This window comes from Cavia porcellus, unplaced genomic scaffold, assembly GCF_034190915.1.
Source record: "Cavia porcellus strain 051 isolate PalLab524CR breed Dunkin Hartley unplaced genomic scaffold, mCavPor4.1 scaffold_23, whole genome shotgun sequence".
In the NCBI taxonomy this organism is placed as follows: Eukaryota; Metazoa; Chordata; class Mammalia; order Rodentia; family Caviidae; genus Cavia; species Cavia porcellus.
In genome coordinates, this window is record NW_026947506.1 from 54,326,993 (window position 1) to 54,385,838 (window position 58,846).

The following is a 58,846-nucleotide window of genomic DNA, read 5'->3' on the forward strand; positions in this document are numbered from 1 at the left end:
TGGAATCCCAATTTCAGGTTGGTTGTATTCTTTTTGTTTTGCTTTGTTTTTTGAGCAAGGGTCTCAACATGTAGCCCAAGCTGGCCTTGAACAGACAATAAGCCTCCCACCTCTGCCTCCTGAGTGCTGGGATCCCAAGTGTGCAGCAGTGCACCCGAGGGGACTGGCATTTTTAATCTCTACTTTTGGAGGCTGATTATTTTCCATGTAGGCTTTATTTTCAGAGAAACATGGCACACATTTTTGGCCAAACATCTGGGTTGAACTACTGTCAGTATACTGCTGTCCTGCCTTTGTGTTTACAAAAAGCTGGCAATTTTTAATTTGGAATGACTAGGTATTTCCTTTTTTTGTTTTCTGCAAGCTTGCCCAAGTGTATTATTTTGTTCATCAACACACGTGAAGAGAAACTGACATGGTGGTCCACAGCTATAATCCCAGCACACTGGACGCCCGAGGTAGGAGAATCCCAAATGCCAACTCTGTGTGGACAACTTAACTACTTAGCAAGACCCTGTATCAAAAGCGCCTGCCTTGTAAGCAGGCAGTCATGAGTTCGATCCCTGGCACCAATAAAAAAGAAAAAGACAAAAAAAAAATTAAAAATATAAAGAATTAGAAAGGAAGTAACAAGGTGAAGGCCCAAGGTTCAATCCAATTGCAAAAACAAAAACAGGCATGTGTGTGTGTGTGTGTGTGTGTGTGTGTGTGTGTGTGTGTGTGCAGGAGTACCTGGTAATTCCAACATTTCCTTCTTTATTGGCTTTTTGCTTTTACTCACTACACGTCAAACTTGAAGCACCTCAGAACAGTTTTAAAAAGAATAAATTATAGGTAGATAGGTCCTTTTGTAATAAATTGATGGGCATTCCATACTCTGTTCTATACCTTGCTTTTTGTAATCTAAATTTAAAAATATGTAATATAAAAAAATAAGTAATATAGCTGGGCATCATGGTCCCTATAGTCCCAGCACTTAGGAGGCTGAGGCAGGAGGATTGATGCAAGTTTGAGGCCATCCTGAGCCACATAACAAGACCCTCAAAAAAAAAAAAGAAATGTAGGTAATATACTTACATGGTTCAAAATTCAAATAATATAAAAATGAGACTGAGAGGTCATATGCCATCTTTACCATTTTCCTTCTTACCCTGAGTAGCACATTTACCCTGGGTGGTCCCATTTTCTCTGTTGTCTTAATGTCTCATTAATTTAGCATTTGTCTTAGATTTTTACCTCTTGTAAAGTAATGATTTTTACATTTATTAAAAAAAAAAAAAAAAAGGCCAGCAGCTGGGAGGCTGAGGCAGAAAGATCATGATGAGTTAAGGCCAACCTGGACTACATAGCAAAGCCCTATTTACATAGCAAAACCCAAAAACCAAATTAATGAATTGATAGATAAAAAGAAGGGCTGGGGGCTAGGGATTTAGCTCAGCGGCAATAGTGCCTGCCTTGCAAGCAGGTGGTCGTGAGTTCAATCCCTGGTACTGATTAAAAAAAAAAAAAAAAAAAAAAAAAAGGGCTGGTTTACACCTGTTCCCTACCCCCGGCTTGTGATGGGCTGGCACTGTAGCCAATGAAGCACGTTCCCACCTGGGCACCAGGTAAGATTTGAGTGAGGACCAGCAACAGCACGCTACCTTCTTGTCCAAACCCCATGCCAGCCTCCCCTTGATACTCCTGCAGCCTCCTCCTGAGAGACAGAGGAAAAGTCAGACTCCAGCAAGGGTCGAGAAGGGTTGCAGCTGCGCCAGGGATCAGTGGTAAATTGCAGGAAGGGATGTGCATCTTAGTTACCAAGACAAAGTACCAGGTACCAAGACACAACCTTAGCGCAAAAGACTAATTTTGTCAGCAAGGTGCATAAACATGGGCCTTCCAGACCCACACATATTCTTCAGAATATTTCTATTGATGAATTTTTAATTTTATTATGAGTTTTATTATATTAAACAATGACAACAGGAAGAACATCATGAAGATGAAGTATTGAGTTTTTAACATTTACTGTGTGTTTATAAAAATACATTGACATTTTTAACATCAACTGATTCTTGGTATACAAAATTTAAAGAAGAACATCAGAAATAAATTCCCATATGAGCTACAGTGAAAATACCAACAGCACTCTCTCAAAAAAAAAAAACAAAAAAAAAAAACTTCAATTATCATACCTGAGGCATCTACACACAGAACAATAGCAAGTCCCATATACCCACATTGCTTACCCTGACAGCATGTTTTGTGTTCCTGGCCTTTTTTTGTAGGACATACTGGACATCTTAGTGTCTTGCTGTTTTGTCAGGAGCTTCTTATTATATTACACAGTGTGTAGCTAACAGGAACATAAAATATCAACAGAATTAATTATTAAATTGTTAATATGTATTGTGCATTTAGGGTATATATCAACATTTTCACATCAGCTGTGTATTTGCTTACAAAACCCAAAAGATCACATGAGAAATGAAAACCTACGTGAACGACAGTGCACATGCAAACAAAAGTCTACCACAGAAATAAGCTTTGCTTCACCAGTCACAAACCAAGGCAGACTTCACACATGACAACTGCATATTCCATACACAAATATCACTTACACTGATAGCGTGCAGGTTTTCTTTTCCTGTACTTTCTTGTAGGGCACAGTTGGCATCTTTTTTGTTTTTCTGTTGCTGTAGTAGGTCTCCGTGATGCTGTGTCTACCTCTTCACCTGTCAGCTCACCAGTGTGCCGCACAATTTTTTTATGTAGCTCTCTGGGAAGAAACATTTTGTTTTTTTTCTCTGCTGTAAATGATCTCTTATGAGCTCTGGTCCCAAACCTCAAAGAAAATTTCTCTGATATTTTACACTTGTTGTTTTCTTTATAAACTATCAAACTATTCATGCTATACATATTTCGGATCAAGTAAAACACAATCACTGGCCAATGCTTCGTGTTTCAAGTGATATCATAATTGCTGCTTGACTCATCAAAATCTACCGCACTTTTGGATTTGTTGTAGAAAGTTTCCATTTCAGGATTCTGTTTTGTCAAGGTTTCCCTATCAATATTTCCATGATGGTACAATGTTGACAGCAGCTGCACCAGTTTGTTTTTCTCTGCTATTTACAAAGCTAATGTTATATCTTTCTGAAATTCAAAGATTGTACTATACAATTATGTTTCAAAATTACAACAGTTCATTTGGAATTTCTGCTTTGTTCCTATATATGTTTCCTGTGCTAGTTTCTTGTGCTCTTTTAGCAAATGTAACATGAATTGGAAAATGGTAAACTAACTATCCAATGTCACATTCCAACTAACTTGGGAGATGAAAGCAGTATCATGTGGTTTATTACTATACAAAAAAGCACCTGATGGCTGAGTTCCAGGATAAATGTCTAAACTGAAAGCTTAATAAGTCTTCACGTCCACAAGGGCATAAATTTTTATGCCATATTCTGACCCATTACTTTTCTGTAAGTCTTTTACATTCCTGCAATCACCATGAGAAATCCCAGCAGAACTATGAATGCTTTCAGTTCATAATGAAGTGTTACCATAAACACATTTTTAAAGATGGCTATTAATGCATACAGCACATTTTACTTACATTTCAGTCTTTGTGTACTTTATAGCATTTTGTGGCATTTCATCTGCTGCAATTTCTAACACTGAATGGCAATGCTGGCCTTCTGTCCAATATATTTCACCCCTGCCAAGACCTTCACTATATATATATTTTTTTCTTTTTTACTATATTTTTGGATGCAGTTTTGTTTTGTTTCTAGTTGTAGTTCTAGTTCTAGTTAGTATTAGGATAGTTAGAACTATCCTAGTGCTAACATTGGATAGTTCCATTTGGTTGCATAGCCATTTTGCAATATTTCAGTTAGTCATATATGTACTCACATTGCTATTTTCTTTGCAATCAAGGAAGGCTGTATTCCCTGTGTCTGTATCAGCTGATTCTTGCTCCATCTCAGTGTCACAGGGACATTGGCTCATATGGCTAATGTCAAAGTCATCATCATTACCATCATCATACACCCACACCACTCTTCTGTTATAAAAGCATATGTTTTATCATAATGGATCATCATCATCATCCATACATGAACATATGGTATTTTATTTTTGACCTCTTCCAAAATTTTCAGATTTGATTTTTTATGTGTAACTGTACTGAACTGGGCTACTTCTACCAGAAAAATCTAAAGAAAACTTAAAAAATAAAATCTTGGGCCTGGCAAGTGTATGGTTGTGAGTTCTACCCCTAGTACAAAAAAAAAAGAAAATCTTGGAATGGTGTGGGTCTGCTGGGCCCTCTGTGATGCTTGGGTATACACATACAAAACCAGTTAGATGGGGGCTGGGGATTTAGCTCAGCAGGCATAAGTGCCTGCCTTTCAAGCAGGCAGTTGTGAGTTTGATCCCCGGTACCAATAAAAAGGAAAAAAGACAAAAAAAAAAAAAAAAAGAAAAAAGAAAAAGAAAAACCAGTTAGATGGAGCACAAGGTGGGTACAAATCCTATTTTGCCACTTCTGCACATGTGCACGCTCCTTGCTGTTTATCGTAATAAGTGGGTAAACACATAGATTGCTTCCTGTGTGCCTCAGGGACACAGCTGAGACACAGCTGGCTAACATCATGCTAAAGTACAAATTTACAACAGAAAAGTAAGGAATGGATCTGCTGGACTCAATCTTATGCCCCTCACTTAAAGGAAGAGAGTTTAATTCTGGTTAAAGTCCTAGCAGCTTCCGTCCTTGCATGGTCTGGGGCAGCATGGCCTTGAGGACCAGCGCTGCTCACTGCGTGGAGAACAGGAAGCAGAGAGAGAAGGTGGAGCTATGGGGTGACGGAAACCCTTCCACACCTCACCTCTTGGGACTACCTATTCTGGCCTACTCATCTCTAAATCCTATTCCAGCTCCTTCCAGGATCCCTCCATCAGGCTTTGGGGGAACATCTAGATCTAAACCATAACTATGTACAGACAGAACTCTAAATATGCTTGTTACAGTGATTTTATCACTTACTGTATAGTAGAAATCTATAATTATTTGTTACATAATGCTTTTTTATTTTGCAATAAACCACTTTGACAACAGTGAGTTTTAGAAAGTGTATCTAACAAATCCTGAGTGAATATTGAATTTCCATTTCTATATATAATTGCACAAAATATCTGTAGACATTTACAAATCACCAGACAACCACAGGAAACCCAGCAGACTTCAAGCTGCTGTATAAATTCAGTAGCTATTTAAAAAATTAGTAATCATTTTAAATAAGATTACAACTGAGAATAATGGAGTATGCCTATACTCCTACCACTTGAGAGGTTAAGGCAAGAGAGTCACTGTGAGTTTGAGGCCAGCCTGGGCTACATGATGAATTCAAGGGCAGCCTGCACTATATAATAAGAACCTGTCTCAAAAAAAAAAATCTTTTACCAGACACAATGATTTACTCATACAGAAGGTATATTTGCAAGTCACACTGTGAAGCAACATTTGTCACTTAATCAACTACTATGTATATTTAATTTCACTCATTTCAATTTTTTCTTATACCCATATGAAAAGTAAAGCAATGGTTAACATCTCAACTACTTTAACAAAACACATTGGTTATGCTACCATGTGCAGTAGTGCAAATATGTGATCCCAGCACTCAGGAGGCTGAGGCAGGAGGATCACTGTGTAGCCAGAGCTATAGAATTAGATGAAGACTAGGGCTGGGGATTTAGCACAGCAGCACAAATGCCTACCTGGCAAGCACAAGGTGGTGAGTTTGATCCTGGTACCATAATAATAATAATAATTAGTTGAAGACCAACCTGGACTACATAGTGAGACCTTGACCCCCCCCAAAAAAAAACTTGGCAAGAATAGGTATGTGAGGGGCTGGGGATTTAGCTCAGCGGCATAAGCGGCTGCCTTGCAAGTGTGTGGTCGTTTGAGTTCAATCCCTGGTACCGATAAAAAAACCAAAAAGACAAAAAAAAATTTTAAAAAAAGAATAGGTATGCACAGGTGGGCATGGTCTTACAGCCTATAATCCCAGCACTCAGGAGGCTGAGTCAGGAGGACTGAATGCAAGTTTGAAACACAGTTGAGCTCAAGGCTGGCTCAACTGCATAGTAGACCTTGCCTCAAAAAGACCAAACGAAGGAGATAGGAGGAGGAGGAGGAAGAGGAGGGAGAGGAGAAGGGGGAGGAGAGAGGAGGAGGGAGGAGGAAGAGGAGGAAGAAAAGAATAGGTATGTGGCTTCATTGAAAAAAATCTGCTTTTCTAGCATTTATCAACCCTTCGGTTTAAGTGGTGTCTTACCTCAAAAAAAAAAAAAGTGTGTTTAGCTCAGCATTGTAAGTTCCTGCCTGGCAAGAGTGAGGTTGTAAGTTCAATTCCCAGTACAAAAAAAAGTGGTGACAAAAATAGATATCCTCATCTTATTCCTGCATTTTAGAGGAAATCATTAAGTCTTTCTACAGTATTTTACATTGACCGTGAATTTATCTCATAGATGACCTTTATCAGGTTAAATAATGTTCCTTCTAATTTAATCTTACTTGTTGAGTGTTTTAAAACAAAAAAGTATTGGATTTTGTGACTTTTCAGCCTGTGTTGGGATGATAAAGTGCTTTTTTTTGGTACTGGGGGATCAAACTCAACCTCACACTTACCAGGTAGGTGCTTGAGCTGCTGAGGTAAATCCCCAGCCCAAGTGCTTTGTCTTTTATTTCATTACCATGGAGCATTGTGGTGATTGATTTTCGTAACTCAAACCAACCTTGCTGGAATTTGGTTTTTCTTTTTGATAGTTAGTGGGAATGGAACCCTGGGCCTTCACTCTGAGCTACATGTGAAGCCATGTTTTTATTTCTGATTTTGAGACAGTGTCTCACTAAAGTGCTATGTTTTCCAGGCTGGGCTTGGATTTGCAATACCTTGGCCTCCCAGAGTGCTGGGATTACAGGCATATGCTATCCTGCCCCCCTTTTATAGGAAGATTTTATGTATTTATGTATTTATTTTTGGTACCGAGGTTTGAAATCATGACCTTGTGCTTGGTGGGCAGGTACTTGTGCCACTGAGCTATATCTGTGGCAAGGAAGAATTTTAAAAATTAATTTAATTGCTTATTATAGATCTGTTCAGATTTTTAATTTTTTTTTTTCTTGAGTGTTTTGGTAGTTGCTATCTTCCTAGGATTCATTCACTTCACCAGGTTATTTAATTTGTTGTCACACTGTAACAGTGTTCAAATATTCCCTAGTCCTTTTGTTTCTGTGAGGTCAACAGCAATCTCCCTCTTTTATTTCTTATTTTTGTAAACTGAGTATCTTTTTGTCTTGCTCAGTCTGGTGAAAAATCTGCCAGCTTTGTTGATATTTGTAAGAAACAACTGTTGGTTTCTTTAGTTCTTATTTTTCTGTGTGCCCAGTACTTCTTTACTCTCTCCTTCTATCTTGGGCTTAGTTTGCTCTTTTCTGCTTTATTAAGTATGCTGTACATGCTCACTGTACAAATTCAATATGACCCACGATTTCTGCAGGAAATTAATATTCCTTTTTCTTTCTAAACAAGCCTGGGGCCCAGCCAGGGCCCTGCATATGCTTGGCAAGCATCCCACCTCTGAGCTATACCCCTTCCCCCAGGAAAATAATTTTCAAGTAAAAATATTTACTTCGGATTTATTTCAAAATAATTCACTTGAGGTGAGACAAATAGAAAGCTGAATACAATATAAAACTAGAAGACCCAGCTGGGGATTTAGCTCAGTGGCATAAGCACCAGTCTGGTAAGCGCAAGGTCCTAAGTTTGACTCCTGGTGCCAAAAACAAACAAACAAACTACAAGACCCAGCATGGTTGTGCATCCCCATAATCCCAGCACTTGGAAGGCTAAGGCAGGGGGATAACCATGAATTTGAGGCCAGTCTGGGATACACAGACAGTTCAGGGCCAGTGAGACCTTGTTTTGAGCCCCTTTAAAACAAAATTAAATAAAGCAAATGTGGCCATGAAGATGATTATTGTAGCTGTATATTGGTGCTGTATATTGGGATGTCAGGTTTTATTGTACTATTTGATTTTATTTTAAAAATTTGCAACAAAAATTTTAAAATATATATGCAGTATTAATCAAGTTTCATTCACGTTGAAGTAAACACACCAGTTATGTGTAGGAGGATCGTTGCAAGTTCAAGTCTAGCCTGGGCTACAAAGTGAGCTCAGGACCAGCCAGAACTGCATAGCAAGACCCTGTCTCAAAGCCGAGTGCTGGGATTACAGGCATGAGCCACCATGCCCAGCTCTGAGTTCAATTCTTAGTACCAAAAAATTTTCAGTCTCAGTAAATCACTAACCAGACTAGGTTTGTGCTTGTGATTCTCCTGCCTCAACCTCCCAGGGTGTGGGGATTACAGAGAGGTGTGCTCGGTAAAACCGCAGGTTTTCTTTTTCTTCCCCTTCCCCTTCCCTGGCCCTCCCTGCCCCCTCCAAGGCAAGGTCCTGGTTTGTAACTCTGGCTGGCTTCGAACTCACAGCAATTGTCCTGCTTTAGCCTCCTGAGTGCTGGGATTACAGGTGCGCCAGCAAGGTTGGCTGAAGCTTTTGTCAACAGCTTGATCTGTACAATCAGACCTTCCCGTGACGCCCTCCTTATCCATGAGGGACCAAGCGCCATTTCTCACCTGCGCAGCTGCACCTGAGGCTGAGCTGCTCACGCCCTGGCCTCCATGTGCGCACTACAGTGTCGCCACTGAAGCCTGTGCACCCTGCAGTGTCACCGCTGAAGCCTGTGTCGCCGGCTTTCCATCCATGGCCCTCAGACGCGCCTGGATTCTCACCACTTCCTCCTTGCACCTCGAAGCAGCAGCTTTGGGCAAACTTCTTTCCTAGGCGCTTTTCTCTTTCCCTTCCCCTTTTCTTCCCCCCCCCCCTTCTCTTATCTTTCTGACAGAATCTCACTATGTAGTCCAGGCTGGCCTTAAACTCGGTGGTCCTCCTGCCTCAGCCTCCCAAATGTTGGGATTACACGTGTGCCCCACCCCAATGGCTATCTCTTGGGCCAACACAGCAGGGACCTCCTTTGTCTGCTCTCTGGCTTGCAGTGGGCTCTGAACCACCTGCTCAGCAGACCCTGCACCAGCTGTTCCCAGAGCCTCTAGTTTCTGACTCCGCAGGTGGGATGAGAATCTTGTTTTTTGAGACAAGGTTTCCCTATGTAGCCTAGGCTGGCCTGGAATTCACATCGATCCTCCTGCCTCAACTTCTCAAATGCTGGGATTACAGGTGTGCACCTCCATGCCCTTCCCTATATGTTCCTTATCCATTCATTGTTGATAAACACTGCTTCCAAGATTCAGCCTTATCTGTTTTTCAGGGTTTTTTGTTTTGTCTTTTTCCTTTTTATCGGTACTGGGGATTGAACTCACGACTGCCTGCTTGCAAGCAGGCGCTTATGCCGCTGAACTAAATCTCCAGCCCGATTCAGCTTTATCTGTGAGGAGAACTCATTAACCTAACTGCAGTTTAGTCAAAATCTGAATTAATGACCCAAAGGCAAAGGCCAAGATGACTTTTCTGTTGACAGAAGAGGTTGATATTCCTCAAGTGTTATGTAAGTACTTTTCCCTTCATTACTGAAAGAATGCTGACTCAACACTAGCAAAACCAGAACTGATATTTTCAGTTTCACAAATGACAAAACAGAATGGGTCACGATGATACATGCCTCTTATCCCTGTACTCTGGGAGGCTGAGGCAGGAGGATCCCTAGGTCAGCCTGGACTGTATGGATAGCAAGTTTAATGAGAGCAACTCAGACTACATATAAGATCCCTTCTCCTCAATAAATAAACAAAGGCGAGGCATCCAGGTGTGCGTCTATAATCCCAGCACTCAGGGAGGTTGAGGAAGAATTTTAAGTTTTAAGCTGGGGCATTCAGCAATTTAGGGAGATCCTGTCTGAAACTAAAAAATGTCCTATCTGGGTCTGGTGCACAGGTCTGCAGTTCCAAGCGCCAGGGAAGCTGAGACAGAAGGAACACTGTGAGTCAAGACCAGCCTGGGCTACCCAGTGAGTCCAGGACAGCCTGCACTACGTTAGTAAGAACCTGTCTCAAAACAACAACAATAAAAAAATATCTAAGAGAATTCTAACTTTGGGCTGGATAATGCCTGGCTGGTGGTAAAACTGCTGGGAAAATCCCCCAAGGTGCAGTGAAAGCACCGACTGTCTGAACGAGGACAAGTACCTAAGAACAGGGGAGCTGTCCTACTTATCTCGTTGAATTGCCCAAGATGGAATCAACTCGAGATTCTCGTGCCTTGGCCTCCCTAGTGCTGAGACGGCAGGCGAATGCCATCATGCCCAGCAGTGGGCTCGGCTGGAGAGGGTCACTTCTGCTGTAGTTCAGTTTTCCCCAAACTCCAACCTCCAGACCCCAGGCAAACAAAGCTACGGTGGCCCTGAGGGCTCTGGCCAGGGTTTCGCCCGCAGGACCTCGGGAATATCCATTCTTTAGGACAGCGCTGGCCACGTGCTCCGAGCTACCCCGAAACCCGGTGGCTCAGAACGAGACTCCCGGCCACGATGAGGACAACCTGGGTCTTTGTGGGCAGCGGCTCGTGGAAGCGCGCGGGACTGCAGCTTCCACCCCAAACAAGTCACCAACGCCGACATTGGGCGGGAAAGCCGCAGCCGCCTGAAATCGCCCCATCCCATTGGTTAGCCCTGCTGTCCTTCCCGGTGTCCCACCTCCGTTGCTCGCGGGCGGCATTTTCATTGGCTCTTGTCCGCTCCCATTGGTCAGTTTTGTTCGTCAGACTCGGCGCGTGAAGAGAAGTGGAGAGCGCGTCAGTGCTAAGGCTAGAAACCACGCCTTCGCGTGCCGTGTGCAAAAACAAACAGCCGTTAGAGAGGAGGTGCCGGTGAGCGGAGTTCTAGCTAGAAGAAGGCGCGTGATTGGACAGCCTCAGTGGTTCAAATGAGCAAGGTGAGCAGCCATTGGTCGCGGCAGCGCGAGGCGGGCCCGGGGTATTGTCCGGCTCCCGCCGCAGCTATCGTTGCTGCGAGAGCGGCTGCGGCGGCGCGGGGCGACAGCGGGCGATCAACCGGCCGAGCTGAAGCAGAGTCGGCCGAGACTATGGTGAGAGAAGCTGGGCAAGCCGGGACGCCGGGCAGGCGCGAAAGTGGCGCCGCTGCCTGTGGCGTCTGAGTTGGCGGGCGACGGAGCTGCGTCCGGCCGAGCACTCGCCGCGATCCCTGAGGTCGAGCCGGGCGGAGTGGATGCGAACTCGGCCCGGACCCGCCGGGGACGCGGCCCGTCGGCCTGGAGTGCGGAGGACGGCCGGGGCGCAGCGGGCGCTGGGGTGTAGCGGGTGGCGGTTACGTAACGGCCGGCGGGGTCCGGCTGGGGTCGGGACGGCTCCTCTGCCGCCTCCCCTCGCCGCTGCGGGCGCTTGTTTTTCTCCGCTCGCAGCTTCCCCGTTTCATTGGGAAAAGGAGATCGCGTTCTGGAAAGTGAGACTCGGGAAGAAATCAAAGTGTATTCAAACTTCAGTCCGTGCTGGAGCGGAGCTCACGGGGAATCCGTGCCCCAGGTCTGCCGCGCTTTGTGTCGCCGGCGCGCGCGGATCGCTGCTCTGCGGGGTCCCTGGGCGACCCTGGTGGAACGCGCACCTCCGGGCGGCTGTCAGCGCGCGCACCGAAGGGCTGCGCGGCAGGACCACGACTGTGGTCATCGAACTCCTTTAGAGCCGAAATAATGACGCTGCGTAACACCTAACCGTGAGGGCGTAAATATTGGCTATTGTAAAATGCTCAGGCTGAGTATTGATGCAGACTTGGTGGACAATCGCATCCAAACTCTGTATTTTGGTTTATTATTATCAACAGGGCTTTATAGTGAAGCGCAGGTTACAGCTGCTCTGTTATTTGATTAGTTCAAACTGATGATTTTCTGCATCCTTGCTAGTTTTTACAGTGTTTCTCAATCTCTAGAAATAAGCTGCGTTGGATATGTACCAGCAGCTAAAAATATACAAGCATTAATGTAAAATACAGGAAATGGAGTTGTCATTTGGATTTTAAACTCGAGCACCAAGAATGTGTCTATTAAGTAAATATAAAAATACTGTATTCAGTTTCCAAGATTTTGTGAATGAAAAAATATACTTCAGTCAGTGCCCTCCTCCTTTTATATAATAAATGTTTGTAACTGAGAGGCTTAAGTTAATACAACTTTCCAAACTAAATCTTTAATGTTGCATTTATTTATTTATTTTGTCTTTTTGAGACAGAGTCTTGCTGTGCAGTTCAGGCTGGCCTTGAGCTCACATTGTATTGTAGCCCAGGCTGATCTCTGAACTAATCAATCCTCCTGGCTCAGCCTCTGCTGGGATTACAGATTTGCACTACCACACCTGGCTTGTTACTTATATTTTGAGTCAACTGTACTTTAGCGAGTTTGTAAAACTAGGAGAATATATACAGTTGGAAGGAATTTTGAAAAGTGAGTAAAGTATTTTCTTTTTCTTTTTTTTTTTTTTTTTTTTTTGGTGCGGGGGATTGCACTCACAACTGCACACCTGAAAGGCAGGTGCTTATGCTGCTGAGTTAAATTCCCAGCCCTTATTGTACATTTCCTGTTCCATAAAAGTTTTTACTTTTTCCTCTTGTTCTTGAGGCAGGATGTTTCTAGGTAGTGCAGGCTGAACTTGAACTCATTTGTACCCACATTGGCTTTGAATTTGCAATACTTGTGACTCAGTCTCTCAGGTGCTAGGATTATAGGTGTGTACAACCACACCCCGTTTAGGGTTTTTTTGTTGTTGGTTTGGTTTTGTCTTGTCTTTTTGAGGGTCTATGCAGTTCAGGCTGGTCTTGACCTCATTTTGTAGCCCAGGCTGATCTCTAACTGAAACAATCCTCCTGCCTCAGCTTCCAGAGTGCTGGGATTACAGGCAAGAGCCACCACACCTGACTTTTTTTTTTTTTTTTTTTTTTTTAATGGTGAAGAAGTAACATTTAAATGGCAAAGTGAAATGATAGAAAACAGTCACTGGGCAAGCTCGGCATGTGCCTGTAATCCCAGCACTTGAAAGACTACAACAGGAAGATCGCTGTTTTCATTCAACACTGGCTACATAATGAGTTCAAGGCCAGCCTGAACTGAACTGCATTCTGAGACCTATCTCATTTTTTTAAAGAAATTCAGATGGTAAATTTTATATTATGTATTTTATTTTATTTTGCGGTACCGGGGATTGAACTCACAACTTCGAGCTTGCAAGGCAGGCGCCTATGCCACTGAGCTAAATCCCCAGCCCATAATATGTATTTTACCATAAATAAAAAAGGACTTTAAACCTGGTATGGTGGTGCACTCCTGTAATCGCAGCACTCAGGAGGTTGAGGCAGGAGTAACCTTGCAAGTTCAAGACCAGCCTGGGGTAGGGTTGGGGGTTTAGCTCAGCAGCATAAGCACCTGCCTTGCAAGCAGGTGGTCGTGAGTTCGATCCCTGGTACCGATAAAAATGAAAAAGACAAAAAAAAAAAAGACCAGCCTGGGCTCCAAAGTGAGCTCAAGGCCAGCCTGAACTTCATAGTGAGACCCTGTCTCAAATAAAACAAAAAAAAGGACTTTCACACTTTAGAAATTACACAAATACTATTTTGAGCTGATATAAGAATTTCTTAAATGATCTTATTGGTCTCTAATAGAAAGGCGATAGAAATCCAGTGGAGGGCCAGGGATTTAGCTCAGTGGCAAAAGTGCCTGCCTGGCAAACACAGGGTCATGAGTTCAGTCCACGGTACCAAAGGAAAAAAAATCCAATGGAGTATTAAACAGTCATTTCAATAAATGAGGTACGGGCTGGGGATTTAGCTGAGCGGTATAAGTACCTGCCTTGCAAGCCTGTGGTCGTGGTTCGATCCCTGGTACCAGTAAAAATACAATAAATGAGGTACATGGTTGTGCTGATACAGAACAATCTACAAATCCTGTTTCTGGGTGGAAAGAAGAGTGCAGATGTAATGACGTTTCTTTTGTTATGTAAAAACAGTAATACCTGGGTAGTCTAAGCACTCTGGGAAGCTGAGGCAGGAAGACATCAAATTCATATCCAGACTGAGCAACTCAGTGACCCAGTAAAAGCTTGCCTCAGTAAAAAAGGGGTGAAGCTCAATGCGAAGGCCCTGGGTTCAATCTCAAGAACTGCACAAAATCAAATCAAAAGCAGAAAAAAAGTAGTGTACATATATTTTTAGGTGACAAAATCAGAAAAGATACTTTCCTCTAACTAAGCAATGCTAAGGATCTGAATTTCGAGCAAAATTTGTCTGCTTTGCTTTGTTTTATTTTGTTTTGTTTTAAGACAGGGTCTTGCAATGTAGTTGAGGCTGACCTTGATAGCCCAGGCTGGCCAGAACTCACTGCAATTCTCTTGCCTCAGCTTCCTGAGTGCTGGGATCACAGGTGTGTGCCACCATGCTTGGCAAACGTTCTTGATTCATGTTTCTTCTAAAAGAGCTGAATTCTGAATGTTTCTGTAGATTCATCCTGATGACATTTTATAGTTATTTAACTGAAATATTTCAGGCATGTACAAGTTATTGACTTGCAGGATTTATCAGAAATTTGAGGGGGTCAGGTTTAGCTCAGTGATGTAAGCTCCTGCCTTGGCAAGTACGAGGTTGTAAGTTCGATCCCTGGTACCAAAAAAAAAAAAAAAAAAAATGAGGGCTAGGGATGCAGCTCAATGGCAGTACCTACCTGGAAAGCACAAGGTCCTGAGTTCAATTCCTGGTACTCAAAAATTTGAGCAATGCATGCAGATTTGTAAAATTCTCATTTTCAATAGGTGTTTGCATTTGATGTCTGTTTATTTATTTATGGTGCCAAGAATTGAACTCAGGACCTATATATCTCGGCCCATTGATGTCTGTTTTATTTATTTTCTGTTGTTCCGGAAGCTCTGTGTTCACTTGCTCCACACCTTTCTTTCTAGGCTGGAGGCAAAGCTGGGAAGGACAGTGGGAAGGCCAAGGCCAAGGCTGTGTCACGCTCCCAGAGAGCTGGGCTGCAGGTAAGGGGCCCCGCTGGTGCTGGCCCTAAGGCGTCTCCTTCAGTGTTGCAGCCCTGGACCCAGAGATAGTTCGGAAGAACAGAGCTTCTCATTATTGCAGATCCTCAATAAGGAGGTTGATTGGCCAAAGCTTAGGTCGTAAAGTTAATTTGTGATCTGTGTAAGAACAGGTTGTAAACTGGCCTTAATGAACTGGTAATTCCTATTAAAATCTGTTTGTTCAAGATTGTGATTATGTCCCTGGTTCTTTTATAAATTGTATCATATTAAAGTGAATGTTTTGTGGGTTTTCTTTTGAAAGTGTTTGTAGTAATTATCACATAATTATCAAGATGGGCTAGATTGGGGGGGCAGTGAGCTCCTCGGGCCTCTGGATGTTTCTCCATGAGCTGAATGTTTCTCAGTTTCAGCCTGAGTGATGCGATGGGAACCACAAGGTGCTTTCTGATGCGCATATTTCGATGTTGCAACTTTAACCACACACTTAGTATTTTCTGGAGAGGTGAGAATTACTCCATGCACAGAGGAAACACTTAATGGGGAGAACCTGAAGTCTGGCTGTGAGGGCGAGGTTTCATGGTTGCAGCAGTGGTGGGGTTTGAGCCAGTGGATGATGTGATGCAGGTGGCACTAAGAGACACATTGGCAGGAGCCTTGCCGAGGTGTGCACTGTGGTCGTCGCCCCCCACCCATGTGCACACGGTCAAGCGGGGGAAGGGCGCCGTGGACTGGGGTTGGAATGGGTGGGAAGGAGGAGACCATGTGCAAAAAGGTGCTGGAAGGCACAGCCTGAGACACTGAAAGATTATCAAAGCTTAGTGCTCTGGGGTCGTGCGTCGCAAAAGCGCAGATGGCGTCATTTTGAGGTTCACCACAGCGTGCAGGAGAAAACATGAATCCTGCTTCCTAGGAGTGGTGACCGTATCCACACTCAAGATGTGTTCTGTACAGTGGGTGGCGGACACCCTGAAGTCTCCTAGCCTGGGAGAGTGAGGAGGAGGCGCGGGGCGGGCGCTGTCGCCCCTTTATTCCGGAAGCTCTGTGTCTGGAAAGCTCAGTGCTGGGCAGAGTGGGCCAGCTGCTCCCCACTCATCCGTAGCCCAGCGACGCCCAGTGTTGCTCTTCCCCCTACTCACCCACAGGGCTTGGGGTTTTTGTCTTTGTTTTGCAGTAGTACTGGGAATTGAACCCGGGACCTTGGATATGTTAGAGTGTTCTGCCCCTGAACTGTACCCCGGCCCGAGGTTCTTTCCCCAGCGGGGTTGTCTGCTGTGGCAGCTTGGGCCTCTTGCTCTTGGGAAAGGCCACCTTCCCCAGACCTGTAGCCCTTGCTGCCTTGGAGATGGAGGCAGCAGGATCTTACTTTCCAGTCAGCTGAGGCAACACAGGAAACTTCACAGGACCCTAAGTTTAAAAATAAAACAAGACAGAAGGCGTGTGGTTGGTGCACACCTGGAATCCCAGCACTCCTGAGGCTGATGTTGGAGGTTCACATTCAGGACTGGCCTGGGAGCCATAGTGAGTTTGAGGCATGGCTAAGCTACTTGGCAAGAGCCTTGTCTTGGGTCCCCTCCATCCCAGAAAAATGAGAAGAGCCTGTGTGGCGGGGTAGCCTGCAGAGAGACATTGGAGAGCTCTGTGTCCCAGATGCCACACTGCTCGGGACACAGGCATGGAACTGGCCCTCAGAAGCCACAATCATTTAGGGAAATGCTTTGACTCCTTGAGAAAATCTGTAAATGGCAAATAGATTTGGAAACTTAGATGGCACTGCTAGACTTTGAAGAGAGTGTTTTTGTTTGTTTGCCTTTTTTTTTTTTTTTTTTTTTTTGAGACAGGGTCTTGCCCTGAAGTTCAGACTGGCCTTGAGCTTGCAAAGATCCTTCTGCCTCAGCCTCTTGAGTGCTGGGATTACAGGCAGTGCCACCACACCTGACAGAAGAGTATGTTTTATCAGATGCCAGGTTTCGGTAGTGGTACTCCTGCCTCTACTCCCTAGTATGTGGGATTACAGGCATCCACCTCTGCTTCAAATTTAGGATGTGTTTATTGATCTTTTGAAAAGGAGATACTGCCGGGTGTGGTGGTGCATGCCTGTCACCCCAGCACTCCTGAGGCTGAGGCAAGAAGATGGCCACAAGTTAGAGGCAAGCCTGAACTACATAGCGACACTCTCTACATTTTTTTTTTTTTTTTTGTCTTTTTCATTTTTATCGCTACCAGGGATCGAACTCTCGACTGCCTGCTTACAAGGCAGGCACTTATGCCACTGAGCTAAATCCCCAGCCCCTACATAGCGAGACTCTCAAAAAGAAAAGAAGGTATCTAGGCTAACTGGAAGCACTATCTAGATGTGTGGAGCGGGTTTTCAGAAGGGTTTCCTGAGGAGAAGCGAGCATTGATGGGATGAGGCAGGTGGGGGGAAGTTGGGGTGGCCAAGGGTGCAGCAGAGACAGGTCCCCAGCTTACACTCATCACTAAAGAAAAGTGGAGCAGTGCACTGAAAGGCGGAGGCCCCGCAAGTCGGCTGGGGGGCCAGAGGAAAGCCCTTCTGAGCGCAGTACACCAGCCAGGCCCAGCGCAGGAGGACTGCAGGTTCGGGGCTTGGCTGGGCACTGTAGCAGGACTGTCTCCAGACGGGAAGAGCTAAGGGCGGAGCACAAGGCTCTGCTCAAATGCCAGTACAACAGAATACCTGAAAGGGAGGAAAGAACAAGGACAGAGGGTTAGAGTCCTGTGTGGCTGTCATGTGATGCTGTCGCCCAGCTCTATGCCGTCCCAGGCAGTGTGCAGTGGGCCGGATCACCCTGTCATCTGCTGGGTGACTGCTGCACATTTGCAGCTGGTCCCAGGGTGGTTAGTTAACCAGAGAGATTTAGGCACTAACACGTGACTGCAGGTTGACTATCTTATGCTTACCTGTGTCGCCAAGCCTTTGCTTGCACCCAGTGGCATGGTGTCCCCATGAGACGTCTCTCTTCCAGTTTCCTGTGGGCCGCATCCACAGACACCTGAAAACACGCACCACCAGCCACGGACGGGTGGGCGCCACTGCCGCTGTCTACAGCGCCGCCATCCTGGAGTACCTCACCGCCGAGGTACGTGAGGGCACCGCTGCTGCGGGAACAGGGTAGGGTTGGGCCGGGAGGTGACACACACCTAGGTTTGAGCCCAGCTTAAGCAACTGAGTGACTCACTGAAGGGAGGCTCCGAGGGAAGGGCCGGCTCAGTCTCCAACTGCCCAGAAAAACTCCAAGCAAGTCCTAAACTGACTCCCTGAAGCCTGTGACATGCCATTTCCAAAAGACACTGGTTATTTTAATAGCTGTTTTACATGTATCTTGTCAGCCTATAACCCAGTGCCAGTGCTAAACAGAAGCCTGCTGTGTTTATTTTTAGTTAAGACTAAGACAGCAGTGTGTTTGCAAGAGATACAGCAAAGGGGTGGAAGCACTGCTCTAACTGGTGCAATGTCATTGAGCAGGTGGCCTGGTTCAGATTCCAGCGTGAGCACCAGAAGACTGATGCTGTCACAGGTTAAAGTCCTTCTTGCTTGTGGTCACCATTGCACAACCGAGTTTAACTTTTTTGTGTTTTTGTGGTGGTGGTTGTTTTTGCAGGCGTGATAGAGGGGTACTGGGAATCAAACTCATGGTCTTGCGCTTGCCAGGCAGGTGCTGAGCTATTGAGCTGCATCCTGGCCCAATGAAGTTTAACCTTCAGGAAGATAAGTTATTTGGACTAGAGTTCTTCATTCCTGAGTCTTGGACCCTACTTACCCATCTCAGTCCCCTAAGGAAACTGAGTGGGAAGCCAGGAGACTCCTTCAGCTGCATTCCTGAGCAGGAAGCAGTTTGAATTGCCAGCAGGTGGTCGAGATAGCCCACCTGACAGGAAGGAAGTGACCAGGGCCCCAGAGAGGCTTAGGAGTCAGCTTTCTGCCGGCTGCTGCTGTTGGCATTTCCTTCTCCTGCCACGTCCGAGCCTGAGTGAGGCAGCCTACATGGCCCTGCGTTCTTCCCATCTGTGTTCATTTCCATTCACTGATGCCGAAGCAGAGTATTTCAGATTGTCAAGAGCACGTGTCGTCCACACTGCTGCTCACCACAATATGTTTGGACAGCCAGGGGCCAGGGCCAGGGCCTTGAACGCATGCGCTAGGCAGGTGCTCTGGTGCTGAGTCTGGAGCGAGGAGCGTAGGTCAGCATTGGTCATTTTTACTCTGGCTTTGTGTCTGGGCATGGCTCAGGGACGGCTGGCACTGGGCCCTGTCCCAACCAGAGTCCCAGGAGCAGTGGCACTGGCACTTTTGGGTGCCTAGCAGTTAGTTGTGAGGACACTCGGTATTGGTGCTGCTATAAGCTTGTGCATTTTTAATTGTACAAAAGTACAGTCATGGGCTGGGGATTTAGCTCAGCGGCATAAGCGCCTGCCTTGCAAGCACATGGTCGTGAATTTGATCCCAGGTACAAAAAAAAAAAAAAAAACAGTAAGCATACCAGGTAAATAATGTATAATATAGAAGTTTTAAAATGCAGCATGTACTTAACCGGGACTTTGAAATTCCTATAGTGGATTCCCACTGTAGAATAAAAGACTTCTAATCTATAGCCTGTTGATCTGTTTTAGGCTCAAACGCTGGAAGCTGAATCATTTCCCCCCCACCCCAGTTGCCTCTACCTCATTGTGCTTTGGAGGTGGTCCTGGGCAGGCTGGAGGTCCAGGGTTGGGTTTTGCTTTTGCATCTTGTCATTTTGTATTTTTTAGTTTAATTTAATTTTTTTGTGTTGATGCCTGTAATTTGGGGGTAATGTAAACTTATAAATTAAGTAAATTCTAGCCATAAAAGAAAAAGAACTGCATGGGTATATTGAAATCTGTGGCTTTTCTGTCTGTCCACACTGGGATCTAGGCTGAGATACAACATCCCTTTTTCTTTTTTTTTTTTTTTTTTGTCTTGTCTTTTTCCTTTTTATCGGTACCAGAGATCGAAGTCACAATTGCCTGCTTGCAAGGCAGGAGCTTATGCCGCTGAGCTAAATCTCCAGCCTCCTACATCCTTTTTTCTTATGTTAGTGCCTTTCTCTGGGGAAGCAGGGTTTTCCTCAGGTGCCTCTCTGTTGCAAAAAATGAATGTAAAGGAAGTCGGATGAAGCCTGAGCTCCATGGGAGCGGTACAGCAGTGGAGAGCATCTCGGCAGCTTCTCAGTGTGGTGTGCACAGATGCTGGCGCCATTGGGCGCTAACCGGAAGCCCACCTGAGCCCTCAGTGTTTGGTCTCTTGTCTTCTGGGTGCCCGTAGGTGCTGGAGCTGGCAGGGAACGCGTCGAAGGATCTCAAAGTCAAGCGCATCACTCCTCGTCACTTACAGCTCGCCATCCGCGGGGATGAAGAGTTGGATTCCCTCATCAAGGCAACTATAGCTGGCGGAGGTACGTATCACTTAGCCTGCATGCTGCAGGCCCTTCTGCCTGTGCTGTTTGGATCAATCACACTGTACATTTGAGGCATTAATTAAGAAGCAAATCAAGTTTGGATTCCAGCTGGGAGTGGTGGTGCACACCTGTCATCCCAGCACTCGGAAGGCTGAGGCAAGAGGGTGACTGCAAGTTCAAGACCAGCCTGGGTTACAGAATGAGCTCAAGAGCAGCCTGAACTGTATCCCGAGACCCTGTCTCAAAAAGAAAAACTTTTGATTCCATAAGTGTTAAATCAACTATGAGTTTTAGACTTCATTTCATAATGATCTGAATAAGTATTTGTTCTCTTTGTAATCATATAATGCTATTTTTTATTTTAACCTTTTATGTCTAAATTTTGTATGTGAGCTGGGTGTAGTAGTACATGCCTCTAATCCCAGTACTCTGGAATATTGAGGCAAAAGGATCACTAATTTGAGCCCAATCTGGATAATTAAGTGACTTAGTGAGATCCTGTTTTAAAATTTGAAAGGAAGGGCTAGGGGTTTAGCTCAGCAGCATAAGCACCTGCCCGGCAAGTGGGAGGTCATGAGTTTGATCCTTAATACCAAAAAATAAAGAGAAAATACCAGTCATAGTGGTGCACATCTGTAATCCCCAAACTCCAGAGTCTCATACAGGAGCCTTGCCTTGAGTTGAGGCCAACCTGGACTACATAACAAGACCCTGTCTCAAAAAAAAAAAAAAAAAAAGATTTTTTTTTTTTCGCCTTTTTCCTTTTTATCGGTACCGGGGATCGAACTCATGACTGCCTACTTGCAAGGCAGGCGCTTATGCCGCTGAGCTAAATTCTCAGCCTCTTGTTTGGTTTTGCTTCCTGGAGATGTAGCTTACTGTGAAGGGCCTGGACCCTCTCTACAAACAAACAAACAAACAAAAATCTTGAAAACATGATCGTAAAGAATTATTTAACAGGGGCTGCGGTTTTAGCATAAGTGCCTTCTTGGCAAATGCTGGGTCATAAGTTCAATTCCTGGTACCAAAAAAAAAAAAAAATTGTTTAACATGCTATATAGACAGCCAATGAAAGGGCTGAAATAATGGAAATGTGCCGGGATTGATAAAGGTGGTAGTTCTTGTCTTTAATCCTTGTAGAATCTCATGAAAGCTGGGGTTATTCTCCAAAAATGCACATAAATCGCAGTTTCCTTGACATCATCTTAAAGAGGTTCACAGGTCAAAATAGGAAGTAAGTGAAGTCACGTCATTTTCTGTGTAATTGGTCTGTTTTGCCTGTGCCCCAAATGTGTTGAGGTGCAGCCAACTAAAAAGTTTTAACAATAATGTTTAAAAATTTCTTTCTAGGTGTGATTCCTCACATCCACAAATCTCTGATTGGAAAGAAGGGACAGCAGAAAACCGCTTAGGGTTGTCACCAGCTCTCCTCAGACCAGCCCTTGTCCTGTCACCTGGACAGAAGATATCAGTGGGAAACACGGCATTTTTTAAAGCAGTCAAAGGGAAATGCATAGACAATGCTGTAGACATAAACATTGGTCTGTTCTTAGACACCACGTTTGATAAAGTACTTTCATGTAGTTACAGTCGTGTGGCGATTGGCTAGGTTTCTCCCATGTGTTTTATACAAAAATGGAATTGATAAACCATTTTTTACAAAATTAATTTGTCTCAAAACTGTTCTATTCATATATTAGAAATATTTTGCTCGGACTTTTGACAGTTTAAAATCTCAAATCAGTTATTCAGAGTAATTGCAACTGGGCATGTCAGTGCACACCTATAATCCCAGCACTCAGAAGACCAAAGGCTCCAGGATCACAAGTCCAAGACCAGCCTGAACTGCAGAGACCTTGTCTCATTTTTTAAAAAACAGAAATAATCTTAAAATCGAGCTTGATAATATGGCTTTCCAGGGTCGGCCACCATGATATGTTGAATTTTTGGTACTGTAAGTATGTGCTAATGGAGGGAATGGGAAGGGAAAAAGATAAAAACCACGGTGACACACTATTTGATTGCATGCCACTAGGAGAGACTCCATGAGCTGATGTCCTTTAGATAATGACACAGTCTCAGCCGTCAGGATAGGGTGATGGGAACACGTGGGCCTGTGAAGTCCTTCACCAAACGCGGCTAAATGCCCGCGCCACAGAGGACTTGCAGGTAGTGTTGTCACCCCAGAGCACTGAGCCAGGCCCCAGCCTGGGTCTCCCTGAGCACTGCAGGTCACGTACCAGGGCTGCTCAGTGCATCATCCTTTCTTCCCACCTTTGGCTGCGGTGTCACTGTTCAGTGGTCTATTGAGACATATAGGACGTAGAGAAATTTGTACAATCTTTGTTCTGTGGTTTTTTTGTTTTGCTTTGTTTTCAGACAGGGTCTTGCTATGTAATTCAGCCTGACCTTGGACTATTGTTAATTATTTTTTTAATGTCACTTTCTAAGTAACGTAAGATTTAAGGCACCGATTAACTCAAAATGTTCCACTTTTCTCCCCAGAAGTCTTCATTCAACAAGGAAGTCTTGAAGTTTTACAGTAAAATACCATCAAAACAAAGTTACATTTCTATAGGAATTTCCAGGATGGGCTGGGGGTTTAGCTCAGTGGCATAAGCGCCTGCCTTGCAAGCAGGCAGTCGTGAGTTCGATCCCCGGTACCGATAAAAAGGAAAAAGACAAAAAAATTAAAAATAAGTAAACTGATGATTCTTCCTTATAAGCCCTGAGAAGCAAAAGAGGGCATAGGACCTGGGGAGTTCCAGGATGTCCTGTGGGTCCCAGAAGTCAGAAGGGACCCTGAGAGCCATGTGGCAAGCAGGACCTGGCCTCAGAGCCCAGCTGTATGAGGCACCGTACCACTGAGGGACTCTGGGCTTCCACCAGGCAGAACTTGGCAGCCTGTTTCAAGCAGAGGCCTGGAGTTAGGTGGGTCTGGGTTTGCTCACAGGTGCTTCCTCACTAAGTGGCTTCCCCTTGTCCTCTGAACAGGCAAGCACAGGCACCAAGCTCTGAAAGCCCTGTCAGTCAGCCTGCCTGTGTTGGTTACTTTGCTTGAGACAAAATATCTGATGCCTGAAATTAAGGAAGGAAAGGTTAATTTTGCTCACAATTTGTGGAGGTTTCAGTCCATAATCAGCTGGCTCCAGGACAGGGTAATGTGGCTAAGGCAGAAGACACCAAAACAACAAGAGCAAAAGAGAGGGCAGAGGAAGCCTCTTTCCTCCCTTATACTGCATGCAGGCCACCTGACTAGGGCCAGTGTAGCCTTCCTGGTAGTCAATTGATGGGTGATCTTGCACAGGCTCAGGACATTTACAAAGTGAGGACCCTGGCCCCTGCTGGGTACTTAGTTAAGCTAAACTGGAATCAACTGGTTACAGCATCCTACCATGTGAACAGCCACCTTATTACATATCCCCTACACTATAGGATATAGACCAGCTGAGTTGTTTCTAAACTTCTCTAGTTGATACAATGTGCCAATGTACCTTTATTTCCCATCTTCCTTTGTCTTTTTTCCTTTTTTTTTTTTTTTTTTTTTGAAACAGGGTCTTGCCATGTGACCCAGTCTGGATTCCAACTCACAGCAATCATTTTGCCTCAGCCTCCCTAGTGCTGGAATTACACTTGTGGCCACGCCCAGATCAGCCAGTATTTCTGAGCAAAGCCTGTATTGCTGGAATGGTGACAACACAAGCGTGTTACACTCAAGTTGCAGTGTAGGGAGGGGCTCAGAATGGTTGATGCTGTCCTGCCCCTCCCACCTGAGGACATTTGGTGTCAGCCTACATTTCCCATGATCCTCCCCTTGCCTACAACGCGCATGACATAAGCAACCTCCGGCTTTAGCCTACATCTCCCATAATCCCCTCTTGTTGACATCATATCCGCTTACCTATGTGCCTACGTATAACTTCCTGCTAGTCTGATAGGCCTAGGCATATGAGAAGATCCAAGCTGGCCCATCCTGTAAGGCCATGTCCCCTTTAACTCTATATAAGCCATGTATACTTCCTGAATAAACGAGACTCGATTGGAATTTCATCCTGTCTCGTCTCTCTTTTCTGTTGCCCAGCCCTTCATCCCTGTCCCTTCTCCAGGTGAGGCCCACGGACCGATCCTTGGGGCAGATCATTGCAGGGTATGAGCTGGGTGGGTGGGGCACCCTGTAACCCCTGCACTCTGGAAGCTGAAGCAGAAAGATTGAAAGCTCCAGCCCAGATTGGGTAATTCAGTGACAGTGAGACCCTGTCTCAAAAAATAAGGGCTGTGGATACAGCGAGGTCCCCAGACTCATCCATCCCAAGAAGAGGGAACTGCACCTCTGGCCAGCTGCCGAAAGCACCGAGTTGGGCCAGCCTGAGTGACCAAGCAGAGTGCATCTGTCAGGGTGGTGGCAGTAAGGGAATCCGGGTAGCTTCTGTGTGCCCAGGCAGGAAGCGCATCACAGCACTCACAAGGAGCACTCAGTCCCTAGTAGATGTTCAGTCCAACAGAAAACAGCTGTATTAAATAGGAGTGCCTGGTATTGAGCTGTTTGCTCATCTTGTCCCCAGGATTCAAATGCCTGTGTGTCATGGAACTGTGAAGGAACACATGGGAATTAGCAAATCCAAAAATATGAGCTCCTACAGGGACATCTATCTATAGATAGCTGCTTGCTCCCAGCTGGTCACCAGAGCAAACTAGTAGGCTCTTATTAGGCCTGGTGGCTCACACCTGTAATCTGAACACCAGAGAGGATGACGCAGGAGCATCCCCATCACAATTTTGAGGCAAACTTGGCCTACAAAGTATGTTCAAGATCCTGTCCACACACACAAAAAAGAAGGGGCTGGGAATATAGCAGAGTGGTAGTGTCTGCCTGGCAAGCATGCAGTCCTGAGTGTCTGTGATTCCTGGTACAAAAAAAAAAGAAAAATCCTTGTATGGACAAATGAGATGGGGATGCCCATTAACTGGGCTCCCACACTATTTTTCCACTGGCATTTAATTACCTGAATGAGTATATTACATAATAAAACTGAATATTGAACATTAGTCCTTTTTCCAAATGGTAGAACAAGCTAATTATCTTTGTCAATTTTAGGTTTCTCTTTTCCCCACTTTGCTTCTCAGTGAAAACTAAGCAAGCATCACAGTGGTTCCCAGCACTCCTGGCAAAGCGATTCTGCTGCAGCCCAAATCAGTGTTCTGGGGCTGGGGATTTAGCTCAGTGGCATAAAGTGCCTGCATGGCAAGCACAAGGTTGTGAGTTTGATCCCCAGTACTGCCAAAAAAAAAAAAAAGTCCTGCTGGGAAGCAGGCTGCTGGGGAGAACTAAATGCACTCCCTGTAAAGGCAGGGGCTAAGCTGAGCTCTCTGGAGACTCACTTTCAGCTTCTAGTCCTGGCGACCCCCAGACCCGGGCTGTGATCTCCCACCTCTACACAGGAAGGGATCAGGATCGGCAGAGTCCATCCACAGTGCAACAGCTCCTGCACCCAGGGCCACGACCCAGAGCCAGCATAGCCAGGCTGCTAAGCTCCACCTGGCAGGCCACTGAACATCTCTCAGCACCCTCCTGAGCAGTCTGAGTAAGTCAGATTTAGGTTGCTGTGGGCATGGACCTGAGGGCGAACCACACTGTTAGGGACTAAGGTGGAGAGCTGTGAGAGCGTGGCGTATGCTCTGGTGGAAGTAGATCTTCTGTTTTTGTGAGACAGGGCCTCACTTGGTATAGTTTAGACTGCCTTTGAATTCAGTGATCCTCCTGTCTCAGCTTCCCAAATCCTGAGATTATGGGCACCATATCCAGCTCTAGCTGGATCTTGACCAGATGGGTTTGGATCTGAACTGACACATCTCATTCTGCTCCAAAGAACTGTGACAGCCTGAGTGGACACAGCACAGGGAACAGCATAGAAGAGCTCATGGTTACAGCACACATGTCTCAAGCTGGACAGCACTGCAAGCCCACAGACAGCCCATGGAGTTCCACAGCGCACCTGGCTAAGCCAGCTGGGGTGCTGTTGTTCCCTTCTCCTCCTCAAATATAAGGTGTTAACTGAAGTAGGATTCCTGCATGAATAGGAAGACATTAGACATTAATCAGGCTAATTGTAAAACCACACACTCTGGGGACCAGCTCATTCTTAGTGCTATACATTTCGTGGCTTTCACAGATACCAAGTGCCCTGAGCCATGTGAACCCTGCTTCCAGTCCTTCTGGGGAGAGACAGTCCTGCCCTTCCTTGCTTTTTCAAAACTGGGGGACATAGGTGCCAGAGGCTGATGAGCAAACCGAAGTCACCACTTGTGAAACAAGGGCAACACATGACCAAGAAGGGTGTCTGAGAACAGCAGGCAGCAGTACAAGGCTGACCACAACATGCTGGGAGAAGAGGCAGGAGGATCAACACGAACACAAAAGGCAGGGTGTCAATAACAAGTCTTGGCTTCAATCCCCAGGCAACCCCCAAAATCTGGGGAATGCAACTATAATTCACTAAGGGAAGCACCACAGCATCCTGGCTTGGTATTAAGGGACACTCAGCACATCTACCCTGACATCATCCCCACTTGGCTACCCTTCTAAGTAGGCCATGGCTCCACCTGCAGGTGCCAGTGTCACCAACCTGGTCCCTGTCAGTACAGACTTAGCAGGTGAAAGCCATTATTTCTGTGAGCAGGACCTTACACCAGACAGCCCACCACCCTGGCAGGTACCTCCATGGGCAAGGGACCTCGAATCTGAGCAGCAGCTGTCCCCAAATTGCTGTGCTTTATAGCACAGCTTCCCTCACTGTAGGGCTTAGCTGTAGGGAACTCCAGTTCAATGAGCCACACTCAATTCCACTCAGGTACAGAGATGGTGGCTTTACCATGCTGTTAAATGGTATAGTGGGACCACCCACCAGTAACCCCAGCTGGATACTTAAAAGCCCACAAGGGACACTATCACTCATCCCAGCCCCCAAGACAGCCTCTGGGCAGATTTGTTAACTCCTATTTACTATCCCGCTCCCATTCAGTGCTGTTGTCTGTGGGAGAGGCTGCCCTGCCCAGGACCCCAACAGGGCAGTACTCCACCCACCCTGCCACACCCAAGGAACTAAGACTTCTGGGGTTAGAAAAGGTAAAAAACCAAAGCATTCCATGCAAAGCTGCTTAGTAATGTCTCCTACATCACTGTAACCCACACAAGAGGAAACCATTATTTAGTTTTTATTCATAACCATAAACTTAACTCTGCAATCCAGCTATGTTTGGAAGGGAACAAGGAAGATATATGGAACCCAAAGAACTGCAGTGAGAGCAGAGATGACAGGGCGTTTTGAGCAGGTGGGGCGCAGGGTGCTCTCCTGAGCTAGAGGAATGGTCTGGTGGTCATGATTCACTCAAGCCTCGACATTAGAGCTGCCCGCAGTCAGTGATGGTGATCTTCTTGCTGGTCTTGCCGTTCCTGGACCCAAAACGCTCCATAGCCTCCACAGTGTTCATGCCCTCCTTCACCTTTCCGAACACCACGTGCTTGCCGTCCAACCTGAAAGCGCAGGCGTAAGCCCTGGCTGCACTCAGGGAAGAGGGCCCCCAACCCAGACCACCTTGGGTGGCTTGCCCATGCTCCCCATCAGGCACTGGCCAACCCCAGGTAGTACGACATCAACTTTCCGTGAGCCCATCTCACCAGTGATGTAAGGAAGTGCTTGCAGAACCTCAAGGCCTAAGTGCCTAGCAGCTCCCTGGGTCTTGCTTTCTGTCACCATCCCTCCACATGCTCCTTGCCCACAAGACCTCCAGGATGAGAACATCAGGAAATGCCAGGGGCTGTCCAAGCACCATGCTTACCATTCGGTCTTGGCAGTGCAGATGAAAAACTGGGAACCATTTGTGTTTGGCCCAGCATTTGCCATGGACAAAATGCCAGGACCTGTGTGCTTCAGGATGAAGTTTTCATCATCGAATTTCTCCCCATAGATGGACTTGCCGCCCGTACCATTGTGGCGTGTGAAGTCACCACCCTGCAAACAGGACAGAAAACTGTCAGTTTGGGCAACACCATCAGACAGCCTGCCAAGTCTACAAGGCTCAAACTCCCAATCTGCAGAAGGACAAGGAGAACTGAAATGATAGCAAGGTGCACCCTGAAATACTGACTTGATCCCTAAGGGACCAACCCAAAAGTCACAGTTCATTTCATACCTGGCACATAAATCCTGGAATAATTCTGTGAAAGCAGGAACCCTTATAACCAAATCCTTTCTCTCCAGTGCTCAGAGCACGAAAGTTTTCTGTTTAAAAAAAATTATATGAACATTAACTAAGCACACACAAAAACTCTTATTTGGAATGCATGTGTTAAACTTAGAAAATGGAACCAACCTGCAGTCTTTGGCACTTTGTCTGCATACAGCTGTAAGAGAAAAGAGACACTTCATACCATGGGAGTACTTTCCCTTCCTGCTCAGCACCTGTCTTTAGTGGTTTCTGAATTGTACATTCACTCTCTCACCACCGGAGAATGTTTCCTCAGTAATGACTCTGAATCCCAAATAAGAACTGCTACTGACAGCACTAAGGGCCTGAGAACTTGGGTGGAGAAACATGAGACCCAAGGCTGAGCCAAAAATTCAGCACCAGCAATGACTTGAATAGTGAGAGACTCCTAAAAAGTGACTCAGAACTTCTAATGCATCACACCTACTTGGGGACAGATCCACAGCTTCTCAAATGTCCTCACTTCCCCTAGCCCCATGTGCCAGCAGCAGCCTAAGGACAAAGTTAGCCATGGGTCACTGGCACGCAGGATGCCACTTGTCACCTCCAACCAACTTGCCAACACCTTTATGACCACCGAGTCACTCTGGCTTCCAGGCCCCTTGTCTATACCAGTGGGGCAAAAACTAAGCGCTTGCTGGCTTGCTGTGTAGGGTCCCCGATTTGCGGACACCACAGCAGGAGGGGGCCTCTCCCCTCCAGCATCAGCTGTGCCTCAACCTTCCTGACCCAGCTTCTATGGACTGTGTTGTGTAAACAGTCCCACGTGATCACACCGCTAGCAGCAAACCCGTACCTTTCTACAGGAATGCATTGATTTGTTCTTAAACTGCGAAGCCTGGAACCTGGAGCTTTCCCCACCTGCACCTCCCCCCAACCTGGCTCACCTGATGCCACCCCGCGGCCCCGCCAGCCATCCAAGGCCAAGTTTCCACTGCGGCCTTGTCACACCTATCAACTCCGAATGGGGACGATTAGATCTGCGTTTCCCCACACGTGCTGGTCCCTTCCGCGCGACCCTGTAAAGCCTGCAACGCCGTAACGACATCATACGATGTCACCGCTGGTGGCTTTTAGAGATATACTTTCAGAGACTAAACTCAGCAAGCCACCATTGATTTCACCACACCCTAAAGCCTGCTCGCGCTGGGGTAATGGAACAGAATCTAGTATTCTAACTTTGCAACAACAAAAAAAACCACGCCGCCAGGCTTAGATTCCGCAGTGACTTGGGGTCTGATCCATTCACATCGGGGACTCCGGCTGTGGCCTCAGGCACAGGGCAGGCCACGCCCGAGTACTGCGGGGACGGCGCACAGGCAGCGCAGGCGCCTCCCCGCAAGCCGCGTGGCCGTTTCTGCTGGGGAGCGTGCGTAATTGTTCCTAAATCCCTTTCCCCATCTTAACGCATCCGGAGAGGCGGTCGCGCTGCGGTGGACGCCTTCCTGCCCGGCCCGGGCCTCTGGCCCGGCTTCCGGCTCCCGCTTGCCGCATGGGAGCGCGGCTCGACCACGTGCACTCTACCAGGGCGCGGCCACGTGGGCCGCGGGTCGACGGCGGGGCCGCGGCCCCCTCCCCCAACCGGCGCCCCGCCCGCCTTTGTCCGCGCTCAGCCTCCGCTCGCGCGCCTCGCTGGCCTCCCAAAATGGCCCCTCGTCAGGAAATGGCGCCGCCGCCGCCCGCGCTAGCCCGCTCCGCGAGAGGGTCAGTCCGCGCCCAAACCCTCGAGGGGCCTCCAACCCGTCCCGTCCACGATCGACTCCCCAGACCCGAAGCTGCAGCGCCGTGGCCTGCCCAACCTCGAAAGAGACGCGGCCCAAGGGCTCGCCGTCAGCGGCAATGTCGAAGAACACGGTGGGGTTGACCATGGTTGACAGCAAACGACCACAGGGGGAGGATAGCGGCGTCTGCAAAGCGGCGCGGACCCGGACGCCCGCTTCTTTTATAACGATTCCAAGTTCCGCCTACAGCCCGGTCTCGCGCCTCAGTTTTGCCCAATCGCGAGCGTAACCTATTCCGAGTGACGGTGCAGTTGGCCTATGGACAGAGGTTGGCGCGGTGGGGGCGGAGCGGGTTGCGCGCGTGCGCTCTAGCGCGCGGAGACAGGTTCCCGCCCGCGGGCTCAGTCGCGGTGTCTGCGGCGCGGAGCGCGGGGTTGTGGGCGCAGGGCGGCGGCGAGGCCCGTGGAGGGAGGGTCCGCCCGAGCCGGGGAGACGGCAGGGTGCTCAGGTTGAGGCCAGAAAGCTGCCAGGGCTGGGACTCTGCCCCGCGTGATGTCCACTCGCCCCATTATACACAGGGGGCCACTGAGGCCGATGGAGGCCTCAAGGTCACGCTGCTGTCAAGGTCGAGCGGGCCCCGCACGCAACCCCGCGCGGCGCTGCGCAAGTGCGGAGGGCGTCGGCGGGCGGGGTCGAGACTTCGCATCTGCCCGTGTCTGGCAACCCGCGTGCCGTCCTGGGACGAGGCCGCGGTGAGGATTCCCCCATCCCCCAACACACACAGCAGTTATGAAATGGTTTCAAAATGCCCTACTTTCTCAAAATACCCTGCACACTTCACGATTTCTCCAGGAGGAAGCCACTAAGCAGGCGCCCAGCCGGGCCGCACCTGCGGGGACACCGCACGCGTGTGCCTACCCTCGCGGAGTTTCCTTTTTTATCCCTGCCCCACGCCCCGCACACCGCTCCCCGCGTGGGGGACGCTGCTGATCTCTAGGCAAAACCCTTTGGGCAAAGAGTCTCACGATGCTTGGATTAAAGTGCACCCCTGAGAAGGCTTGCTTAAGAGCCTCAGTGGGGACTTACACAGCCTGGGCCACCGGGCTGTGGCCATGCTCAGAATGCTGGTCCACGTCTCCAACTCTCATTTCTTCACCTGCCAAAGCAGAGGAGGGGAATGGGAAGGAGAATGAGAAGTCACACAGTAGATGAGTTCGCTGTCCAGCCTCCGCCACTCTCCTCCCTGCAGGAGCTGCGTAGGTTAGGAAGTTAAGAGTGTGGTTTGCCTGCTCTCAAACTCGCAGAGTTCTTCCTGCCTCCGCTTCCCCAGTGCTGGGATTATAGGTATGCACCATAGCACCCTGCCTTACACATTCGATCGTGTTCATGTTGGGTCCCTCCTGCACCCACTGTGCCCACCCTGCACCATTCATTTGGGACCACACGAATGGGTGACTCTCTGACAAGCTCTAGAGGGGTCTTGTGTGGCCCAGAGCCCACCCTGTTCAGTCTCCCGGGTTTCCTCACATCTGCCACATTGGATTCCTCATCTTTGCCACAGCCCTTGCTTATTTGAGTCTTGCTCCCTCCTGTCACCAGCGGAGCCACCTGTGGACCCCTCTGAGAAGCCAGAAGTATCGTTGTGCTCCCCAGTCTCTAACAGCACCTAGGCCATCGGAGGCCCCTGGTCCCTGTGCTTCAATGTTAGAACTCAAAAGTCCACTAAGCAGCCCAGGATGGTTGTGCATGCCTGTAACTGAAACACTCAGGAAGCTGAAACAGGAGGATTGCTGTGAGTTCAAGGCCAACCTGAACAAACAGCAAGACCCTTTCCTAACAAAACAAAACTCTGCTAAGTGTGTGGAAAACCAGGAGCCCCACAAGTGGATAGTGACAGGGAAACAAAACCCTGGTCCTGGGCTAGGCGCCCAGCTTAATGGCTGAGGCTTGCCTGGTATACTTTGAGCAATCCCAACAGCTCATCTATCCTGTGAAAATAAGGATGTGAAAGGGCTGTGGAGGAGAAACAATGATCAGAAGGCTTGTGTAGTAACCAAAATTCAAATAAGCATCACATCATCACACTATTATCCCTAACTGACCTTGACTCAGGAAACATTCAAAAGCCAGGTGTGGTGGTGCACATCTATAATCCCTGGAGGCTGAGGCAGGAGCATCCCCAGTGAGTTTGAGGCCAGCCTGAACTACCTAGCAAGATACTGTCTCAAAATATCAAAATAGGTGCCTGGCAAGCATGAGATCCTGAGTTTGATTCCCAGTCAAAAATAAATAAATAAATAAATAAATAAATAAATAAAAGAAAATAGGGCTGGGGATATAGCTTTAGTGACCCAAGAAGCTGCCTGGCAAGTGTGAGGTCCTGGGTTGGATGTCCAGTACAAAAAAATTCAAAGTAATAATATTTTTTAGTCAATTCAGAGTTATTTAAACATCATGTACAATAGAATTTTTAAAAACTTTCGCCATCCCAAAAGGAAAAATATATGCATTCCCTTTCCCCATAACAATGTTTCAAAAGAATGCCAGCGGGGCTGGGGATTTAGCTCAGCGGCATGAGCACCTGCCTTGCAAGCAGACAATCGTGAGTTCGATCCCCGGTACTGATAAAAAGGAAAAAGACAAAAAAAAAAAAAAAAAAAAAAAAAGAATGCCAGCACTCTGAGAGGCTGAAGCAGGAAAAATGGCCAAGTTCCAGCTCAGCCTGAGCAGTTTAGCCATTTAAATAGATTATAACTTAAATTTAGAAAGAAGACTGGGAACACAGCTCAGTGCCAAGGCTGTGTGTTCAATCCTCAGTACCACAAAAAACAATTTTAAAAAGTGTTAAAATTTAAAATATTTGAACATGTATTGAAAGATGTCAAAGCCCAGCATTGTAACACAGACCTGTAATCCAGCACTCAGGAGGCTGAGGCAGGAGGATCCCTGAGAATTTGAGGCCACTCTGGACTACCTAGGATGATCCTATCTCAAGAAGTTTTTTCTTTTTTTTAATTATTTTAAAGAGGGTAAAAAAAAAAAAAACATAAGACAGAACAAAGCAGATGAGAACAGAACAATGCAAGTGACACAGGATTTTAAAGCAAGACAACAGGAGATCAACAGTGGTTACCATAATGTCTCTTGTTCTCTTCGATTTTTTTCAAACTCACAACCTTGCACTTGCCAGGCAGTTGCTTATGCTGCTGAGCCAAATCATCAGCCCACAAAAAAAAGATTTCCTTTTTTTGTGCTGGGGATCAAACTCATGACCTCGTGCCTGCCAGGCAGGTGCTTATACTGTGGAGCTAAATCCCCAGCCCACAAAAAAAGATTTTCAAATTTGCTATATTTATAAAGAGACTCACATGATCTGTACGCTAAGTGTAAAGCTCAGGAGAGGAGAAGGCTTTTAAACTGTAGCTTTAATAAGTTAAAGCTTTTCAATTATGGCTTCAGTAGCTAACATGTAATAAAATCGTTTTTCTGAGGGGTTGGGGATTTAGCTCAGCAGCATAAGCACCTGCCTTGCAAGCAGGTGGTCGTGAGTTTGATCCCTGGTACTGATAAAAAGGAAAAAGACAAAAAAAAAAAAAGGGAAAAAAATAGTCTTTCTGTATAAAAACACCACATGGCAATGGCACCAATGACAGGACCTTGGAGTCCCTCCTGAATCTGACTTCCTGGGGGTTAGGGTTCCAACACCCCAACACACGGTGCATGCTAGTCTGCCCTGACTGGAAAGCTGTGCCAGTGATGGTACGTACACATTAGCCCCATGATTTGGGGAGACCGAAGCAGGAGGATTGCAATTTCAAGCCCAGCTTGGGGAACCTAGATGCTGTCTCTAAATAAATCCAAAGGGCCAAGGATGGAGCTCAGTGGCACAGTGCCTGCCTGGTAAGTGCGAGGGCCTGAGTTCGAGTCCTACTACCAAAATCAATCAATCAATCAATCAATCAATCAATCACAAGGGCTGGGGATGCAGCTCAGTGGAAGAGCACCCTGTACTGATCCTCAGTATTGCACACATCCACACACACACACACACACACACAAGCACATCCACACACACCCTGCTCCAAGATGAAGTTGGGCTCGCTCACAGCACTCACATTGCCCCCAGGGAGCTGCAGGAAGGAGGCAGGAGGGAGCCTTGGGCAACCTGGCTGAGTCTAGAGCCCTGAAAAGAGAGTGACCTGGTAACATTGCCACCAGCAAGGAGCTGCACAGAGCCCACCCTGCTGGGAAGCTGCACTGCTGCTCTGGGTCAGGGTTAGGTCAGGGTTGGGGTGGGATGGAGCTGTAGGCCTGGCTCTCTCCGTGCCTCTGGCCTAGGACCTGCTCTCTCCACCTTTTGCCTCCTGTTCCAGCTGGAAAAAGGGAATTTCTAACCAGGTATGGTGGTGACACATGCCTGTAATTCTAGCACTCAGGAGGGTGAGGCAAGAGGATCACCATGAGTTCTGGGCCAGTGTGGACTGCACAGGGACTGTTGTCTGAGAACAACAAAAAGAAGAAACAATAAAGTATAAAGGCTGGGGTGTAGCTCAGTAGCACATACATGAATCTGGGTTCTGTCCATGGTATCAGACACTGGTACAGTGCATGTGTCAGGTTCTGGCTTCACACTGCAGTACCAAAAAATGTATTTCCGTGATGGTGGCAGTAGCTGAATGTGGTGCCATACCGTCTAACTCCAGCACTCTGGGAGGCTGAAACAGGAGGATGGAGAATTCAAGCCCAACCTGAACAACCTAGTGACTTAGTAAGATCACCAGTGCTGAAATCAATCAATCAATCAATAGGGGCTGGGGGATTTACCTTAGCAACATAAGTGCCTCCCTGGCAAGTACAAGATCATGAGTTCAATCCCTGGTTGTAGGGAGCGGCATATCTCACTGCTGCCACCTTATCTCACCCTCCTGTAGGCCTCTGCAGCGTCCACCTACATTTTCCCATGGTCCTCATGTCTGCCTACATTACCCATAATCCTCTCCTGCTTATGTCATATATCCGGATGTGACGATGACCTATCAGATAACACTCCGTGTCCTCTTCCTGCCCCATTGGCCCACCTCCACCCTATATAAGTTGTAGCCATTTTAAGAATAAACGAGACTTGAATGGAATCCCGCCTTGTCTCCATCTCTCTTTTCTCTTGCCCAGCCCCCCATCCCCGTCCCCTCTCCAGGCAAGGACTACGGACCGATCCACGGGCCAGATCACCTGGTTACAAAAGAAAAAAAAAAATCAAGACAGCCTATGAAAAGAGGCCCAAGGGTTGACCCTCCTGAGCAGGGGCCACTCACAGTGCTGCCCGTAGGGACAGTTGGGTGACCCACCAGCCTTCTCCAAGACATACCCCAGAGTGCTCATGGGAAAGATGCCAGAGAACCTGAGACCCAGGAAGTGGGGGAACATGGATGCCCAGGGCCTGGTGGCAGAGCGGCCCACAGGGACACCTGGTCTTAGGGTTATTCTATTTATATTTTGAGAACCCTCACTGTGATTTCCCATGATACTTCACCATTAACATTCCCACCAGCTAGCCTGCATGGTGGTACACGCCTTTAATTCCAGCACTCTGAGGCTGAAGCAAGAGGAGCACCGTGATTTCGAGGCCAACATGGGGGACACAGGAAACTGTCTCAAAAAAGTGTAAAAATGCCATCACCATTGTGGAGGTTTCATTAATACTCATTGTTTGCCATACCTCTTGGTTGCCATACCTACGGGTGGCAGGGCCTTCACACTGAACTACATTCCTGGCCCTTTTTAATTAGTGGGTCTCAATAATTTACTAAATTGCCCAAGCTAGGCTCAAACTTGGGATCCTCCTGCCTCAGCCTCCCATAGCATTGGGATTGGTCTATCAGATCCAGCCTCTATTATATATATTGGGGGTGTAGTTGCAGCTCATCAGTACAGCGCCTGATTGGCTTGCACTGAGCCCTGGGTTTCCTCCCCTGGGGTGGAGACTGAGTACAGGGCTTGTGGAGTCAGCAGCTGCACTGCAGGGAAGTGGCTGAGCTATGCAGTCACTCCTGGGGCTGTGGCTGTCCCTAGGCACAGGCCCAGGCGCAGGCGTAGAGAGCAGAGGAACTGGAAGGGACGGCGCCAGTGTCTCCAAGGACCCCAATTGCTAGGCAGCAGCAGTTCTTTGCGGGCAGGGGCTTTGAGGCCGCAGCTGAGGCTGATGTGCAGGGCCGTGCAGGCCACTGCCACCAGCCTACTGCAGGAAGTGGTGGCCTTACTAGCTGTGGTGTGACGGCCTCAAATCCTGCGGGGGGCTCCGGTCTCTGTGCAGAGCGCTTTGCTGCCTCAGTCTCCATCATTCCGAGGCTTTGAGACAAAGAATCCCGCCATGTGATCTGAGCTGGTCTCCATCTCACCATGTGATCACTGTGCAGCAAACACAAGGCCAGCGTCACCTAGATGGGGGACCCTGGCGCAAAAATCTGGAAAGCAACGAAAAGGCAGCAGCCCTACCTGTGAGTGGTGAGGCTCTTGGGGAACATCTGGATATAAACCCTGACGGAAGGCCTTCATGGAATGGGCAGGGCATTTTAGCAGCAAAAGACTAACTGCCCCCCATTTATACCAGGGACTGCATGCTATATAGCACTTTTTTTTTTTTTTTTTTGTCTTTTTCGTTTTTACCAGTACCAGGGATCAAACTCACGACTGCCTGCTTGCAAGGCAGGCGCTTATGCTGCTGAACTAAATCCCCAGCCTCAATATATAGCACTTTTTGAGCTCATGTCGGGCTTGAACTTATTTTTAGGGGGTGGTGTAGGGTTGTTAAAACAGTGTCTTGTGCCAAGCATCATGGTGCACACCTAGATAATCCGAGCATTCGGAAGGCTGATCACCATGAGTCTGAGGCCAGCCTGGACTACACAGTGAGTTCAAGGCCAGCCTGAAGGACATAGTGAAACCCTGCCTCAAAAAGACAACAGAAAAGAATCTTGTTTTGCATTTCAAGCTGGCCTTGAACTCAGAAATCCTCCTGCCTCAACCTCCCAAGCGCTGGGATTACCAGGGCGTCCTCCAAATCTCCTCCTTACTGGCCTGCTCATCTTTGTAGCGGACTAACCCAAGGACTGGATGTGCGCAGTTTATCCACTCATCTTCCAAAAGACATCTCAGTTGCCTCCAAATTTAGCAATTTTGACTTTACTTATTTATTGTGCTGGGGATCGAACTCACGACCTCGTGCTTGCCAGAGAGGTACTTATGCCAGAGCTAAACCCCAGGCCTTTTTTTTTTTTCATTCAAGACAAGGGTCTCACTACACTGCCTAGGATGGTCTTAAACTTAAGTGCTCAAATGATCCTCTGCTTCAGCCTCCAGATATTTTCACAATGATTAATTCGGCTGTAAACTTCCATGTGGACATTTTCATGCTCACCTTGTTTTCTTTTTTTTTTTTTTAATTTCTTTGTCTTTTTTCATTTTTATCGGTACCAGGGATCGAACTCCCTACTGCCTGCTTGCAAGGCAGGTACTTATGCCGCAGAGCTAAATCCCCAGCCCCTCATACCTTGTTTTCAATGCATTTAGGTAAATATCCAGGGCGTAGTCCCTGGATCACTGGGTGAGTGAATGTTCAGTATTGCAAAAAAGCACCAAACCGGCAAGAAGTGGAGGAGGGACTCTGTTGCTGTTTTGAAAAATCTTAGATGAGCATTTACTCTCCCAAGGCAGCAACCCTGGGCCCAGGGTGGGGAGCACACAGGCATCTGGCATGTTTCTTTTGGGCAGTGCTGGACCAGGGTCCCCTGTAGGCAAGGCCACACCCACTAATGCCATCACCAGAAGCCAAGTGGACACAGAGTTCTGGCTGCAGAGGGGCAGGGTGCACATGTCGGGACCCTGTGGGCCTGCCCCAGGCCGGCGGGGAGGTCTGTCTGTTCTGAACACCAGGCTCTTGCTCAGTTTGGCCCAGGCCTGCCTGGGACTGAGAGCACCCTGCTTTGGCCTCAGTGCAGGGGTGGCAGGCGTGTGCCACTATACCTGCCCCCACCCAGGACATCCTAAGGGAGGCTGAGAAGCCCCCGGTTCCCACCTGAGAAGCAGGCAGCAGAGGCCATCCTGCTTCAGGGGCCCTGCCCGGCCTGGCTGCCCGAGTGCCCTGGGGAGGAGGCTGTTTCCAGCTCCTTCTATGGGAAGTTGGCTGGAGTCTGTTGCTGTCACTGGAACCCAGAGCCCTGGCCATGAGGATCTGAGTGGGAGGCCCAGGCCCGAGAGGTGGCTGGGAAGGGGCCTCTGAACCTTCTCAGGCCACACCTGAAACAGGGACAGCTTCAGGATGAGTCGAAGTCAATTCCGAGCATTGAGGGTTAGTAAGCTCAAAGGGCTGTAGGGTCCGAGACCCACACAAGGTCCACAAGAGGCTGGTGAGGTCGCCAGGGATACTGGGCTTGGGCAAGCACACAGGTGTGCACATGTAACACACTCCCACTTGCATAGCCACTTGCATAGCCTGCTAAAAACCAGCCCATAAGGCTGGGGATTTGGCTCAGTGGCATAAGCACCTGCCTGACAGGTGTGAGGTCGTTTGATCGTGGTATCAAAAAAAAAAAAAAAAAAAAAAAAAAAAAAAAAAAAGACCCATAATAGCTGTGACTGTGATGGCGAAACGCCTGTAATCCCAGCACTCAGGATGCTGAGGCAGGAGCATTGCCCAGAGTTCAAGGCCAGCCTGGGGTACATACTAAAACCTTGTCTCAAAAAAAACCAAAATAAAACCCATTAACAACCAGTATTTCTTAAATCAATTCTCTTATTTTCCCCCCTTTATTTCTACTGTCCTATTTTTTCTTTTACTAGCTTTAGGTTTGTCTTACTTTCTTTTTCATTAGAGACAGGGTGGGCTGGGGATTTAGCTCAGAGGCATAAGCACCTGCCTTGCAAGCAGGCAGTCGGGGGTTTGATCCCCATACCGATAAAAATGAAAAAAGACAAAAAAAAAAAAAAAAAAAGAGGCATTAGAGACAGGGTCTTACTATGTAGCCCAAACTGGCCTTGAACTCACTATGGGGCCCAGGCTGATCCCGAACTCTGGGCAATCCTCCTGCCTCAGCCTCCTGAGTACTGGGCTTATAGGCATACACCACTGCACTCTGCTCACTGGTTTATTTTTTGAACCAGGTGCTGACCTCAGGACTATGGGCTTCCCAGGCAGGTACTGTGCTTCAGTACTGTCCCCCCCTCTCCTCATGGTTGTCAGTTTCCACCTTTGTGAATGCTCCCGTGGCTGTCTGCTGTGGATCCCTAGTCCCATCCCAGATGATCGGGATTTGTCTCTTATGCAGCATAAGCTGTCCTGACCCGGAGGCCTGTATGTCCAGTGCCAGTGCAGTGCTGTATGCATTGAGGTCCAGGGTGCTCCTGTGTAGTTAGGTGGCCCTTGGCACACACAGCTGTGCTAGGGCCGTCACTGTCCTGTCCTGGCCGGCCAGTGAGAATGGCCCTGAGCTGCAGGGCAGCGTGTGCATCCCTTCCACTCAGCTGGTATCTGTGCCCTGCTTGCACCACCAGGCACAGGAGTACCATCACAAATGTGGCTGCTTGGAGGCCCCCCCACTGAAGACCCCTCTGCAGGCCTCATGGGAAGGGGTACATCAGTGCCAGGGATCAGAGGCCATGTACCCCATTCTGCTGATGCCTGTGTGCTACTGGTCCCTTACTTTTCTCCATGTCTACTCCCTGGACCCCAGAACTAGCACTGGGAGTGGTAGCACAGGACTATAATCCCAGCACTTGAGAGGCTGAGGCAGGAGGATCAATGAAGGTTCAAGGCCAGCCTGGGCTATGAAGAACCTATTTCAAAAAAGATAAAACCTGGATCTGGGGACATAGCTCAGCAGCACAGCATCTGCCTGGTCAGCACGAGATCCTGAGTTTGATTTCTGGTACTGAAAACAAAAACCCTGGCAACTCAGGTCTCTAAGGGAACATGAAATTAGGGTGCCTCCTTCCTTCCCAACCCTCAAGCTTGGGCTGAGACAGGTACCCCCTGCAGGCAGCACGAGCTCACCAGCCCTGATACCCCAGATGTGGCTAGGTTGCACCTGTGTGCCCTCCCAGGGCAGCCAGCAGAGCCCTCTGGGAGACAGAGCTGGGCCGACAGGCCCCTGGTTGGGTTGGTGCCTCCCCAGGGACAGCTTGCTCCCCGCCCTGGGGCATACCCAGGAAGGTGACATGGTGGCAAATGTCTCTCAGGCAAGTCTAGGATACTTGGCAAAACAGCCCTGCAGCTGAAGCCAACTTGGAAAATTCCAGGGAGAAGGAAATTTACCACAGAGTGGGGAGGACCAGGGCTGGGCCAGGCACAGTAGAGTTCCACGAAAGGCACCCCCCAGAACCACCCACAGGTGGGACTGGTCCCCCAGGGAGGCCCTAGCCCCCTGCATGAAGGAGGGATGGCTAGGCCCACCAGGAGGGAGTCCTTTAATAGAGATCGCACAGACGCAGACACAACAGGCCCTGCACTGGCAGAGGCAGTGGAGCCTCCCGTTACCTGGGTGTGGGCCGCAGGCGGAAACAAGGTGGTTAAAAAACACAGCTAATTCTTCACTTTCACAGAAAAGGGGGAGTGGGAGAGCAGCCCACTGGAGATTCTGTTCACGGAGCTGAGTCCCCTCCTCACTGGCCGCCCCAGCTGTCCCCAGAGGAAGGGACAGAGCCCAGGGTCCACACGGTGGGGGACATGCGGCTGGCACACTACACTATGTACATCGTTGTGCTTTAGAGCCCACGGCATACACTGGCTGGGCTGGCGCTGGCACTGGGTGGTCCCGTGGGCACTGGCTCTTCCTGGGATATGGGGTGGACCGGGAGCAGGCGGGTGGGGCAAGCAGGGCAGGACACTCGGTATCCAGCGGGGCGGGCAGGGGCCTAGGCCTGGGACCCAGTGTGGGGTGCTCTGGCCAGTGCGTGGAGGGACCCGGAGTGGACTGCCTGTGTCCTGCAGGGCTGGGGTCAGCCAAGGTGACATCTCTGGGTGCCTCTGCAGGCTGGGGTCACACGGGGTCAGTTGTTCTCGAAGAGGGAGAGCAGGTCATCATTGCTGTTAGTGGGGAGGTCGGGGGGGCCCAGGTAGGACAGCAGCTCATCAGGGTTGGTGAGCTCCGGGAGCAGCTGGGGACAGAGCAAATGAGTCAGCAGCTTCGAGGAGATCCGGCACCCCAGCTGGCTAGGCCCTGTCCCTGCCTACCCCTGGCCTCGGATGCCAAGCAGCCTTGCTCCAGTGACGCCAACGCCTGTTCTGGGTTGCGAGGTGGTGTGTAGCTCGGGAACAGCCCTGACATGCTGTTATACGAACCAGGGTGCCCGGGGACAGCCCTGGAGGTGCACAGGTCCCCAAGCTACTCCCAGGGCTAATGAATGTGGTGGACTCAGCCCATGTCCTGTGCCTGGCTGTTCCTTCTTGGCCCTTCCTGCAAGGCTTTAGGGAGCAGGGACAGAGCCGAGCCAAGTGCCTCTGTCCTAGGTGTCTCTGTCCTTCTGCACTGTGTAGCATGGTGTCCCACTGCCATGGCAGGTCGCATACCAGCACATATGCCCTGCCCCCAACCGGCAGGAAAAGCCCCCGCCAGCTCCCTGGGTCAGTGTCTTCCCTTCCACAAAGCATGTAGATCTGGGGGACAAGGGACATGCTAGCTCCAGCGGTGCCCCACTGCTCCCTGGGTCCAGTACTCACGTCCAGAGCTGGTTCTGGGGCCTCCCCTGGCCCGGGCATGTTGGGGGGCCCCATCACGCCTGTGGCCGGATTGAAGGCTAATTCACTGATGGGCCCCGAGCTCGCCTGGCCCAAGGGCGGTCGGGATGTTGGGGGAGGGTTTGGGTGGTGCAGCTGGGGGCCAGGGGGTCCCCCAAGGTTGGATGTGTGCAGCCCCGGGGGCCCAGGATTGTGAGCCGGGTCCAGGTGGCCTGCTGGTGTCATCTGAGGAAGGAGAGGACTTGTTAGAACAGCTCCTTTTCCCTTGGCGCCCCGCCTATTCTCCAGCCCCACAAGAGGACTGACCTGGCCCGGGAGGCAGGGAGCGGTTTTCTCGGGAGTCAGGAGGCTGCTGGGAATGTCTGACTGATAGGAGATGGGGGGTGGTCCTGGGGTGAACTCCACGAGGCTCGGGGTGCTGGGTGTAGTGGGCGCGAAGGACTCAGGAAAGGGCCCAGGCCCCAGGAAGCTGGAACCTGAGAGGAGAGGCTGGTGTGGTGGGGAGGTGGGCAACGCTCCCCACAATGCCAAAGAGGCCAAAGTTCTCATCAACACCAGGGCACTGGGCCTGGGGACAACCCTAAGAGGGAGACCCAACAGACACACGCAGCTGGGTCCCCAAAGGATGCCCAGACAGGGCTGGCCCATGGAACTCAGTCTGGGGACTCCAAACCCGGTGGGAGAGTACAGCCATATCCCAGGCATGGCTGGGCCTGTCCTCTCCCTAGGCATCCCTGCCAGGAGGCCCCTGAGTGCATTTCACAACCAGCCGTGTGGCTTCTGATGCTTCTCTGAGCAAGAGGACGAGGCATGCATCCCAGGTCACCAAGTATCCAGGCCAGGGATGCACTCACCCTGGACTGGGTAGTCGCTGGGTGCAGTGCCTGACGGGGGCTGCAGGGGATCGAAGAGGACACTGCTGGGGCCCAGGGACGCGATCATCTCCATCACACTGGGCATGAGCACGTGCGCGGGGCTCACGGTGCGGCAACGCTTCAGCACGGGCCCGTCGGGCTCCTCCTTGATGTGCACATCGGGCTTCACAGGCACAGGCTTCCAGCTGCACGTGGGGTCGATGGTGATCTCCTCATAGTCAGAGCTGCTAGACGAGGGCAGTGGGTCATCACCCTGCCTGGTGGGGCGCCTTCTGGCCTGTCTCCCTCAAGACACCAGGCCAGCCCCTGGTGGCCACAGATGCCAGGGTGGGGGCGGAGGCAGGAGGGAGCCGCTTACTTCTGGATGTAAATCAGGATGCCCAGCATGTACTGGTCCACCTCCAGGCCCTCCAGCAGTGCCGTCTTGCTGTGGAAGACAAAGGCAGCTTGGTTTGGAGGCCTCACTTGTGACCCTGCGTGAGGTGACTACACAAGGCACACAGGTGAGGTGACCACGGGCGTGAGGTGACTTGGGGAAGGCCACCCCATATGAGGTCTCTGCCCTAGGCTGAGCCAAGCCACCTTCACCAGTCCTGTGCAGTCATTGACACTGCAGTCCTGTCTGCAGATGCCTTGGGAGGACAACAGCGCCCCTTGTCACTCAGGGTGGGACTCACTTGCACACGGGGCACCTCCAGGTCCCCCTCTCACAGTTGAGCTGCAGGTATGATTCCAGGTCAAAGCACTGCAGAGACAGAGATGGGAACATGGGGTGTGCTCAGTGTGGGCTGGGCCAGGCATCCTGCCACCTGCTGTTTCTGGGGCTTCACATGCATGCGCAGGACTCGAAGGCTGCCGTTTTCTCTCTGTGGGTCGGAGCCGAGAACCCCAAGCAGACCTCTTGAGTACCAGAAAGCCCCACAGCCCAGGGAAGAATGGGCAGCTGCACTGACAAGAAAACAGCCTGGCGGCGCCAAAGGCAAAACCACTGCACAGTCAGTGGTGGCATCGCAGCCACAGGGGCAGGGCTACTTTCAAGGTCTCCACCAAGGCCAGGCTCTCACAGCCCTGCATTGTACAACTTTTAAAAATGGAATCCTATGGATACAGCAGCTAGTAAAAGCATAATAAATGATCACTAGAAGAAACCAAATCCCAGGCTCAGGGAAACAGCTGGGTTTAAGGGTTTCCACAGCAGGACTGTCCTGATGCCCTGGCAGTTAAGGTCAACTCAAACATTTTTTTTGCTTCAAGAAAATCTTCCTACATTGTCCACTCTGGCCTGGAGCTGAAAATCCTCTTGCCTCTGCCTCTTGAGGGATGGGATTACAGGCATGCACCACCCCGTCCAGCTTTAAGATAATTCTTAGGCACTGGATTCCAGCAAAGCCCTGGACCACATACCTGGATGTGGCGACAGTCGTGGCCTCGGGCAGGGAGCTGGATTCTGCGGAAGGTGATGGGGCACTTCAGGGACACCTTGATAGCTGTCTGCTCTACCCCATCCTCTCCGTTGGGCCCAGGGGTGCCAGGGATGGTACCGCTGCTAAAGTTCCGCTTTACTATCAGTAACAGGGAAAAGCACTTGAGTGGAGATCGGAAACATGCAGAGGCTGTGACTAGGTCCCCAGCACAGAGCCCACACAGGCGAGGAGACGGTGTGCTGTGCCAGGGGCCTAGGGTGGCCCAGGCTAGGAGGCAGGGCAGGGACACTCACTCTTGGTGATGCAGTGTTCAGCTGGCAGCAGGCGCTTCTTGAGGAGGCCCTGGAGCACGGAGCGCACAGATGGGCGATGGACCAGCTGTAGCACGAAGAGGTGCGACTGCAAGGTGACAGGACACAGCTCAGTCCCATCAGGGGACATGGTGTTGAGGCAGGGATGGCGTGTTCCCGCAGCCAGTGCTGATGTACAGCCTACATGTTTCCTACACTTCTGTGAGTCAACCGCCTCGGCTCCTGCCCATACACCTGTCTCAACAACGTACATAGCCTGTCCACCAAACACTGCCGGGGACTCACTTGAAGCTGCCGGGACAGCCCCTGTTCATGGCACTCCCTTGGTGGCCCCAGGACTGAGTTAAAACCCTGAGGGTCCCGCAGAAGGTGGCATCAGATTGTCCCACCCACAGGACCCCCTTCACTCCCCATGGCTTGCAAACAGCTCCAGGCCCGTGTGGGGTCGGTTGAAGCAACCTGGAGCACCTGGCCAGAGAGCTTTTGCCCCAGCTCTGTTCCTCTTGTATAACTAGTATGAGTACCAAACTTAGTTAATTTCCCCTCACTACGATATTCCTAGGGCTCTGGGGAGCTGGTAATAAGCAGCAATAACGCACTGGTTCAAGGACAAAGCTCTAGGGGCCGGGGATTTAGCTCAGTGGTATAAGAGCCTGCCTGGCAAGCACAAGATCACGAGTTTGAGCTCTGATATCAAAGAAAAAAAAAAAAAAAAAAAGCTCTGGAGGAGGCTCTTGCTGGGGGACACCACCCGCAGGCCAGGCCTCCCCACACCCAGAGCCTGGCAATCAGTAGCTAGATGTCCCGCCCAGCCCACAACACCCACGCAGCAGCAGGCTGTGACGGTGATCTGGATGGTGTTCCGGCCCGGCTGGCACACATGCTTCAGGTAGAGTGGCTTGTGCGAGGTCTTGTTGTCCCCACGCTCGATGGACAGTGGGGTGGCATTGACGCTGACCTGCACCGAGGCTGGCCAGTTGGTGTTCATCTGCCGGTCCTCGTGGTGGTAGCACTTGAACTGCAGCTCTAGGTCAGGCCTGTGAAGAGAGGCTGGGGCTAAGGCTGGGTGGGGGCCTGCTGGGGGGAGGTGGGGACTTGCTGGGGTGCTGGCCCAGCTCACCGCAGCATCAGGGTCTTGTACACCGAGTCACGCAGCTGGAAGACGTGGTTGCTCACGGCCAGGTTGTGCTGCAGGCGGAAGGGCTCCAGGACCACCCCATCCCGCACCGGAAAGGTCAGCCGCAGCTCGTCACAGGGGCCACCGCCTGGGGGCAGGCACCAGGCATCAGAGGGGGACAAGGCCTGGCTGGCCCTGCCTCAATTTCCCTACCAGTGTCCCTCCCAGACAGGTGTGTAAGAGGGCTGGGTGAGCAGGTGCCTGTCCTTATGTACCTCCCAGAGGGTGTCAGGACCCCACTCCTGCTGTTGTGGTCACCCTGGAAGGAGGGGTTTTCAACCAGCAAGAGGTCTTAAGGATCAGAAGTCCCCCAAAATTATTCTGTTATTAGTTCTATTCATGGTAGGTATTTTTCTAGATGGGGAAGGGCTTTTTAGGAAGGACCCTTGGGGCTTCTTGGGGGCCAGTAGCTCCCCCAGCTCCAGACCACCCTACCTTGTCGAAGTGTTACTGGTGATTGGACACTCACCAGAGGGTGAGGGGTGCAATGTGCTGAGGCTCGGCTTGAGGTCAGGCAGGAAGGGAGACTTGACCTCCTGGCTTGGAGACATGTAGGGGACACTGCTGCTGGGCGTCATGGGTGGTGTGGGGTTCCCCGGAAGTGGGGAACTGGGGTAGCCAGGGATGGACCGAGCAGGCTGTAGGGCAGAGCACAGTTATCAGGATGGCATGGTGGCTGGGGTGGGGTGCCTGCCCTGGGAGCCTCCTGGGTGCCCATGCCCATACCCCGCTCAGGCCAGGCTGGCTGTAGCTCACGCTGCCCCCGTTGAAACTGGTACCCTGGCCGTTGAACTGCTCTGCGGGCTGCAGGAAAGAGGAATGCGTGTGCCTGGGGCCCAAGCCTAGAAGCCCGGCCGGGTCTCCTGGGCTAGAGCCTAGATGTCTGTACACCAGGGGGACTACACTGTACATCCTCCTATACTCTTGTACACCCACACAACCTACATCTCCTCAGGTGAAAATGACCACCACAGCAAAGGGAGGGCTGGATGAGGGCTTCAGACATCACACTTCCTCCTCCCCTCCCGCTGCCTCTACCTTCCCTAGCACTCAAGGCACTGGGGACCCGTTCCCATAAGGGTTGTCAGAAGGGCCTTGTTCTGCCTGCTGCTTGGAGGTAGACGCAGTGGCCCCACAGGGGTCCCTGTGCACTGCTGAGCCCAGTGAGCGCTCCCCACCTTCCCCAGCCCAGCAGTCCTTGAGGGCGGGACTGCCTCAGGGTCCCTGTGGTGTCCCAAGGCACTTGGGAGCTGGCCCTACCTTATAATGCAGTCCCGTGGGGCCGGGCACAGGCAGGGACTGGCCTAGGCCCTGCTGCAGAGGCAGCCTGTGCCCAGGGTAGGAGGGGGAGGGGGCAGGGGGCTGCCCAGGGCCAGGCGCGTACTGGGCAGTGCTGGGTGTGTACTGGCCACCTTGCAGGTACTGCTGCCCTGGGTACACCTGCGGGAAAGGCATGCAGCAGGAGAGAAGTGTGAGGGCACGGTGCTGGTAGCAGGGCCAGAAGTTGATTTCAGCAGGGCACCAGGAGCTGCCCCTCACCTCAGAGTAGGTCCTCTTGACACCCTGTCGGGGCAGTGGCTGGGCCTGGGCAGACCCAGGGTAGCTGTGCTGGGGCAAGCGCTGCCCTGCATACAGGGATGTGAGGCCAGCTGCCCGGGTGGGGTTCATTGTCATGGGGGAGAGGGTAGAGGGGCCTATCATGCCCCCCATGCCGGTAGGGGTCATGCCAGGGGGGACACTGGGCCCCCGGGGCCCTCCATGCTGCAGAAACTGGCTGTTAAATGTCTGTCCGGTCCCCATCTGGGAAAAGAAGAAAAAGGCATGGCCCAGGTGTACCCACAAAGGGCTCAGGAAACATGACACCCACCCTGACACCGGCTGGGCCTGCACTGCGACCCTCGGATGCTGGGGTGCCACTGCTTCCCCGAGCCACCCTGGTCCCATGGTGCTGGGCAAGCGTGACACCCGCTGGGACACCTCACCGCTCCATACTGGCTCAGCTCCTGGCTCTGCTTCTCCTGCAGGGCGGCCACGGTGGCAGTGGCGGTGGCGGTGGCAGTGGCTGCGGCGGCAGCCATGGCAGCTGCAGCTGCTGCTTGTGTGAAGTCAGCAGAGGGTCGTGTGGCATGTGTCGGGAGTCCTAGGCCCCCAGGGCCACCCGCATACCTACAGGGGACACAGCACAGCCATGCTCTCCAGGTTGGGGACCTATGCTGTCTGGCCCCCTGCGGTGGCTGCAGGAGCGGACTGCAACGCACCCGTTGGGCTGGCATGTTCCACCCCTGCCAGGTGAGGCCCCTGCTTACCCAGTGGTGAAGCTGGGGCCCCCCGGGTAGCCCCCACGGCTGTACACGCCTTGTTGCATGTAGCCCTTGCTAGCACCACCTTCGGCAAAGGCCTGCTGTCCCAGACACTGTGGGGAGGTCAAGGCGGGGCCGCCACCTGCCACGCCAGGCATCATGGAGCCACCAGGGGGGCTTCCAGCAGGGCCCATGGGGTTCCCCAGAACCTACAAGGAAGTGGTAATCACCAGAGGGAACCAACTGCACCTCTGCAGCAGGCGAAACCAGGAGGCCTGCCCTGGAGGGGGTGTGACACCCACAACAGGTGGAAGTCCCAGCACCCAGGCGCTGGAGGCCTGATAGCCACCTGCACACCCCAGCCCCCAACCTCCCTGCTCCCCGGGTCTGGGAAGGATCTGACCTCCTAGCCTGGGGCTGTGCTCACCTGGCTCTGTGTTGCGTTGCCGACTCCCCACACAGTAGTGACCACGGAGAGGGACCCGGCAGGCTGAGTGGCGCTCTGCTGCCAAGGCACAGACTCGTATGCGAATGAAGCATCACTGCAGGGAGACTGGCTGGTGAGGCCACAGTGGCTGAGAGCTGGCCCAGGGCCTTCGGGGCAACCACGGGGGCCACACTCACCCGTGTGGCGCCGGGGGCAAGGTGGGTTTCATGGGGTTCATGGAGTTCATTGGCGACAGAGCAGCCTGCAGGCCAGGTCTGCCAGTGCGTATGGGAGACTCTGATGCTCTGGCTGCTGGAAAGAGGGAAAGAAAGCGAGCTCAGGTGCAGAATAGAGGGACCCCAGGGCCACCAGGGCCGCTCTTTCCTCCACAGATGGCTGGGGCCTGGCAGTAGAGACTGGCACTTGCCCAGAAGGAACAAGCCCGGGACCCAGCCCTGCCACCTACAGCCCTGGTCATGCTGCAATAGGCTGCTGAATCCCATGCTATCCACTCTGTCCAAACCAAAGATGGGTGCCCTGTGGGTGACAGGGCCAAGGACCCCTCAGGAGGGGGACACAGGCTGGGCAGGCAGTGCTGCTCCCTGCAAGCCCTTCTGTCAGCACACAGGAAGTTCCTGATGGGATAGGGACAGCCAGCCTGACGCATGGAGGGACTCTGATGTGGGGACTGTCCAGGGCCTGTCCTCCCACTCACTGAGCTGGGGGAGGCCTCCAGTCTGTGCCCAAATGCCACCAGCTACCCACTGGGCACCATTTTTGGCCCTAACACATCTGGGGCCACCTTCACATCCATTCCTCCTGGCCTGACCCCTGGGGCACACAGTCCAGCGGGGGTGGCCCTTTGTGAGTCATTCTGGGCCTCACTGTCCCCCTGCCCTGTGCTGACCTTAGTGGCCTCCACCCAGTCACCACAACACCCACAGGGCCTATCTTGCTCCCAAGATCAGTAGCCACACCTGTGTGCTGAATGGGGCCTCACCCTCAGCCCATCACCGGCAAGGCGGGACCAGCAGGGCAGCCAGGCTCAGGGAAGAGGTAAGGAACTATGTTGGCGCTGCCTGGGCAGCCTGAACCCTTCCTGGCCCAGCTCTAACAGGGAGGGAGATGCCCTGCTCTCAGGTGCCCCTCCCCAGGCCAAGTGCAGCCTGGACCCAAAGCCATGAAGGATAGGGAGCCAGCAGAGCCTGGCCAGCCTACCGAGGGCAGCATCCCCATCCTATAGCCTGGCAGGAGGAGTGTGACCCTGTGCGAAGGGGTCCTGCAGCCTGGCAGACTCCTACAGGTCTGGACCTGTTCAATGGGGCCTGGAGCAACTCACAGGTTTCAACAGCTAGAACAGATAGGGTCATCAGGTCTGTGGGACAAGACTCGGGACAGGGACCAGAGCAGCCACATGACAGATCCAAAGGTACAGACAATTCAAAACAGGGAGGACAGCCCTCCCCCAACAAACTGCTGGGACAAGTGGACAGTAAGGAAAGCAAACCTAACACTACAGGAGTGGGAGGGGCTGGGGCTGTGTGGGAGGGCCCAGGACTCGGAGGAAAACAAAGCAAAGACAACCCAAACTCTACAATTTATGCTGAACTTCACTCAAAATGGATTTGGTCTTTCTAGGTTTAAATGTGAAATACAAAACCATAAAATACTTAGGAAAATGCATGGGAAAAAAGTCTTTGGCATCTAGACCAAGTAGTTCTTAAGCCTGATACCAAAAAGCATAATCCAGAAGACAACGACATGGAGGAACTGGACTGTCAATGTTTCAGACCTACTGTTTTGTTTTTGTTTTTTGGGTCGCTATGTAGTTCAGACTAACCTTCATCTCACTTTGTAGACCAAGCTGGCCTTGAACTCACAGCGATCCTTCTGCCTCAGCCTCGCAGAGTGCTGATTTCCAGTGTGCACCTCCATACCTGGCTAGCCAATTCTTACCAAACTGGGCCCACTGGCAACTGCAATCCTGGGCATTTATCTCAGACAAACAAGAAGTTAGGTTCTCATGAAAACCTGTACATGAATGCTTCTAGCAGCTTTAATTTACAATAGCCAAAGAATAGAAAGAGCCCAGATGTCTTTCAATGGACAAAGGGTTAAACCAACTGTGGTTTACCTGTAGGGGAAGCCAGAGAAAAGAATAAACTAGCGCTAACACACTACAGCCTGGGCTCAATCTCCAGGGAACTTTGTTGAGTGGAAAAAGCCAACCCCACAAGGCGACACCCTGCATGGTGCTGTCATTTGGCATTTTTGACACGACAAAATCAGGGAAATGAGAGCAGACTGGTGGTTGCCATAGGAGGTTTAACACCAATGGGGAGGCACTGATCTCCTGTTTCTGTCAATTCGCCAGCAGTGGGGGGGTGGGGGTGGGGAGCCTGGCCAGCCAGGGGAGCAGCCCAGGATTGTATCCATGTGGTGTCCTGGGATGACGAGGTACCAGCTCTGCAAAATGTTACCGCTGGGGAGACTGGGCGAAGGATACAAGGGACCTTATTCTGTTATTTCTTGGAACTGCCTGTGACTCTACAATTATCTTTTTTTTTTTTTCTTGGTTTTTTTCATTTTTATCGGCACCAGGGATCGAACTCATGACTGCCTGCTTGCAAGGCAGGCGATTATGCTGCTGAGCTAAATCCCCAGCCCCTCTACAATTATCTTGAAATAAGAATGTTAATTACAAAGCCACCAGCAGTGGTGGTGGCAGCTCTACTTCTGTCTCTGAAGAGTAACCTAGACAGCTTCTCCACTCCAGAGTTGGTCAGGTCAACCCAGCTTGTTCAGGCACACGGGGTTGGGGAGACCAGGTGGGCAGTGGCACCACCAGCTCATTTCAGGTCACTCCGTGTAGCAGCTCCCCAACTCCAGTGCATCCCTGTCAGCTCTCAGACTGTCTTGTGCCACCCACTAGGATGGGTCAGGGTCCCAGTCTTAAATTTTTTCCGTGGTTGATGTGTCACTGACCCGTATGAGTGCCTCCCATCTAGGAAACACAGAGACCCGGGCAGGTGTAGGGCAGGGTAGCGCCTGTCCGCTCCCCCCCCCCCCCCGCAGCCTCCTGTGTCACATGGGGCTGGGGAATTCCACCCATGATGTTCCTCTGCTGTGGGACACAGACCACAGACATTTCCAGTCCTCCCCTCCCCCAAACACTCATCTGCGTGGGGAGGGTTTCCTGCTGGGCCCCTGAAATAACACCTCCAGCCCCTCTCCGGGAAGATCCCAGCCCTCAAGGCTGGCCTCCTGTGACCCTATGCTCCTGACACACAGCGAATTAGGTGCGCACAGGGTTGAGAAGAAGATGGGTCCCAGAGAAGGTGAACCCTCAGCCTGGCTGTCCCCAGGTGTCAGCTTCAACTGCTCTGGCCTGGGGTTAGTCAACACGGCCGTAAGCTCACTGGGGGTTAGGTCCCATCTTCCTCTAGAAAGAGAACTCAGGGAACTTGCTTTCTACCACCTTGGGTGTCCCAGGGTAGCTGCACCCCAACTTCCCTGGCTCCATCCATCTCAGCAGGTCTGGGTAGCACCTTCAGGATCAAGTAAGTATGGCACAATCCAAGATTACAGCCCATGGCTGGCCACCACTTCCTAACAGGCCACAATGAGGACTCACTGCCTCTGAGGACCCAGGGTTGGACCCTAACCCGAGAGAGGCTGGGGCAGGATGAACTCTTCAGCCAGGAAGTCCTGACCAGCCTGGACAATACAGGGATACCCTTGTCCAAAACAAACCAACAAACACAGCTCTGGAAGTGGCAGAAATGGGGTCTTCAGTGCCAAAAGGGGGTGATGACGTGCATAGGGGGTCAGAGGTCCTTTTCCTCTACTTATGGGACATGCACACTGAGCCACCCAAGGGAGGAGGTAAAAGTTGGGATAGCAGACTTCACCAATAAGTCCCGAGAGATCCACTGACCAGTGACCCAGGTGTGGGACAGCCTAGTAAATGGCTGAAGGCCCAACCCAAACCTAGGTTTGTCAGATGAGTATCTTGTGGCCACTATGGCACTGGGAACACATGACCACCTCTATGTCATCAGCCCTTGAAGAGCAACCAACCCCAGTAATCAGGATGCTCCCCAGACACGCCGGGCCTGTCCTTCAGAAGTCTCCGCCTGCTTCCTTTCATTTACACTTCCAGCCGGTACCAGCCCTGGGTGTGACAGGGGCTCTGAGGTCAGCGCTGCGAGGTGAACTCAGGGTCCCCTCACTTCTCCTGTTACAGCTCTCAAGGGAGCGCCAGGGAGGCCCTCAGTCCTCCTCTGCCTGGACTAGATGGTGAGGCTGTGGCCACCCTCCCTGTGTGCACCAGTCTCAGATCCAGTCACATGTTCCATGTCCCTGTGAAATCTTCTGCAATAACACAAATACCTTGAAGACATCACCACGGATGTCTGACTACACGAAAAACGGAACCCCGGGGAGAAGGGAGGCAGCGGCGGCTCTGGGTGGTAGGGACAGGACAATGGGAAAGGCCAAGGCAGGTGCTGGGTGACCCTGGATGGTGAGGCCGTGGCATCTGTGTTGGGGGAACGGAGGTGGGGTTTGGAGTAGCCCATGAGAGTAGGACACCCCCGTCTTTAATCTTCAACAGATTCGATCTGGAAAAGGCGTCCCCGTGAGCACCACCGCCGGGGTAGGGGACAAATCAGAGCATCCTCTTTCCAGAGGCCCTCAGCCCACCCCAGCCTCCTGAGGGCCATTGCGAAGGTGAGACCCCAGGTTGGGCCTGGCGGCCTCCTTGCCAACACCCGACAAAGGCCTGGGAGGGGCGACGGTCCGAACCTGAGCTGAAGACGACTGGGCTTCGATCGCGCGCGGCGGGTCAGCAGGTGGGCGCCCGACCCGGCCGCGATCCCTGCGAGGGTGCCGGGGCCCCACACCTGCCAGCCGCACCTGCCCGCCCCCGCCCCGTACCTGCCCGCGCCCGCGCGCCAGGCGCCCCCGGGATCCTGCTCACCTTCGACCGGCCCGGCCCGGCCCCCGGCCCGCGCCGCTCCATGCGCTCAGCCCGCCCTCCGCACCGCCCGCCGACCCGGGGCCGCCGCCCGCGCCATCGCGCCGCCGCCCGCCGAGGGCACAATGGAGCCGCCGCCGCGCTGCTCATGCATATGCATGACGCCGCGCCGCCGGCCCCGCCTCCAGGCCAGAGCAGTCGAGCCCCGAGCCGCCGTTCGGGCGGAGGCGTCAGTGGGCCTCCGCAACCGAGGGCAAGAGTGAGGGCGAGACCGGGCCCCTGGCGGCCAGGCGAGTGGGAAACGCGCCAGACCGCGACCCGCGCTCCTTCTCCCCTCACACCTTTCGGAACGCGACGTCGTAGGGAGCCACTGCGCGCTTCCTGCTCGCTGTCCACCGGGGGCGGGGCCGGGCATAGAGGTGGGGCCGGAATGCCGGGGCGGAGCTGGCGTGGAGGCGGGGCCAGGGCGACGGGGAGGAACCTTTAGGGGCGGGGCCGAGACGAGAGGCGGGGCTAGGATGCCGGGGCGAGGCGGGGCCGGGCGGGAGGCGGGGCCGGAGCGAACTTTGCTTGAGCCTGGCTCCTGGCCCCTTCCCTGGCCCCGCTGTTGTCCTGGTGTCTGCAGCCCTGTCATCCTGAGACTCTCCTGGTATCCGACTGAACACGAGTATCAGAGGAGAGCCTAGATACTGTGCTGTCATTAGTGAACAGGCACTTGAAGGAAATCAACCCTAATCCTAACCAGCATCCCTGTAATCTCACTCCAGAAGGCTGAGGCAGGAGGATTGCAAATTCAAGCCCAGGCCAGGCAGTTAAGCGATTTGATGAGGTCTTGTCTCAAAATTAAACACTGAGCCAGGCTTGAAGATGCAGGCCTGTAATCCCAGCACTTGAGAGGCTGGGGCAAGAGGACCCTGTCTCAAATTTTTTTTTTTTGGAGAGGTAAGAACCGGGATGTAGATCAATGCAGAGGCCCTGGGTTCAATCCATAACACCAGAAAGAAAAGGTAAAAAGCCCAATTTCCCTGAACAAGTTACCTTTCTCCCCACCGAGTCTGCTCTTCTGTGCCTCACCTCCATCAGGGCCTTGGACCCAAGGCAGAGAGCTTCTCCCTGAGCTGTGTGAACCTTTCTAGCACTGTTGAGGCAGCACACTAGGGCCTGGCAAAACTGTCGGAGGAGTAGGCATGACCTGTTAACTATGAATCTAGGGCACATGTGCAAAGCAGGTCCCAAGGCCCTACAGGTGACTTCTGATGAGAGCTCCTGCGGGTTTTTCGGGCCACTGTATTCTGTCCTGCACTCACCCTTTTCCTGCTTCTCCTTGGCCCAAACTGGTTCTGCAGAACCTCTTTTCCTTCCTTTAATGTAAAACCTCACCACTGCAGAACATGGTGGCACACGCCTATAATCCTAGGACATGGGAAGCTGAGACAGGAGGATCTCTGCAAATCTGAGGCTAGCTTGAACTGCATAGCACAACCTTATGTCTTTTTTTCGAGACAGGGTCTCTCTATGCAGTTCAGGCTGGCCTTGAGCTCACTTTGAGGCCCAGGCTGGTCTGGAACTTGCAAGGAATGCTGGGATTACAGGCCTTAGCCACGCTTAACCACGCCCAGCTGTGCAACCTTATCTCAAACAAAACAAAACAATACAAAAAAAACAAAACAACTCACTGCTGTTTGTGTTTTTTTTTTTTTTTTTGTCTTTTTCATTTTTATCGGTACCGGGAATCGAACTCACGACCGCCTGCTTGCAAGGCAGGTGCTTATGCCGCTGAGCTAAACCCCCAGCCCCTGTTTGTGTTTGTTTTGACCAGTTATTTGCTCAGGTCAGAAGGACTCTAGAAACCACCTCAGAAGGAGACTCCAGTGCCCACAACCTGGGAGCATTCTTACTACCCTGTACACTATTCTGAACTTTGCCTAAGTTTAGAAAGTCCATATACTCCCAGTAACCAACGGTTATTATTTTGTCACAAAATGGACAGAATTTATCATTTTGGTCATTTTCACGTGTTCAGCTATGTGACATTAACCATATCCATTATATAGCCATGGCTGCCATAGCTCTCCAGGGCTTTTTCTTTTCCCTAGCCCTAGCTGCTCCCATGTGCCCACTAAACCTTTTACCGGAGTTCCTACAGTGGGTGTCTTTGTGACCATTTCATTCAGTATCATGTCTTCTAAGCTTCTCCATGGTAGAACTTCCTTTTCATGGCTCAGTAATATTCTACCATATGGCTCCCATTAGTTTTCTGCCTATGGATACCACACATTAATTTTTTTTGGTCTTTTTCCTTTTTATCGGTACCAGGGATCAAACTCACGACTGCCTGCTTGCAAGGCAGGCGCTTATGCTGCTGAGCTAAATCTCCAGCCCCTCACACATCAATTTTTAACACTGTTGAAATTTCTTCCCTAGGGGCTGGGGATTTAGCTCAGCGGCATAAGCGCCTGCCTTGCAAGTGCGTAGTCGTGAGTTCGATCCCTGGTACCGATAAAAAAAAAAATTGGGGAGAATCATTAGTTCACTGAAGAAATGGTACAGACATCAATATGGCAATTTTAGGGCTGGACTCTGTAAACACAAAATTGGCCCTAGAAGCCAGGTGTGGTGGGGTGCAGCTATAATCCCTGCACTAAGGAGGCTGAGGCAGGAGGATCACTGTGAAGTCAAGGTCAGCCTAGACTACAAAGCAAGATCATGTCTCAAACCAAAAAATACTTTTTAAAGTTTTGTTTTTTAAGCTTTAAACTTTTGAAGAGCTACCATAGATTCTTATTTTACTTGGTTTTACAGGGAAATCTTCAGGAAGTCAGATTTTTTCCCCAGTAACTAGAGAAGATTTCATAATACATAACAGAAATCAATACTATCCAATTAGGTGTGGCGGTGAACTGTAATTCCAGCACTCTGGGAGGCCGAGGCAGGCGGAGACTGAATTTGAAGCCAGCTGGGCCAATTGAATGGTACTCTGACCCAAATTTTTAAAAGGATTGGGAAGATGCAGCTCAGTACAAAGGCCATGAGTTCAATCCCCAGTAGTGCCCCTTCCCCTAAATTCTTATTCTTGTATTTCTATTTTTTAAATTTTTTGTTTTTGAGACAGGATATTGCTGTGTTGCCCCAGCTGGGATCAAACTTCTGGGATCAGGCATTTGCTGACGTCAGCCACAACTGGCTGGGATAAACTCACTGACACCCTGAGCCATGCCTGTTGCTGACCTCCCTACCTCGCTGCCGCTGGGGCTGCAGGGGCGCAGGGGCGGCGCCCTGCTGCTGTGCTCTCGACAAGCCGGACAGCACCCTACTGCAACTACAAGAGCGAGAAGCCAGATGCTGCAGCCATCTCCGCTCCTGTAAGGACCCCTGGTGACACTGCACCCCAACGGAGTTGTCTAAACCAGGAGCGGTGGTGCAGGCCTGGAATCCAAGGCGGTCTGACACGAGGTCACAAGTTTTAGGCTGCCGTGGGCTACATGGGAAGTTCAACACCGATCTGAACTATATAGCAAGACCTCATCTCAAAACACAGAAACAGTGTGAGAAGCTGAGAGAAAAATTGTTATGTGTATGTATATAAAAAATAATTAAGATAGTTATATGACCGACTTCTCTGAGCTTCAGGCACTTTGTTTTGTTCCGAGGCTTGAACTCACTACTTCGTGTTTGCTAACTGGGCAGGCACTTACACCACTGAACTAAAACCCCAGCCCTTGTTCAGATGATTGAACACAGTTGTCTTGTGCTCTGGGTAAATGATTTGGGGAGACCAAGTACAAGTATACACTATTGTTGCCCCCTGATTGATGCATTTTGCAAGTTTGTTGTACTTTTCTTCTTCTTTTTATACTTTAATAAATAAAAAGAATTAAAAAAAAAAAAAAAAACAAGAAACAAGAGCTGGCCTCCTACTGGTGGTAATCTTTCTGCCTCAGCCTTCCAGAGTGCTGGTGTTACAAGCGTGTGTCAGCTTGCCAGGCTTGGCAGCATTCTTTAAATCCAGGGAAAGCATTAAAGTCATGGTGGTAAACGCAAGTTTTCCAAAATTTGAATTTCCTCACAAAAGCTGGAATCTTTTTTTCCCCTTGTACCAGGAATCAAACGCAGGACCTGGCCATTGCCAGGCAGGGGCGATGCCACTGAGCTGTATCCCTGCCTTGAAATCTTACCTGAGGTGGCAGCCTCACCTCTGTGTTTCTAGACTAAGTGCTGGTCAGCTACCTGGGTGAGAATACTGGTCTGTGTGTCAGTTTGTCAGGCGGCTGTCCCTGCACATGGAAATGACATATCAACGGGAAAGAGGCCAGCTCAACACAGAAGTGGCACAGTGGCCTTCTGGAGGTGATTGTTGGTTTCACATCAGGCATGTGCCCTTCCCTTCTGTAATGGGACTTTAAAATATCATGGACGTTAGGGTGGACATTTAATGAAACTGATAATTCTGCTACACGGCCCAGCAACTCAGGTTAACCAATTCCTTCAGGCTGGCTAGGTGGGGACATTTCGGTTTGCTGCTTGGTGCCTACAGGTCTTGAGGCATGCTGTCTCTTCACCCTTAGGGCCAATGCCTACACTGATGCTAGGTATGTGCCCACACCCCTGTAATCCCAGAATACTGGGAGGCTGAAGCAGGAGGATCCCAAACTTGAGCCCAGCCAGGGTAACTTGGTGACTTAGGGAGGCCTTATCTCAAAATAAAAAGGGCTGGGGATGCAGCTCAGTGTGGGCAGGGCCTGCACCCCAGCCCAGCTCTCCATTAATCTGGGCTAAGGGTTCTTTTGGTCAACGCAGACAGAAATCCCCAGTCGGTAAAAAGCAGCTGTGTAGCTCCCCTGGGCTTTGCTTGCCAAAATTCCTCAGCCTTAGTGTTCCAGCTCTGGGCCCTGGAGCTGCCTGAGGACAGCAGATAAACGCTATGTGCCACTGACCAACTTGGCTGGTTGTTGGTCTGCTGCTGCTGGTGGACACAGGTTGATGCCAGCTAAGGCAAGAGGTCCTCACTTGGTTTCAAGTCTACATTCTGCCTGCTACTGTCTCCAGAGTTCTTTAGGGTTAGTATCCCTTCATACTTTGAGCTTGTTTTTGTGATAGGACCTCACTAG

At 50.4% G+C, this 58,846-nt stretch overlaps 3 protein-coding genes and 1 long non-coding RNA gene across 8 annotated transcripts; 1 reads left to right on the forward strand and 3 right to left on the reverse strand.

Annotated features, from left to right (window-relative positions):
- Positions 1–1,805: 1,805 nt before the first annotated feature.
- LOC134472546 (uncharacterized) lies at positions 1,806–8,907 on the reverse strand. Its single transcript, XR_010042424.1, has 3 exons — positions 8,695–8,907; positions 2,604–2,761; positions 1,806–2,338 (listed from the first exon to the last, which is right to left on the reverse strand). It is a non-coding gene; the product is annotated as an uncharacterized LOC134472546 (long non-coding RNA).
- A 2,070-nt stretch (positions 8,908–10,977) lies between these two features.
- LOC100722330 (histone H2A.V) lies at positions 10,978–22,200 on the forward strand. The gene is made up of 5 exons (XM_003465804.4): positions 10,978–11,154; positions 15,020–15,097; positions 18,082–18,195; positions 20,400–20,529; positions 21,883–22,200. The coding sequence occupies exons 1-5, from the start codon at positions 10,993–10,995 to the stop codon at positions 21,942–21,944; spliced, it is 546 nt and encodes a 181-aa protein (XP_003465852.2). The 5' UTR covers positions 10,978–10,992; the 3' UTR covers positions 21,945–22,200.
- A 5,528-nt stretch (positions 22,201–27,728) lies between these two features.
- Positions 27,729–30,791, reverse strand: Ppia (peptidylprolyl isomerase A). Its single transcript, XM_003465805.5, has 5 exons — positions 30,597–30,791; positions 28,903–28,933; positions 28,723–28,811; positions 28,369–28,541; positions 27,729–28,063 (listed from the first exon to the last, which is right to left on the reverse strand). The coding sequence occupies exons 1-5, from the start codon at positions 30,663–30,665 to the stop codon at positions 27,931–27,933; spliced, it is 495 nt and encodes a 164-aa protein (XP_003465853.1). The 5' UTR covers positions 30,666–30,791; the 3' UTR covers positions 27,729–27,930.
- A 10,170-nt stretch (positions 30,792–40,961) lies between these two features.
- Positions 40,962–54,212, reverse strand: Zmiz2 (zinc finger MIZ-type containing 2). Of its 5 annotated transcripts, none has more exons than XM_013148220.3 (19): positions 54,080–54,212; positions 48,958–49,069; positions 48,761–48,875; positions 48,340–48,542; positions 48,016–48,199; positions 47,573–47,833; positions 47,294–47,473; positions 46,760–46,837; positions 46,503–46,671; positions 45,977–46,121; positions 45,683–45,893; positions 44,839–44,944; positions 44,526–44,683; positions 43,799–43,866; positions 43,480–43,548; positions 43,101–43,348; positions 42,553–42,722; positions 42,229–42,471; positions 40,962–41,666 (listed from the first exon to the last, which is right to left on the reverse strand). In XM_013148220.3, exons 2-19 carry the CDS (start codon positions 49,005–49,007, stop codon positions 41,559–41,561), a joined length of 2,766 nt encoding a protein of 921 aa, XP_013003674.1. In that variant the 5' UTR covers positions 49,008–49,069; positions 54,080–54,212; the 3' UTR covers positions 40,962–41,558. The 5 variants fall into 5 exon arrangements, with proteins under 5 accessions (XP_013003674.1, XP_013003672.1, XP_013003673.1 ...); XM_013148218.3 differs by having other exon boundaries at positions 48,958–49,072; positions 54,080–54,173; XM_013148219.3 differs by lacking the exon at positions 54,080–54,212 and adding an exon at positions 53,742–54,022.
- Between the last annotated feature and the right edge of the window lie 4,634 nt (positions 54,213–58,846).

Bases quoted from the DNA above. Each gene is read 5' to 3' on its own strand.
- Ppia (XM_003465805.5), bottom strand. From the start codon at position 30,665: ATGGTCAACCCCACCGTGTTCTTCGACATTGCCGCTGACGGCGAGCCC. The intron at 28,542-28,722 runs GTATGAAATGAA...TCCTGTTTGCAG, and splicing joins TTCCAGGATTTATGTGCCAG to GGTGGTGACTTCACACGCCA. The intron at 28,064-28,368 runs GTAAGCATGGTG...CTGCGCTTTCAG, and splicing joins TGCACTGCCAAGACCGAATG to GTTGGACGGCAAGCACGTGG.
- Zmiz2 (XM_013148220.3), bottom strand. From the start codon at position 49,007: ATGAACTCCATGAACCCCATGAAACCCACCTTGCCCCCGGCGCCACAC. The intron at 46,838-47,293 runs GTAGGGCCAGCT...TCTTTCCTGCAG, and splicing joins CCACGGGACTGCATTATAAG to CCCGCAGAGCAGTTCAACGG. The intron at 43,349-43,479 runs GTAAGCGGCTCC...GCCCTCGTCTAG, and splicing joins ATCCTGATTTACATCCAGAA to CAGCTCTGACTATGAGGAGA.
- LOC100722330 (XM_003465804.4), top strand. From the start codon at position 10,993: ATGAGCAAGGTGAGCAGCCATTGGTCGCGGCAGCGCGAGGCGGGCCCG. The intron at 11,155-15,019 runs GTGAGAGAAGCT...CTTTCTTTCTAG, and splicing joins CAGAGTCGGCCGAGACTATG to GCTGGAGGCAAAGCTGGGAA. The intron at 18,196-20,399 runs GTACGTGAGGGC...GGGTGCCCGTAG, and splicing joins TGGAGTACCTCACCGCCGAG to GTGCTGGAGCTGGCAGGGAA.